The following is a 69,791-nucleotide window of genomic DNA, read 5'->3' as shown; positions in this document are numbered from 1 at the left end:
GTTCGCGTGTGCTGGGGGGGGAGGAAAGGGGGGGGGGGGGGAAAGCAGCCCGAGAGGCCGGTGTAATAGGATGCTGCAGCTTTTCTGCAAGAGGTGAAATAATTTTAAACACAGACACACAATGAGTTTATTTATTTAGAAAGTTGTTAAATAGAGTCTGGGAATTCAAATATTCAATGTTGACATTGTGCAGGGCTGGCGGGGAGCCAGCCCCGGCGCTCCGGGGGGACCCAATGGCCGCGGCGCCCAGGCCCTCGCCCCTCCCAGCCCACGGACGAGGTAAAAGCCATTAGTTATACCCACAAGCAATAGCTGAATCCGAGTCAAATAATGTTGCCTCAGCCAGCCAACTTCAAAGGCGTGTAAGTGTGTTTGGCTTTTTAGTGCTGGAACTGCAGCAATATGTCACACTTTTGAAAGAGTTTTGTAAACAGTTCCTTCCCCTTTGTAGAAACATTTCTTAAGTTTCTTGTACCCCGTGTAAACAGCGCTAATTAACAAGGGTTACATTTTTCATTTACAAGCAGGGCCGCATTAATGACGAGCTTGCTCCTCGGACCCTCCTTCCCCTTTGTGTCCTGCCCCTGCCCCTCACTGTAGCCGGGTCGGTGCAGCGGGGGGCAGCTGGGGGCAGACGGGGGGCAGACGGGGGGCAGACAGGGGGCATTTGGGGGCATTTGGGGGCAGCTGGGGGTAGCTGGGGGCAGCTGGGGGCAGCAGGTAGTGGTGGCTGCCCAGGGGCAGGCGGCAGTGCCAGATGTGGTGGTGGTGGCTGCTGGGGGGAGGAAGAGGGGGTGGGCAGGGAGAGAGGGAGATGGAAAAACTGGGGGGAGAGAGGAGGGAGAGGAGGGGAGGGAAAGGAGAGACTGGGTGAGGGAGTGGGAGGGAGAGAGGGGAGGAAGGAGGAAGGATGGAAAGAGAAAAGGAAGGAGGGAAGGAGGGAAGGAGGGAAGGAGGGAAGGAGGGAAGGAGGGAAGGAGGGAAGGAGGGAAGGAGGGAAGGAAGGAAGGAAGGAAGGAAGGAAGGAAGGAAGGAAGGAAGGAAGGAAGGAAGGAAGGAAGGAAGGAAGGAAGGAAGGAAGGAAGGAAGGAAGGAAGGAAGGAAGGAAGGAAGGAAGAGGAGAGGAGGAGAGAAAGAGAAGAAAGAAAGAGAAGAAAGAGAAAGAAATAGTGATAGAGAGAGAGAGAGAAAGAGAGAGAAAGAAAGAGGGAAAGAGAAAAAGAGAGAGAGAGAGAGAGAGAGAGAGAGAGAGAGAGAGAGAGAGAGAGAGAGAGAAAGAAAGAAAGAAAGAAAGAAAGAAAGAAAGAAAGAAAGAAAGAAAGAAAGAAAGAAAGAAAGAAAGAAAGAAAGAAAGAAAGAAAGAAAGAGGAAGGAATTTAAAAAAAAAAAAAAAAAAAAAAGGAGAAAAAGAGGAAAAATGAAGGGCAAAAAAAAGAGGGGGAAAATGAAGAGGGAAAGTAGGAAAGGAAGCAAGGGGCGAGGAAAGCCCCCCGCCCGCCCTGCACCCTGCCAAGGGTTAAGGCAGCGCCCCGGGACGATGTGCCCGGCATGTAATGGGATTGTCTCGGCCGGCCCCGGAGCCTCCCGTGCCTGCGGCCGCCGCGCAGAAGCCACCCGGGGACAGCGCCGCGCCGGGATGCTGCGGGCCGGGCCGGGTCGGGACAAACCGAGCCGGGACAAACCGAGCCGGGACAAGCCGAGCCGGGACAAGCCGAGCCGGGACAAGCCGAGCCCAGCCGTGCCGGCTGCACGGCGCCGGCTGCGGTACAGGCACGGGTAAAGCAAGGACGAGCGAAGAGCCCCGCCGCGAGGGCTGGGAGCCCGGGCACGGCAAACGTTTCCCTGCTCGAAAACAAATTCCCGGACCGAGTCTTAAACAGGCAAATAAACTTGCCGGCTCTGTTTTTCAATCGGGGTTTTTTAAGTACTAGGCTGAGGCAAATTACAGGCGCAGGAAAAGCTGCTGAAACTTAGGAAAGTGTTATTTTACTATCTCAGATGGTTAGGGGGATCTGGATCTACCTTGGCCGCACTAAATTGCCTGTAAAAAAGTGGTGATAAAGTGTAAAAGTAACAAGTGCCTCCTTCTTCACGTGTGTTCCCCTAAGCTGATCACCTTCTGCCTCTTTATGAGGCTACCGGGGGGCCGGGGGCTGCCCCGGGCCGGCTGCAGGGCTGCGGGCTTGCGGCGGCCGGGGCTGGGGCGGGGGTTATTCGGGGATAAGGGATCCCCGGGGGGGGCACAACCCCCCCGGACCGGCACAAAAAAGCTCCCCGAGGCCCTGGGGCTGCCCGGCGCTGCGCGACCCGCGGGGGACCACGCAGGTGCAGCGCGGCTGCGGATGGCCGGCCCCGCATCCCCGGGGCTGGACCCTCACCCCTAGGGCAGATCCGTACCCCCAGGGTCAGATCCGTACCCTCAGGGTCAGATCTGCACCCCCAGGGTCGGATCCGTACCCCCAAGGCTGGATCCGCACCCCCAGGGCCGGTCCCGGACCCCCGCACCCGGCCCCGCACCGCTCGCCCCGCAAGCGCGGCAGCGAGGAAGGCTTCAGCTCCCTTTTCCCCCTGTTTTTAAAGCTGGTCTTTAAAAAAAAAATAAAAAATTATCAATAGTTATTCCCTACTAGTTATTCCTCTACTAGTTATTCCTCTTTTTGTTTCTTCTATTTTTTTTTCTTTATAGTTTGGGCGCACTGTAAGGGGGGGACACCTCCAAATTGGTTTTCGGCAGTTTTCCACCGAGGCCGAGCAAATGTTCACGGCAGGTACCCGCCTGTGACGACGAGGGAAAAGCTTTCCTGAGCATTAGCGGCAGCCACACAATCGGGGCGATTTTTATTTGCCGCACACACAAAAAAAATGAAAAGTGAAATAATGCAAGGGGCGCGCTGGATCCCGATCCCTGCCGCTTTTCCACGTAAGAGGGTGAAGGCTACGAAATGCTTGCTGGTCCCAGCCCCGAAAGAAAGCACCGAAAAGCTGCAAACTTTTCCGACGACATCGCAGGGGTCGCCTCCGACCCCGCTTCCACTTGCCGTGAAACCGAGCGCTTCTTCGGGGGGGCAGAAAAAAGAAAAATAAAAAAAGAGCGAGCCTTTCGCAAAACGCCCGAATCCCGGCTTTTTAAACCCGATTTCCTTTAGAAGTGGATTGCAGGCGGAGGATTAGTTAATGCAGCCGCGGACACGGTGCTAGCCCCGCGAGCAGGGACCGCGAGCTGGGCACCGAGCAACATTTTTGTTTGCAAACTGTGTGCGCCGGCTTCCCCGCTCGAAAATCACCTAATCAAAGGCAGGTTGCTGCCGGTATTGTTAAGGTTCACGGCAAAGCTGGGGATGATGCGGAGAGATCTTTCGCTCCCCCTTTTCCACGCTCCTCTATTTTTTTTTCACAAATAAAGAGTAAATAAGCATCTGCTTTTTACGTCACGCAACTTATGCAACATTTCATCTGACTTTCTTTTTTTTTCTTTCTTTCCTTTTTTTTTTTTTTTTTCGCCTGCCCATTTATTTTTTTTTCACTCGGGAATGTGGGTTGCCAGCGACATGGATATCAACTGAAACTTGCCCAGATATGTCAGGGAAAATAAAGACATCAGCTGCTTTTAAAATAGGACGCCAAAGCTGGCGAAGTTTGGTTGTTGATTCCCTCTTTTTTTAAAAAAAAAAAAAAAAAAAAAAAAAAAGAATAAAAATCAAATCAAATCAAAACACCGCTGCAGTTAAAAGCAAAGATCTCTATCAGAAAGGAGAAACAGATGGAGCGAGCGTAGGACAAATAATTAAATAAGTCGGCGGTTGCGTGTGGACGGCCGAGCCCTCGCCCCGCGGAGCAGAGACCTCGGGGCGGCCAAAGCGTATAAAAAACCGCTGGAGAGGAGCCCGAAATCCCGGCGTTTCGCTCCCCTTTTCCGCGGCTGCCTCCAGCCTCTCCCCCTGCCCCCGGCCGCCGCCCCCCCTTCCCTCCCCCCAGCTCCGCGCAACCTCGGCGCAACCTCGGCGCAGCCTCCCCACGCGTGCCGCGCTCCCACGGCCCCCCCGCCCGGTGGGGTCGGCCCCGAAACCCGCGGATAAAGGGGTTGGGGGGGGTTCCTTTTGGGGTGGGGGCACAAGCAGAGGGAGGAGGGGGGGGGGGGGCCGGCTACCTGCGCGCCCCCGCGGAGCTGCGGGGCCCCTCGGTGCGCGCACGCACCCGCACCCCCACCCGCGGCCCCCAGCCCTGCGCGCAGCCCACAGCGCCCACTATAGGGCCCGCAGCCTCTCGCACATCCCCCCCCCGACCCCCCCCCCTCCAGCCCCCGGCGGCGGCAGCAACTTCCAGCGCTCGCCACTGAACTTTTCCTCAACTCCTTCCCCACCTCCCGCCGGGAGCCCGCAGCCCCCACGCAGGATCCGGCCCCGCTCCGTGCCCCGGCTGCAGCCCCGCAGCTTCCCCCCCCCCCCCCCCCCCCCCCCGCCCCCGGGCCGTGCCGTGCCGAGCCGAGCCGAGCCGAGCTGAGCCGGGCCGGGGGATGCTGCAGGTTGCCGGCCAAGCTCCTCGCCGCATCAGCCCCGTCTGTGCAACATGGCAGAGAGCGAGGGTGGAAAGCCAAGAGAAAGGGGGATTGCACCTACTTGCGGCCAGCTTCCTCGCCCTGCCTTTGGATCGCATGCTGCCAGTCCCGCGGCCGATGCTGCCGGGGGGGTGGGGGGGCTTTTTTTTTTTTTTTTTTCCTCTCTTTTTCCTCCTTTTTTTCGCTCCCCCTCTCTCCTCTCCCTCTCCCGCACACACACGCTCTCCCTTTCTCGCAAACCCGGCTCGCTATCTCTCCAGCATTGTCAGTTTGGACACCTTCGCACATGCGCACGGGCGGCTCCCCCCCGCTCTTCAACATTTCAGCGCCGCCAAAAAAAAGTTTGCAGCGATCCATCACCGCCGGGGGGGACCCTGACAGCCGCCACCGGGGCCGGCCCGGGCCGGGCAGCCGCCGCCGGAGGGCTGAGAGCCGGCAGCTCCGCGCCCCCGCCGGGGCAGGGGCCGGGGTTGGAAGAAATGACATTTTTTTTCTCCCCATTTTTTCATTTTTCCTCTATTTAATTTTATTCTTTTTTATTATTTTTTATTTTTCGCTTATTAACGCCGTTCCGGCGTCCGTGCCCTAAGTTTAAGTTTATTTTCATCCGGCCGCGGTTCTCGTGGATCCCCGCGTACACACGGGTGGGCAGAGATAACGTGGTGATGGGTTTGGTTGTGTGCGCGGATCGCTGCGCTGCGCGCTCGCCCAGCGCGGACACTTTCCCCACCTTGAACTCGGCTCAGCCACCGCCAGTTGGGCAGAAAAAAGCGCTTTTAAAACAGAAACACCGAGCGCTCTAATCTGTTTTAATTACAGGCTTTGCCAATCAAAGAGGGAGCGCGCTGAAATTGGGAACTCCTTTAGGGGATGGCTGTGTCCGAGGTATGAATCAATCCCAACTACATATAGATTTTCCTCCGGTACAACCTCCTTGCATTAAACAGTTTTGTTCAATACCTTCCCTGCGCTATTTATGTTCCCATTAATATCTGTTGCAAATCCTGCCAGACACCATAAAAGAAAATTACAATCTTTCAGACTCGGTGCTGCGCCAGTACATACACGCTGCTCAACTTTTTGTTTTAATAAAATCCTCAGCATCGCCCCTTCCCCTTCTCCACCCTCCCCTCTCGCTGCCGGTGCTGCGGATCGGGGCCCCCCCCGCCAGCCAGGACCCCCGCACCCCACCCGTGCCCCCCCGGACCCGAGCGGGATGGGGTCCCCCTTCTCCCGCACCGCTCCCCAAAGGGCTGGAACTCGCCCTGCCGAGCCGCCCTTGATGCCGGGCGTTATTTGGGATTTGCGATTGGGATGATGATTATAATTATAATAATAATTATTATTATTATTATTTATTTTGGGGGGCAGCTCCCAGCCCTGCAGCCCTTGCCCGCCGTAGGGGGATGCTCGGGGCCGGGCTGCGGGGCTGCCCTCGGAGGCCGGGCGTTATTCTCCGCCTCCAGCCCCTCCAGGCAGCGCCTCCCGGAGTGGGGCTGCCCAGAGGTGGGTCCCCAAAACACCCCCGGGACCGACCCATGTAGCCACCGCGTCTGGGAAAAGCAAAATCCCCCGTGAGGGGGCTTTGCAAAACTCCCCCCTTCCCTTAAACCCTACTCCTTCTTTCAGCGGAGACCCCCGCAAAGCCCCCACGAAGCCCCCTCGAAGCCCCCAGCCCCTCCCGGGGGCCAGCCCCAAACCCTGCGCCCCCCTCTTTGCCTGCCGCTCCCCTGCCCACTCGCGGGGAGGACACGCGTGGGAGCGCAGATGCGGCGTTCCCGGGGCGGGCAGCCCTCACCCCCCCCTCTCCCTCTTGTCACCGCCACCTGCCCTTCGTCCCGGCGGCCTCGGGAGCCCGGCAGGTGCCTCGCCACCCTCCGGGACCCCCCCCCTCGCCATCCCGGGCCGCCTCCCGGCCGCCTCCCGCCGCCTGCCCGCCCTCCCCGCCGCCCCCGGGGTCGGCAGCCGCAGGCTCCCCACGCTCGCTCCCGTCCCCGCGTGTTCGCGACGACCCCCCCGGGAAATCCGTTTCGTTCCCGACGGGGGGAGGCTCGGCCTCGCCGCCAGCCTCCTCCGCCTCCCCGCACGGCCGGCTGCGGGGACGAGAGCTCGTTTGCAGCGGGTCCACGGCCACGCGGAAATATTTATTTGGGGAGGGGGGGTGGGGGGTGGGAGATGGTTTTCTCGTCCACGCCGGGAGAGCACAAGCACCCCCTCGCACATTCCCCGTAACAGGAAATTTTCTCTTCCTTACATGACAATTGAACGAGCCCCGCAGCCTACTTGGAGAAAAGTTGGAATTCTTCATCGAGGTATTTTGTTGGGCTATTGTCTTTGTGCAGTGAACTTTACGTCGTGCTATTCAATCGCCATCTATATTCTCCTAGCTACCAGTAAGATTAATTTAATCATTGTAATGCAATTATTAATACTGTTTACCCAACGCTTGATTTCGGGTTTGCTGTTAAGAAATTAAGCTCCTCGCTGGGCGACCGAAAAAAAAAAAAAAAAGAAAAAAAAAAAAAAAAGCAAAGCAACGCAGGGATTTCCAGCCCACGTTGAAATGAAACAGTCCTCTTTATTTAGTCTCAGAACTGCAGCTTTCAGCCATGGGCTCAATTAGGCAAAATGGAAACAATTTTCATTCATTGCAATAACTCACTGTTCTGCTGATCACTTTCAAAATATACACTTTATTATTATACGCTGACCTCGGTGCCGCCGAGTGGCAAGGCTAGAAAGAGGCAGAGGGATCTCTCCAGCCCCCTTGGGCTGTAATTATTAGAAATTAATTGGGTTCAGGACCCCGGGTAGCACGGGTAAATTAATAGCTTGTCTGGTTGTTTAAAGCCGGCCCCCAGCCCCCGGCCGAGCCGGGGAGGGGGCTCCCAGAGCCGGACCCCGCCGGGCGAGCGCCTCCGGCTCCCCCGCCGGCTTTCGGGGAGCTATGGAGGGGTTAAAATCCAACCTAAAGATCCTGTATACTTGGAGCTGTCGTGCGGGGAGTAAAAGTGAAAAGGGAGCCTTAGGCAAAAGGAAATTACTGCAAGCCCGCGTGACCTTTCCGAGAGGTAATCAATCAAGTGATCAACAGGGATATTTATCATTGCTAGATGGGGCTACTTTACAAATGCACGGGGGGGGCACGCACGCACACACACAAAAGTTTGGATAAAGCCGGTGAGTCTGAAGACAAATACGGAGGCTTTAATCGCTGGGAAGCTTGCAAATTTTCCTTTCCGAGCTCCCAGAAGGTAAGGGAGGGAGAAAAGGGCTCCGAAGTTTCCCAGTAGAAAATGCCTCCTGTGCTAGGTGGTCACATGGAAGCTGTCCGCTCTGCTCGGCGGTCCTGGGAAAGGCTGGGAACGACAGATGTGATTAAAAAAAAAAAAAATAGGTCCAAATACGAGGGAAAATAATAGAGAGAGATGGAAGCTCTGATAGCCGGGCTCGGTGTTTGTTTTCATGTAATGTGTTTTTATTTGCTGGCTCGAGCTCGGAGGCTGCGGAGCCCGCTCCTGGCTGCCTCTGCTCCCCGAAACGGTTAACTTGGAAACCAACCCAAGGCAACCCAAACCCCAAAACCCGTGCCCCCTGTTAGACGAAATCAGCGATCTGCTTCAATTAAACTTGCTCTCCGTAGCATAAAGCATCCACCGCGACGCAGGCAATGAAACCCAGCAATAAAAGCGTTTGCATTTTCTGCACAGTTTCCCTCTCCCTTGTAAAACATGCCTTCGCGTAAGCCCCAGACATTTCATTTTGCGCCCTACTACTTACCGGCTCCCTTCCCAACCCCCAAAAAACCGCTTTTTCTCATTTTCCCCCCAGTTTTACTCCTGCACCAAACTCTCCTCGGTGCCTTCCCGGTGTAGGGACCCCGATCCCGACCCCCCCGGACCCTCAGCCCCGCGGAGAAGGGCGCAAAGCGGCGGCCGGGGCTGCGCCTCTCGCTGCGCTCTGCGCGCAAATCGCCGCCCCCGCGGCCGGGCTCGCCCCGCGCAACGCTGCGCGCCTCCTGCGCGGTCTGCGGCGCCCCCGCGCGGCCCCGGCGCAGCACTGCAGGGCTCGGGGGGGGGGCACCGAGGCTCCCCCCAGCATCCCGCGGAGATTTCCGCGGACACGGCTTTCTCCCGTGCTCGGCAGAAAGGGTGCTACCCCCGGGGGATGGAGGGAGAGAGGTCGCGCGTTGAGGGGTGCGCAGGGGATGGTGGAGAGGTCGCCACCGGGGATGGTTCCCCGTGGAAATGGTGCGGGATGCAGGATGCATCACCTTTCTGCCCTTATGGATGTGAGTGAAGTACATCTGCCCATGGGGGCTTGGGTTTCTGCACCGTTTGGGCTGAAGGAAAAAGAAAGAGGACGCAGTGGGTGGATGGAAAGAGCAGGACGGGGCTTAGCATGGAGCACAGAAGAAGCAAATTTTGTTTTCTGCCTCATCGTGGCTCCTTCATGTGGGACTTGCAGCCTCGTGTAACCAGAGGGAGGCTTCACCAGATCCCAGGGCTTTGCTTCAAGGCACCACAGCAAGGCACTGCAGAGATCTAAACCACAATTTTTAACCTTTTTCAGGGAAATGCTCAAAGCCTTAGGAGAGGCCTCAAAGAGGCACAAACATCCCCACCAGTGAGGAATCCATCCAGCAAAGCCCCCAGCCCCGCAAGGAGGAGGCAGGGCAGGGACATCCCAGGACATACAGCAGGACTCATGCATCCCCCAGCTGCAAACGTAACATTTATTTACCAGTTAACCAAAGAGAGGTACAACCAATGCCCCCAAGCCAAGCTCCTCCCCAAGAATTAGAGCACCACGTAACCAAAAAAGTCGTGTCTTCATATCCTCAGGAGGTGACCCTTGGTCTGCCTGCTCCTAAAGGAGATGCAACAGGAAAAAGTAACGGGGAGGAGGGGGGAAGTAATTATGGGCCACTAGAGAGAGAACAAACATGCTCTGAATGTAGACAAAACACTGGGCAGAGGGGAATTAATAGTGTGACAAATCAAAAGGGAAAAATGTCAGCAGAGATCAGCCGAAAGTGAACATCCTATTAAAAGCGAAAATTGAAATAATCAAAATCGCAGAGAAAGACAGAAAGGGGAAGAGATTTGAAAAGCAATCCCAGGTAAAAATAAAGGAAGGAGGTGAGCTCTACCTCAGTGCTCAGCAACGGTCACAGGGCAAAAACAAATTAAAATAAAAAGGCAGCCCCACTGTGCAGGTAGGTGACTCGGCACAGGGGCTGATTACACCAAGGGGGCCAGGCTGGCTGCCGCTAAGCACAGTGGCATGGACAGGGTCAGAAAATCCCTACAGAAGCAGAGAGGGGTGTTTGGGGGCCTCTCCGGTGGCTCTGCAGAAGGAAGGGGCTGTGGGTAGGTGGGATGTGGGCTTGGGGAGCTGCGGTCCCCTCTAGGCAGTGTTCGCAGGGGAAATGGAGCAACAAGCACCCAGCAGCTCCAGCAGGGCACTGCCATTCCCCAAATCATGATTTCTTTCACTGGAGCCCTGTGCAAAAGCAGGCCTGCCCTGTACCAGGGAGGCTGGGGAAGCTTCGGGTATCTGGCTGCTTGAACAAGATGACGCGACTAAACGTAAGGGGGGAAATGTAAAGGGACGACAGCAGAAAATGTAAAGGGGCCTCTGGCTGGCAACACTGCAATAAATGATTTTTTTGAGCCAAAACTAAAATCAGCTGCTTATGTCAGTCAGAGCAGGACCCCGACTCAGGACTATCAGCAAGATCCCAGAGTTTCTCTTTGCTGGTCCTTCAACTGCTTTCGTTCGGAGCCGTACTGCCAGCAAAGCGCGGGCGTCTTCCTGCCTCTCTTTGCAGGAACCACAAAGACAGGTTAACACATCAGCCTTTATAAAATCCACAAACCCATTTTTCCCTCTAAAGCATAAGGAACACATTCATATTTCACTCCCATTTCTCTCCAGTCCAAAAGCACAGGGTCGGAATTAATGAGTAAAGTATTTGTGTGACGTTTTATATTGTATTGGCATTTATATAGTGCTTTTCACAGGCTTCATGTCAAAACCCTTTACAGGGCAATAAATCATACACCTTTCCTGATGAAATTGTATGTAGGCAATTGGGCACCTATCCTGCCCTCAGCAAGGTCCCGCGTGCGAGGCACGGGGAGTGTGATGAAACCTGCAGAAGGGTGTCTGAAAAAATGGATGGAGGTCAGACCTTCCCCCCTCAATATCCTGCAACACGGTAAAAAGTCTTCAGAGCCCACTTGAACAGCCACAGGAAAGACCTAACCTTAACACGACAGAGCTGCTCTTACAGTCTGGATTACTCAACATGCAAATTGAATCGGGGGTCTTACACTTAACCCCATTTTTTTTTTTTTTTTTTGCTTCTGAATTTAAACAAGACGTCTATTTCCATTAGATAGAAGGATATTTATATTGAGTTTGTTTCTGAAAACACTGGTCACTCCCAAGAATGAAGCCAAGTACCAAATTTTGGATCTTGGGCTGATTAGACTGACTTTTACTTGTTTGTTTGCATTCCTGCACTGTTACCAAAACCACTTCTGGGAAGAAAAAAAAAAAAAAAAAAAAGTAATTTAAAGTCTTTTAGGGAAAGATGCCAGGGGAGATGGTAAGAAGAACCATAGGTCTTCTCTGTTGTCCTGCTGGGCAATCACAACACTTCGTGTAGTTCACAACTTCTTTGGAGCCACTGGACCCAAAGGGTGTTTTGCAGAGCATCCCTCCTGGCAGACCCCACCACGTAGATGCAGTTGCCTTGGGATTGCAGAAGGCAATGGCTGAGAGGCAAATGGAAATTCTTTGCAGTAGCTCAACACAATTTTAAAACCACTTTTCCACCTCCCCTATCTGTAGCACTACAGCTGATAACATTCTGCACATACCGGCTGAGCGTTAAGACGCATTAGAAACCAGCTTGGTTACGATTTATCAGCCGGAAGAACTGTTGGAATAATTTCTGAGCGTGAAAGAATACAAAAAAAATTACTGTTCCCTACCAGTCGTTTAGATTACCTAATCTGAAGTCAAAGTGACTCAGAAGCAAAACAAAAGCTCGCAGGTAAGAGCACACCACCGGACCCCATCGACTTTCACGGGCGGCGTGAGAAGCCGCCTCATCTTATCTCTCAATCCCGTGTCCGTACCCAACTTATTAGCAGTTTGAAGAATGATCTGTAATTGATACACACGCATAGACCTCACTGAGATAGATGACATTGATAATTAAAATGGTCTTTTCAGCGGGAAATGCTATCGGTATCGATAGCTGGAGTTGAATTTTCAGAGTAACCAAGACATTAGAGCCTGTAAAACCTTTTCTTTCTGGCAGTAACACACTCAAAGATTAAATTAGACTAAATGTTTGTTACAACAAACGGATTTATGTTAGCATTCAGGATTATGCTCGCAGTCAGTGTTTATTATGCTTTTGGTCGTATTTATTCTAAAGGTCTCATTTTCCTACTTCCATAATTTTTTGATCAGTTTTGTTTAAACTGGAAGCCTTTTACATTTCACTTTAGAAATTATTATTTTGTCTTAAAACCTCTAACAGGTTACAGTATCTGGAATGAGTACTAAGGAAAAGCAAACAAGCTAGCATAAATTACTGTCTAATCTACCCCACCTGACTATTTCTGAGGTACCTGTTCCTGCAGTATCAAGGTACTGGATCTCTGAGAGCATGTGATCTTTGATTTTACATTGGACTTCTGATAATACTTTTTAATTAAACGTTTTATTTGATGCCTGCTGTAGCTAACATGCAAATAGCATCATATAAAGAATAAAAGAGAACAGGGAAGAGAAAATGGTGCCTAGATGTAGCATGTTTATTGCAATAAAACATAAAAGAAAATCATCCATTCCCTGCTGAATTAAAATTATCAGCTTCAAAGTCTGAGTAAGAATTGTTTGGGGGGAAGAAAAAAAATAACTCTTTCAATCTATTAACATTAAACTTGAAATTAAAATGTTTGTCGGAGCAAATTTGAGGTATTCACACAAATAATTCAGAAAACATATGACTTTTTAGCTTGCTTTGCTGTCCAGTTCCCAGCAAATCTTCTGCTCTGTTGCTACATTTCACAGGACTTTCAAGACTTCCATAGTGGCTGAGCTGAACCACATTCTATCTTTGCCTTTGTTCTCTTAGAAAAGTGTTTTTAAATTATTTTTTTTTATATGGCTTTCATTAATTTGAAAGCATAAACGCATGGAAAATGACTGTATTCATAGTTGATTCAATACCTGTTTCTAAAAGGCATGAAGAAGGAAGATAGCACTGGAGCACTTTTGCTTCAGTTTGTTGAGGCTTATATGAAAATGTGCATCGACCAATACATCATATCAATAGAGGGCATTTACAGACAACACCTGCAGCTGGCAGAAGCCGAGTGTGCTTCATTCCTTCCCCATCTGATAGGAATCACTCGCTCCTGTGTCACAGTCTGCCGCATCTGTTTAGGAGATGAGCACAGATAACGTTGCTCAGCCCTTTCTGCTAGCTAAGGATTCCCCAAAGGCTGGGTATCAACACCTCCACCACACTTAAACCCAATGTACTCTGAAGTCCCGCTGTTCTAGAGCCATCAAGTACAGCATCCTGATACTATGACTACTGAGTAATCTTTTCAAAAGGTCTTTGGGAAAATTTCCACTGTATTCCCATTTGCTGCTCTATATTGTTTCTTTCATTTGCACTCATCACCCTAATCTGAGTACATTTTAATAGCACACATCTGTTCGACCGTTTCTTCTCCGGCATCTTCCCCGAGGGGGATGCTTACACGGTGCAGTGATTTGTAAGGTTTCTTTTGCCTTTGATGGACTCTAACCAAAAGCTCAGCACCATGAGCTCTCTGGCAGCCCTTCAGGAGCAGCCTCGTGGTACCTGCTGCCTGGAGGAGGGCAAAAAATGGCATCTCACACTTGTTACAGGTCTGCCTTTTTCTTCAGCTTTTTCTCCAGCAACCAAAAAGCTCGTAAGAGCCCAGCCCATCTGGACAAAGCAGCTGGGGCAGTGTTAGTGAGGTGCTGCCAGGCCCTGGAGCTACTGCAGCCCCAGTTTGGAGCCCTGCCAAGGGCACAACGCTGCTCTGCTCCCATGTCCTGCTCAGCGAGAGCAGTCAGCATCCACACCAGGGCATCTGGCTGAAGGACAAACGATAAAACCCTATAGAAAAGGCAGGAAAGCAAAGATCTGGTTTTCTCCTTCTTCGCATTTCCTAAGGTATCTGTGGTTTAACCTTTTGGTTTTCATTGCTCAGGAAAGTCCTTAAGCCTATTTCACAGCAGGCTGTAAAGATGAGAGCTCGTTCATCAAGAGCAAAACCTCAGATGCATGCAAATTTCATGACAAAGTGCTGAGGTACAAAGAAGAAAAATAATTTTTCCCATCCCAGAAATCATTTCAAAATATCCGAAGTTTTCCCAAAGGCAGCAAGATGCACTTAGAAGTGGGTTCTGTTCGTTGCTTTTGGTTTGTTTGTTTGCTTTGTTTTTACAGAAGCACAGGAAAAGGAAAAGACCACTCCAATAACACCCAGACTTAGGGCTCTCTGGGAACATGAAGATTTTGGGGGTTAAGTTCTTCTTCTCAGACAGGCACTCAGGGTTAGGACACACTCCCTCTCAGTTCTAGCCTGAAAACAAACTTTTTATTACAAAAGTTTCACTGAAGCTGGCATGTTCCCACCAAATGCTTCAGTGGTGAGAAATAAAGAGTTCCCGAGTGTAAAGCACTGCCAAAAAAGTCCCGATCATTTCTAGCCAGTGAGCAAGCAAATGTCTTACTTTACATCGGGAGAGAGGGATCTCTGTGTCCCAGCGGTGCCGTAAGCACATGCCTCAGCTTCCCCCAGCTATTTGCTTCTGCCTCCACTCAGTTAGGTGCCGAAAATAATGGGGGGGGGGCATTTCCAAATATATTTGCAGTTTGTCTTGTAAATGTTTATATAAAAAGCATGAATAAAGGACACAGAAAGCTACCGTCACCTTTAGTCTATCCTGTCACAGTGATTCCTATTTTTTTCTCACATACATATACATATATATGTGTGTGTGCATATACACATACACACCCGCTCATGTGTGAAGAGATTTTAGAAATAAATCTCTCCCAAATATTTACTCTTCAAACCTCTATGGCTTTTTAAAAGAGAGGTGGGATCCAGGGTAGGGTGCAAAGATCACTTCCGATATCCTCCTTCAGCAACAGCTTGTACAAATGTTATCCAAAGTGGATGTATAGGCACAAATAAAACTTCCTTACAGAAGCAAGGGGAGAAAGATTGAAATTTAGGATCTGCAGAGACAATGATTCTCCTGCACATAACAAGGCTTCACCTGTGGCACTAAGCCCTTGCCTCTTGCTTACACATTGGGCTGTAAAAGAGAAGCTCTTATGCTGCCTGGAATTGAGTGCAAGGTGATAACTTTGTTAAAACTCAGTCTTTCTGAAGGAGAAATCCTGAAAAGTTTGGACCTTTTAGCACAAGTGTAGTCATGAATCTGATGGAAGTTTGGTGGACACCAAAGCAAAGGACAATGTGAGCACTGATATCAGCCGAGCTCATTTTAAACCACTGCAGCTAGATATTTTGGGGAGGGTATTATTTTCTCGTCCAAACTTCAAGAAGCGGCCATTTGAGGAGCTAAGGGTGCTGAGCCAGCACTTCCAGCGCCCACCGCTGCGATGGCCAGTGGTAAATGCTGGGTGCAGTTGGGGACTTCATATTAGCTAAGTTCACACAAGCTACTCCTTATTAGACTCAACCCGCAAAAATAGCAGCACCTTGCAGCTGGAACACACCAGCCAACCCATACCAACCCTGTCTTTTTCCAAATGCCTTTGGTTTCTGAAATATCACTGCACCTGCCATCGATATCCCCGACAAAGCAGGTACCAGTGGAGAGAACAACCTCTGCACCTCCTCTGCCTGCTCCCTGAGAGCACCCAGCTGAGCAAAAAAATTTTCCCTTTTTCCCTGAAGAAGAGCTCGTGTGTCCAAGACAAAGGCGCAAGAACTCTGTCCCTTCATGTAGTTTTTAATTAATTCTCTCTTAATTCTCAGACAGCAGTCTGAGAAGCGGCAGCATTATATATATGTCCTCCTTATGTTTCACTGTTTACATTGGGTTATTCTCTGGCTATTTCCCAACCTTATTCATTCACCCTGGAGATCAATTTGTACACCAAAATAAAGTATGATCTTATCTTTGCGCCGCACAGAAAAGCGAAACAAAATTTCTCACGGGAGGCAGGGGTTAAGGCACGGGACTGGGTGTCGGAGAAGTGCTGTTCTATTCTTGGCTCTACCACTCACTTGCTGTGGGAGCTTGTGGAGCAAGATATAGAGCAGGAATGGAGACCGTAGCCAATAAATTCCTCCCCTGCAACTTTTCCTCTTTCATTATGCATGAGAGTGAGCATTTCCAGTGTTCGAGCATAGATCTGAAAGCTGAGGAAACGCCACTCGACCGAAATACAGAACTAGCAGAAAATGAGTGGAAAACATCAATTACAAAGCTCTGAAGTACTTAAAGAGGATGTCTATTCACACAGCAAGAACAGAGGGCCAGATCCAGTCCTGGGCTCAGCAGGCACACCTCCACGCGCTGCCCTGGGCTCTCTGTGCCTGCTCCCAGTGCCATGGGCAGGTTCCCTGCAACAGCAAACAGCAAAACCCCAAAGAAGGTCTTCGGCCTGAGAGGTTCTGGTTTGTTTAGGAAAAAAAAAAAAAAAAAAAAAAAAAAAAAAGGAACCTATGCTTTGTTTTTTAAATAAGTGATCTGGCTTTTAGAAAGTAAAAAATAGAATTTATTAGGGCAACTTTGATTCAAAAGCCACGGTTCAGACCGTATCTAGATCTGGAGTAGCTAAAACTGCCTAAATTAAAGACAAACTCTCAGCTGCCTCCCGCTGGAAGCAGCATTGCCTTGTGCTCTAGGAGGAACAGACCAGACAGTAATTGCTGTTTGGGTAACAGCTCTGGTGGGATGCACAAAGCTGCAGCAACTCTTACAGGTTTGGGGAATTAAAGAACAATTAAGCACATGGGTCCTCATTTAGGCACGGCAGGGGTAGGCTCTTACACCGCTATGCCAGCTGGTGATGGAAGAGTAAGATCTTTGCAGCTGTGGTGTTCTGTGTGTAAAACATATTGTCACAAAACTGATTTATCTTGGCCTTAATTATTTTCAGTCATTTTGCCACTTACTCAGATGATCTGCACAGCATCCCACTTTGAGGCACGCTCTCGATGGTCAGTGCAGCTTCAGCCCGTTTGCTGACAGCTCTGCAGCCTGCTCCTGGACCAGGTAGGATGAGAGAAGCAACACACTAACCCTGCTCTACACTATTCTTCAGTGTCAACCTTTTTCCAAAATTGTGTATGTGATATATAGGAATAGCATGTGCCTTGTTTTAAAACAAACTGGCCCAGCCAGCTGCTTGGGAAGAACTAGCTTCCTGATTCATAGGAACAATTCTTCCAATTTCATGCTTCTTATAATTTTCTATATTCTACTTGCAGAAATATCAGGCGACCATAGTCTTTAATTGTTAACCTAAGTGCAATGCATGCCTGGTATATAACAATTATTTCTTAATAAAGTATAATTATTATAAAAAAAAAAAATCAAGACAGTCTCAGCCTGTGCAACTGAAACTGTTAATTTACCTAAGGGATTATTTCAACATTTATGTATATTAGGCATTATATAAAACCTAGGATTTCTTGGGACATTATCAACAAAGGCAAGGTTTTTTCAAACCCACTTTTTACTGATTGCATTATCAAATACAATTTTATTTGCTTGAATCTTCTGGGAAGGATATGATTTTAATAATGCATAAAAGGCTCGCCTCGTAGTTGGCTGTTGGCTTTTACTTGATACTTAATGTAATCTGTAATTACTCTAGCAGCTCCTGTGCTGGCTGGTGTGTTAAGGTCGCTGGAAAGCTGTGCTGTGTTGTACTTGGTGTACACGAACATCCTTCTGGTGATTGATGGCTACACCCTACGGAAATGTTTTAATTCTGTCCTTGAAGCGTGCCTTCAGGAACACTGTCAGTACGTATTCTTCCTCGTCGAGCAGCACACAGCACTTGGGAATCCGCAGCAGCCCGAGGTCCCTGGCTTCTGCCCGTGGGCATTCAATAACCTCTCCTCTGGGCTTTGAATTCAGTCCCCAAGCCTTCAACCGAGAGACTTATCTACCTCTGATTTACTAGAAGGGGCTACTTTAAAAGGCATACTTAGGACACGAAGATTCCCATGAAAAAGCAGCAACAGCTGGTAAATCACAAACCCAATTATCAGATCCCAAGAAATAATGTGTGTCCTCCTCAGTCAGGTCGCTCACAATTACTCCAAGCCACAGCCACGTCCAGTATCTTGCCTTCACTTTGATGTTGTTTGCTGCAGTAATCTGTCCAGAATCCAGTCAATCTGAACAGATGTATAGAAAAATAGCAAAGGCTACTGTCCATTATCATTTATGTTTCACTTTGCACTATTATCAAGGAAAATACTTGAATACTAAAAAACTTTTGCAGAACTTGGCTTCAGGAGGGCAGAATTCCACCTTTTTATGTATTGTTCCCGTTTGCAATAACTCCTCTTTAAACCATATTCCTGAGCTATCTGAAGCCTTTGGCCAGAACCTACAGTTGAGAGGCACAGTTAAAATGCTTCGAGCTGGCTGATATTACAAGACTAGATCCTACTTTAAAGACGTTTAATGTTACCACAGGGCAGCCAAGCCCTCCAACACGGCAGGTTTGCAAGCCAGCAAGTCACCTGCAGCTTCTCATGTCATCTGCTCCAGTGACACCAGCGAGATAAACTGGAAAATAGGAACAAAGCACTGGAAATATTCCAAAGCTGCTGTATCCCAGAGGTTATTTAACTTGGACTTCACACTCCTAAGATTTCCATGAAATAGACTGAGAACTGAAACAGTAGCCGGTATTAAGCACAGAATCAGTAATTTAACTGTTACTCCACATTTTTTTTTACAATCCTCACTGAATGTAAACCAGCTTTTTGTCCTGGTGATACAACTTTGCTACCTGAAAAATGGCATTGCCAAGGGGGTAAAAAAAAATCAGTATAGAAAGTCCTGTGGTGAATGAAGAAAACAACTTGGCAGAAAAAGAGATAATTTTGAAAAGCTTATTAATGGGTAGGGTTTTTTGTTTGTTTGTTTTTCTGTACTTCATAACAATTTCTGCACTAGATACCTTTGGATTCTGTGGGTTTTCCAGGAAAATGGTTCACTGAAAGTTGTGTCTGCTTTCAACAAGGAAAATCAAGAGCCAAACTCCACTTGTCATTTGCCAGTATTTGTTATTCATTTTTGATGGTTTCAGATTCATGGTTTCTACTCCCTCTGAAAGTAATTAGAACAGTTATTTACAAGTAATAGGAAAATAAATTTGTAAAATCCTTTATCAGTATATTTCAATATTAAAAACAACAATAAAGAATTAACTCCACCTCCAATAAAACAAACAAAAGATTCTGGTTTTAATTTTTTTTTTCAGTGTAGAACTTCATGTTTTGTTTGTTGGTTACCTGTTTTCTCAGTGAAATTCATTCATTTCACGTTCACTAACTGACCTGCTCTTCTGTGGAGTTGGGTGTCTTCTTCTCCAGCTCTAGCCAAGAGCAACTAGGTTTTTTTTCTTGTATCTCTCAGCTCACATTGCCAATGATGTAGATACTTCTAGGGACCAGACACACTTAAATTGCAGACAAGTTAAGAGTATTTGTTATAGTATCAATTCATCTTAACACTTACTGCAAGTTTGAATGCCACAAGACCAGCACAAATGGAAAATAAATATATTCCCATTCAGGTCTAGTGAAAGATCAGGGAGCTTTTAAACATTGCTGTCTGTAGCTGCTAAGTGACTGCCACACACAAACTGTCTTTGCATTAGTTTTGTGATCATCTCCACTGGAAATTAATTTTGTTGTACTCATCATTGATGTACTGCATTATTCTTGTCACCAGAAATACACAAAGAGGCTGAATAACAAACCATTAATATTTCTAGATCCTAGGTGGGTGTCTGCGGGTTCTTTTTTTTTTTTTTTTTTTTCCTGCAAATAAAAATCACCATACAAAAAAAAAATCTACATTAATACAGAAGGAAACTGTTATTCAGTACAGCAGTGAGAGCCCCAGCTACCTGCAAGGCCCTACTGCAATCACCGATAACTTGCTGGGAGCAGAATCAAAGAACTGGAGCATGCAACTTCAACCCTATAAGAAAATAAAAATTAAAATTAAAAATCGGCCAGGATAAACAGAGAAAGCATGAAAACAGCGTTTTTCTGGCACCCCCTGTAAAACGAAGAGTTAAATTAATACATGAAAAGATCCTATCAGCTCTGACTCCTCTGAGTTATTAATTGAACACCTTCTTGGAAACAGGTAGATAAAGACGTGTACCTTGGGGAACGAGATAAGAGTGAAAGGAAAGGGAGAGAAATTAGCAGAGTTTTGCCAGTTCACTCCCTTAATTGTCAGGCTAGGCTTGTTCAAAGCTGCTCAGAAAAGCATAATACGAAGTGGTAACTAAAGTGCAGGCTGATGATGCAGAAGATAAAAACTTCAGGATTATACTCAAACATGCTTATCTTTAGACACGTAAGAGGCTGTAAAGCCAGCTGAACGATATAAAGCTGTTCTACAACAAGACAAATGTATACTCCATGTGTTATAAGCAGTTCAAGCTGCTTCCTGTGATGAAAAACATGGACTGTACGGTAGACGTGGTGTAGCTAAGTACAATAGATCCCATGATACAGTTGTTTAAAGGAATATTAGAGTGATGAAAGAAGTGATGGAATTCCTCGCTTTAGGAGGCTCAGAGGCTGAAACGGAGAGAAAAGGTTTAAGTGTGCGGGCTGGGTAAATATTTCTGGTCCTGGAAGGCTGCAGCACAGGCTTTACACGGGAATATCCTGACCTGGAAGGGGACAGCAGTGGGGACAGTGCTGGGCAGCACTTCTCACCCACAGACCTTCGTAGGTGGAGGATCCGCCAAGGAAAAGTGCTCAGCAGGGCACATCTGGACTTGCAGCAGACTGGGACCAAATCCCCTTCATTTCAGACCATTTCTGCCCTTTCTGCCCTATTTTGTCCCCCTCAGAGTTCAGTGAAGCATCCACATGCACGATTCACATAACACCAACACAAGAAAAAATAAAAATAATAATAAAAAAACTTTATTGGAATACTAATTGCTGCTCTCAAATATTTGCTCCCAAATTATCATAGCTGCCAATATTCCATCATTAATGTACAAGTCTGATTATCTTTCCAACAAAATACAGAGAAGTGCTGCCTTTAAACTTGTTATCATGGCAAAACAGAACGCGATGATAATGCAGCAGAAATTTGGTTTGCAGCTGTGAAATTCCCCAAAGTCTTGTGACTGGGTTACAACTTTGTAACAGACGATTACCTTCCTCCCTCCCACACCTCCCACATTTGTGTTTGGGAAATAAAGTATACATCTCACAAAAGCAAACTGCAAATCTGTTTAAATAAGTGAGAAATGGGGAGGGCAACTGTGGCAAACGAGACAGGCTACCATTTGCACCTCCAGTGTCTAATTATGCAATGCTTTTGTAGAGGTAAAGATAAAATTGAAGAACTGCAAATGCTGATCTCTGACACTATTTTTGAGGTCAAGGTTTCAAACTGATTTTTCAAGGTGAATCCTGAAGTTTATAAACAGGAAAAGGAAAATCTTTAATTTGAGAAAAATGTGTTTTGATTAGTTTCTAAGACAAACATAAACTGAAAACTACTACTAATTTGGTCAGGCTTGAAAAGTAATAATAAAATAATAACAATAATAATTTAAATAGCATTCCTTCATGACCTGAGCTTTGCTAAAATGTACATCACAAAATGCATTTTTAATGCCTTCTTACACAGGGATGACAATTCATTACAGTGCATTGCTATGAAGCTTAAATAATGTCTTTCAACATTTTTGCTTTGAAGTGAATTCTATAACAATTTTATTTAAATTGAAAAGGTTGTTATTTAACAACAGTTTACCTGTTCTTGAAAAAAAAATAAGGTTTTTATAAATAGTTTCTCTTAAAATCCGTAGCCAAGCATGATCCTGCTTACACATAAATTCTGCAATGCATTGAGTTCTGCTCCCGTGTTTTACAAATGAATAGCTATTGCCATCTACTGTTGGAAAAAAAAAACAGCAGCAGCAGCAGGAGTCTATCCCACAGACCGCCTCCGGAGCACAGACAAAATGTAGAAAACAGACTTGATCAAGTCATATAGGAGAGCAGCTTCCTCCATTCAAAACTGAACTACAACATTCAATTGAACAAAAGAGAGGCAGAAAAGAAGTCTCTTACTCCTAAACCGCTCTGATTTTACGTCTGGTATACCTGGGAACCAGGTATAAAAATAAATGCACGATTTAATAAATCCAGACTTCAACAACTGTTCTTTTTGAACAGGTCAGTTTCTAAAATTCCCCCAATTTCTGTGGCTAGAGTTGAATCACACAAAGTAAAAGATTACCAAATAAAGCTCAATTTTAAGATACTGTTAGACCCAAGCTACTGTCGTGCCTCTATGAGCTGAGAATGACAACTGCAGAAGGCAAAAGTCACCCCCACCTTCCCAGTATGTGCAAGGGCCATGTACCACTGAGCTCCTGCTTGCAGACAGACCTGGTCTGACCCATCACACAGGTCAAAGCCACCCTGCACAGGGCCAAACCCAGATAATACCCAGAGCTCTCTGAAGTTCCTCTGTCATTTTCTCCTAGCAGCTTTTGGATAAAACAACTCGCGGCTCTGCTCTGTCAAGCTGAACGTGAGCAGTGCAAAGGAAAGCACAGAAATTCACTATGTGCTTAAACAACCTTTAGTCCGTATTTTTAAGATTAGATTGCATGACTTCACGTTGCCATTAGGTTTCTTAAACACGGCTGAGATGCATTCTTTTTGCCATTCTTTCTGCTGATAAATACCCTTAGATATGACTCCCAACACCTTTTGAACGTGCCCCTTGTTGAGGCACAACATTAGGGTAGGTTCTATTAATGTTTGCCAGACCTGTCAGAGGTTAAACAGCCTTTGAATTAAACCATTCTTTACTCTTTGATAATTATTATTTCTTCTTAAGACACTTTTTGTTGTCTCATAAGCAAGGTCAGCGTGAACTGTTTTGTTAGACCGAGTGCTGCAGTTCAATGTTAACTCCACTCGCACTGCTCCTACAACGCCTGCACGTCCTGGCATCCTTGCCCACAGCTTTTGGAAATACTTAGCAGAATTTTAAATAACTGAAAAGAAACCCAGCTTTTCTGTTGTTTATTTGAAGAGCACAGCAAAGTGTATTCGGGGTTTGCACACAAAGACACACGGGGATGTGAATCTATATCAATTTAGTGGAGTTCACGTATCTTCGCATGTGAACCTCGTGAACAGATTTTGACCTTTCTTATTTTGGTTTGTTGTGTACTGGCAAATCACGTACATCCCAATCATGAATGGCTCCAAATTAACACAAGAAAGCTAAAACACAAATTGGAAACAGCTTAGTGAAACCAGCGTGAGATGAAATACTGCTGCTGTCATACACAGTGAGCTCTTTGGAGTGGAAAAAAAGTGCTGCTGTGATGCCAGGAGGGCACCGCTGCTGGAAGGGGGGCTGCAGGCAGAGCCCGGCTTGGAGCACTGCTCAGGACCCCCCATGCCACCGAGTGCCATGGGCAGAATAACCCACTCCCATGGGGGAGGTAAGGTCACCCACCCAACATCCCCAAACCTATCCACTCCTGAAACTCCGTCACAAGAGGGCTCTTCACACAAGTGCTGCAATGTCACACCTGCTGCTACCCCCGGATCCCACAGAACAAGCCTCCTAAAGGATTTAACCCACATGGTGCTGTTTGTTTATTTAACATTCTCAACAGAAAGAAAAAAAAAAATTCCCTTAGCCTCAAAGGGATAAAAAAAAAAAAAAGAAGAAAAAATAAAACAAAAACTCTAGATATTCAGAAAAAGCATGCCACACTAGAAATACAACCATGCAATGGGAACTCACTTTTTACCAGAGCATGGTGAGGCCATTTCTTAGTGCTAGCATGACAGAAGTTGTGTTATCACCTTTGGCCAAAGCACTTTCCATGCACCCAAAGCAGGTGTCACATGACTGATCTGAAACAGTGAAAACATCTGTCTCGAGCGGATGTGAGCAAGGCATCCTTCGAAATTCACCACCTAAACAATCCTTAGAGGACCTCCTAACTTCTTGGCTTTAATTTCCAGGCAGCTGACACTCGATAGTAAGTCAGCCAGGACACACAACCCTAGTTCCCAAGTCATGAGTGGCAGCCTAGAGAATGAACCTCAGAAAGGTGCGTTGATAATTTCCTTGAGCACGTGTACTCCTCCCAGATGTCATCACCTCTCTGTACTACTTTGTGCCACGCAGCTAGCGGTGATAAACTCCTCAGTGCACGCAAGCTTCAAAATAGCAAATACATTTAAAACAAAAACAAACAAACAAAACCCCAAACAAGCAGGTATGCTCATGCTCTGCAGGGAAGAAAATCCGCCTAATGCCAAGCGATTGATGCTGACCTGCTTCCCAGGCTGCTGACTCTCACCGGGAGCTGCTTCTCCCACTTAAGAGGAGAGCCATCAGCTGCAATTCCTTTGATATGCAATGGCGGATATCACTTGCAAATGGCTTTAAACTACTCTGGGAAAAAAAAAAAAAAAGTGCTGAGAATTTTTGTTACAATTCCTAAAAAGCGGCTGTCTCCCCTTTCTGGGCTGTTTCAGTGATCAGCAGGCACAGGAAGGAGGCTGCAGAATACCCTTCTGAAACAGCAGATTCAGCTACGTTTGTGCAAAGTCTTCCCTGCTATAATAAACAGACAGAAATAAAAGTAGACCAAGTTCTCCATTTCTAAATGTTTATTCTCTGGTACATGAATAAGCCGAACATAACTACACTTTTTCATGCATACACGAAGTTGTAGTTTAAGCTTATCACCACTTTCAGAAGCAACATGGAAAAAAAAGAGGAAAAAAAAAAGAAAAGAAAAAAAAAAAAAAAGTGGTGAATGCCACGAGAGATACATTCCATGAAACAATGTTTTGTCCCGATACTTGTGTGGCAAGGAAAGCTTCATTTGGAAAAAAAAACAAGCATTAAGCACATGAAGTATCTTGGCTTTGCAATTACAAGTCTGACAAAGTATTTCGTTGCTAGTGAAACCTGTTGCTCAGAAACATTGAAAATGCGTTACTTTCAAACTAGAGGCGTGTTACCGAACCCTGGCACAGCCAGGTCAGGCTTTTTAAGAGAGGTTCAGTTCCTGCTAACAGGAAGGAGCTCTACAGCTTCAAGCAGGTGATTTTGGACTCTCGCATTCCCACTCATTCTGGCCACATGTTTCTTTCAAACACTCTTACAAAAATTAAGTACCCAAGTTCACCAATGCTCTGCACAAAGAAAGAAGAAAAGACCACAAGATGGCACTGGTCAAACACACAGGAAACCGTCGGACAGGCGATAAAAAATGAGCATCGAGCCGCGTTTGACCCAAGTTTCCAGGGCCATGCCAATGTCCCGCCGAGGTGCGATCTGCGGCGAGCAGCGCACGCTTGGCTCCCATCACACGTGACATGCACGTGGGTTTGTATTTCTGGCGAGTCTCCTGTAAGATGTTGGTCCTGGCTGGAGAAATCCTTCCTCAGGTGGTGATTTCGGCCTTGGAGCTACGTTCGGAGCCTGTCGGTCGGGGTGAGCGCGGTGAGCCCAGATCTTCGCACCACGCAGCTCGGTGCGTGGCAGCGTCCTGGGCCTGGAGGGGAGGCGACTCCAGACAAGCCCGGACGCTTTCTCCTGCAGATCCGTCGTCATTCGCCTCTCCACACCTTCACCAAATATTTACTGCCAGCTGCCCATCCTCGGATATGATATCCTCGCACGTTCCTCAAGCCCCCATCAAGCCCCTCAAGTCCGCATCAAGTCCACATCACCGCCAGGCCCTCCGTGACGAGACCAGCCGCACCTCCAGCCTCCCTGCTGCCCATTTCCCAGTCAGGGACAGCGAGAGGGGACCCCCTCGGTGCCCCCCATCCCCTCAGCCCCCTGCCCGCCCCGTGGGGTGTGTGTGTGGGGGGGACACCTCGGAGCCCTCGGTGGTGTTGGAGCGTGGCCGGCTGTGCACCCCACGGCGGAGGGGTTGCAGGAAAGCCGCCACCGTTCCCTTTTTGTTCTGCTGGGGTCATCCCGGCAGCTGGGGGCTGGGGACCCCCCGGCCCTGCGGCCCCCTTCGTGCGGCCGCCCGGGCTGACAGAGGCGAGCTCTTCGCGGCGGCAGGGGCCATGGCGAGGCCGGCCGACCGCGGCCGGAGGGAGGGGGGACAGCGGGGGGGCCGGGCGGGGGGCCCCCGGCAGCCGGGATCCCCAGAGCTGACGGGCGTTGAGTCGAGCCCCCGCTGACGTTTTTTTTTTTTATCATTAGTGGTTTATTTCGTTTTTATTTCTTTATTTCCTTTTTTTCTTTATTTTTTTTTGTTTTCCTCTTCTTTATTTTTCTTCCGGCCGGGGGCGATCGCAGACCACCCGCCCCGCCCCCCTCACAGCCTCCCGCCCCCCTTCCCACCCTCCATCCCTCCCTCCCTGTCCCCTTCCCTTCCCTGTCTGCTCCCCTCGCCCGCTGAAAGCCAGCGACCAAAACAGCGGGCGGGCGCAGGGAGCGGCAGCAGCCGCCATTAGGGTTAGATCCGCGCGGGCCTCCCACCCGCCACGCGGCCCGCCCGCAGCCCCCCGCGTGCGGCTTTTATAGCGCGGGCCGCCGCGCCCCCATTGGTCGAGGCGGCACCCTCCTCCGCCGCCATTGGGCGAGAGGGGGGTAGTGGGCGGGGCCGGGAGAGCGGCGGGAGTTTGGAAGGCTCGGGTTAGCCGCGCGCCGGCTGCACCACGTGCTCCGCGGCGCGCGCCGGGCTGGGGACTCCCCCCTCCCTCCCTCCTCCCCCGACCCTAATGGGGTCTGGGCTTGGGACCGGGACCTGGGGTTGGGTTAGGACCTGGGGTCGAGGGTTAAGAACTGGGAGCTGGGGTCTAGAGGGCAAATACCTGGTGGTTGAGGTGTTTAGGGTTTGGGGTCTAAACGGCTTAGTGCTGGGGTCTAGGGGTTTGGGGTTGTGGGTTTGGGGTCTAGGGTTTGGGGTTTACGGGTTTGGGGTTTAGGGCTCGGAGTCGGTACCTGGTGGCTGGGTCCGGGGTCCAGGAGGTGGAGTCAGGACGCTGGGAAACAGGGGGTGGGAGCTGGGGTCTGGGGGCGGAGACCTGGGGGCTCGGGATTGGGGGTTAGAATTTGGGGGCTGGGGCTGGGGCTGGGCTCAGGGGCTGAAATCTGGGCCTATAACCACCCCAGGAGGTAGATTTGGCGCTGTAGGAAAAAGTGGTTTCAAATGGCACTTTGGTGTGAAACATTAACCCAAGGTGCGGCGTTCTATTTACTTACATATACAGGCTTAAATATATTGCAAATGAATCGGGTGATTTTGAAGATCAAGATCTCAAAGTTTCTCTGTCACGTTGGCGGTAGGACCCTTTCTCAGCCAGCAACGAAGATTTTCGACGTGGTTCAAATAAAAACCCAAAAGGTGGCAGGTCCAGCTCTTCAGCAGGTGTAAATCTCAGGGCTGTGTGCGGTGGTGGCGGTCTGCCTCCCCAGTTCACTGCCTGAAGGAGAGGAGGAAAAGATGCTCCGTCAGCCTGCACGCTTCAAGAAGTCACCTGCTTTTGCCTGAAACCGTACCAGACTATGCAGGGCCTTTTCCCACGTGAAAAGTGTTATAAAGAAAGGCACCACAAACCCGCGGCACTGCCGTTAGGAACACAAACAACCTGTTTATTTCCACAGCCCCGCTGAGGCTGCCTGTGGCAGATGGGGCAGCGGGCAGCCACCATCTCTGGGGGTGGTGCTTGGGGACACGGCTCAGAGGGTGACGGTGGTAGGGGGTGCTTGGACCAGGTGATTTTAGGGCTTTTCAACCCTAATGATTTTAGGATCCTGGGGGGGAGGCCGCAGCGGTGAGCGCGGTGAGCGCCATGAGGGGGCTCGCCGCAGAATGGGTTCCCGAGCGGGGTTTCCGTAGTGTAGTGGTTATCACGTTCGCCTAACACGCGAAAGGTCCCCGGTTCGAAACCGGGCGGAAACACCGGCGGGTGGCTCGCCTTTTTTTTTTTTTTTCCCACCCTATATATTTCTCGACGTCGTGCTAGAAAGCAATCGAGGTCCGCCAGCGCTGCTGAGCCAGCGCCCCGAATTACTTTGAACTGCAAGCACCAACACGGAGAGATGTCAGAGCCTTCAGTCCCAGCGGGACTACATCCCCCAGCATGCACCGCTCCCTAGCACCCTACACCCCAGCACAACCGCGCCGCGGTGCATCACGGGAGCTGTAGTCCTCTCCTCCCCGACCCTCTCAGCGGTCGTTCCGCGGCCCGTCCCGCCCCGTTCCCCTCTGGGCGCTGCCCGCCGAGTCCCCGCTCCCCCTGCAGCCTCCCCGTGCCCTTCTCCGGTCCCCGGCGGTCCCGGGAGCACCGGAAGTGGCGTGAGGGAAGCGGCGGCGGCACAACATGGCGGCCTGAGGCGGAGGCGCCGCCGCTTCCTCCCGCTCGTCCCGCCGCAGGTGCGCGAGGCGCCGCCGCCTCAGGGACGGGCCCGGGGGGGAGCGGCTGAGGCGGGCCCGGCCCGGCCCGGAGGGACCCGGGGGGCACCGGGGAAGGGCTGAGGAGGGGCCCGGCCCCGGGAAGCTGTGGCCAGGCCGCTCCCCGTTGTCCCCCGGTACTCCCCGGGTCAAGCCCCGGCGGCCGGGGGCTCCCCGCGGCCCTGAGGGAGGCCCCGTGAGGGAGGCGGCCACGGGGAGGGGGGGAGGGTCAGAGCTCAGGTGTCTGTCAGCATTAACTTTATTTTGAGGGAAGGGGGGGGGGAAAAAGTGAAATCCGGTGTGTAACGGGGCTGCTTCGCTTTCCCAGGACGGAGGAGAGGCCGCTGGCAGGATGCAGTACGCCCATCACTGCGAGCACCTGCTGGAGAGGCTGAACAAGCAGCGCGAAGCCGGCTTCCTCTGCGACTGCACCGTCGTCATCGGCGAGTTCCAGTTCAAGGCGCACCGAAATGTGCTGGCTTCCTTCAGCGAGTACTTCGGGGCCTTCTACCGGGACGCCTCGGACAACAACGTGGTCTTGGATCAGACGCAAGTCAAGGCCGATGGGTTCCAAAAGCTCCTGGAATTTATTTACACGGGGAACTTGAACCTTGACAGGTAACGCGTGCGGATAGAAAATGGGGAAACAAACCGTGTTGAGGCAGTGCTGGGTTTTTTGTTCGTTGTAACGCATCTGGGAGGAGCACAGTAGTGGATGTGATGCATACAAACCATTGAAGATCTTCTGTTTGCATGCTTCAGGGTAGCACATGACATACAAGTCCCAAAACAAAAGTATGTTGTCAGATATTTTGCTGATAGGTGCAGTTTCTTGAGTCTTTCTGTCAGGATCAGGAAGGATTAAAAATCCTATGTGGTTACTGGGAGAGGGAGGGATAACTCCATTCTTCCCGAAGTTGGATTATAAGAGCCTTTTTTCCAGTCAACACACAGAAACTATACTTGTTTTCCCCCTCCTGGAGGTGTTTTTGTGCATGTTGTGTTACTTTGTGTACAGGGAGGGTTCTTCGCAGTGCTGCTCTCTCAGGGAAAAGAAAGAGGTGTGGCTCAGTTAGCTGTAACTACTCAGAGGCACTTAGCCCAGAAGTGTAACTCCTGTTGCAATGTCTGGTGTCAAATGTATCAAAAAAAAACTTTGTTGCTGCTGATGTCTGGAAACTCAGACTGAGAATTTTAAAAGCCTGGGTGGTCCTTTCGATGTTGTTTCTGTCTCTAACTTCGCTACAAGTTTTAACGCTAACAGAGCAACTCCCACAGCAGTGCCTCAAAGTTAGTGCCTCAGGCTTTGCAAGTCTCTGGGTTCGTTTGGAGCGGCTGGGATCTCTGAAAGACGTAGGCTGTGACCATGCTGCTCTTACCCAGGGAGAGCTGTTTGTGTAACACCTGGGGCTCTGCTGGCGTGTACCTGTCAGCCTGCCATGTATCCCTGCTGCAGCCCCCGTTGTCTTCTGTGACGGCAGGGGCATGTGTGAACCCTAGAGGGTTTACCTAGAGCTCTGTGCTAGTGGCATACAAGCTACTGAGCCAGTTTTACACATGGACAGAGAATAATTTTGGCTAGCTGCCTGTTGTCGGATGATTTAGTTAGTTTGCTGTGAAATAGACAGGCAGAATGTTGTTGTTTACTGTTCATCTTTAGTTAAAGTGCCAGAAATCCACAGATTGTTACTGGTACTTGTTGCTACCGTTTTTGGACGCTTTTTTTTTCTAAATCATCAAGGCATGTGTTGAAATATAGGATACTGAAAAATATAACTGAAAAATAGTGTGTAGTACCTTAAACGAGGATTTCTTTGGTGTTGATACAGTTTGTGTGTAGCTCATACAGAATAAAGACTGTGTGCAAGTCATTTTATAAAACGAGGTTAATAGCTGCTTTGCAGAATTGCTGGGGTGAATATGCTGCTTGTGAATTACTTATGATTTTTGGCAGAAAGGATAATAATTGTAGCATTTTATTCTCCAGTCTTTTATCCCTTTGTGTTATGACTTCTGAGCATTTTGGACAGACAAAACAAAGTCCGGTCTCACCACCTTACAGTCAGAATTAAAATTCTACAAAAGGCATGTAAACAAAAATAACATTTTTAGTTCTGTGGAGCTGCAGACTCCACTAGGCACGGGCTGTCAGTTGGAGAAGAATTTTCTTATTGGTGTCTTATGGACACAAGATTAGGTCTTGCTGTGTAACTTCTCTGTAGTTGTGCTGTCTGCGTTAATAGAGTTGGTACAGAACAAATTACTGCTTTGTCCAGAATATTGTCACGTAAATCTTGTTTTCTTGCAGCTGGAATGTTAAAGAAATTCACCAGGCTGCCGACTATCTCAAAGTAGAAGAAGTGGTGACTAAATGCAAAATAAAGATGGAAGACTTTGCTTTTATTGCTAATCCCTCTTCTACAGAGACGTCTAGTATCACTGGAAACATTGAAATGAATCAGCAGACTTGCCTTCTGACTCTCCGAGATTACAACAATCGGGAGAAAGCAGACGCTCCTCCTGCAGAGTTGGTTCAGCCACAAGCAAAGAAAACAGCTTTAGAAAAGAAATCCGCTCAGACCAAAAAGCGAAAGAAGAATTTCAGCTCCCCCAAAAGCGTACAGAGTAAATCAATACAGTACCAGACTGACGTGACTGAGAACGCGTCGATTGAAATGTTTTTAGATGCAAATAAGCTGGCCACGCAGATAACAGAGCAGGCTGCCCAAGGCAGCGATAACTCCGAACTCCAGTTGGCAGCCGTGGTGGAAAGCGAAACGCTGGCAGCCCAGGATATTTTAGTTCAGACTATTGCAGCCAAACAAAAACGGGGGAAGGCTCAGCAGAACTGTGCGCTGAAGGAGCACTGCATGTCCAATATAGCCAACGAAAAGAACACTTACCAGCTGGAAAGTTCAGGAGAGGAACTTGACCAGAAGTACTCCAAAGCCAAACCGGTGTGCAACACGTGTGGGAAAGTCTTCTCGGAAGCCAGCAGCCTCCGCCGGCACATGAGGATACACAAAGGAGTGAAACCCTACGTGTGCCAGCTCTGTGGGAAGGCGTTCACGCAGTGCAACCAGCTGAAAACCCATGTAAGAACTCACACAGGTAAGCTGTTGGTTTGTCTCCGTGGACTGGAGATCTGCGATAGCAGCATGGGACTAAAGAGATCTTTGTGTTCTGAGTTGTTCCTCTGGAGGTTTTGTCTGCTCTTGGTACTGTGGCGATAGCGTCTATATCCTGGCAGCGTAAAGTGTTTTGACATTTTTTCAGTACAAAACCATAGTTTCAGTTTTAAGTAGCTAGAAGGGGACTTTATTTGTCAGAGCACCTTGATCTTTGCAAAGATTCCAAAGGCTGGCACCCTTTAACTCTGCAGGGACACTAACTGGAGTGCAGTGCCAGAAACCACCGCCAGCAGAGCGTGAAAGGCTCATGGTACTCGATACCAGAATTTCTGTTGATTTTTTTTTTTTTAACATGAAATCCTAATATAGGTTTGATAACAATGGTGGAAAAAGACAGAAATACATTCTTGGTTCACGTAGGTAGCTTCTCGCGTGGGGATCTTCAAAAAAAAAAAAAAAAAAAGTTAGTGGAGGTGGCTAAATTACACCATTTGGGATTTTAGTTGGTAAAATGTATGGCTGAACGGTGTGATGTTCTCTTCATTCGGTAACTTTACTAGAAGCTTGTGTTGTAGCAAGAGCTGCAAGAGAAAGCATCAAAGAAAAATCATTTATGAACACTTTAACGTTAAGACAACGCATTCAACCTGGAAAGATTATGAACAGCAAGTTGCTGGAGCCTGGGAAGACACTGGGGAGAAGCACAAGTCTTCTTTGTCTATTTTTATGCCCGTACCTAGACAAGGAAGGCTTGCTACTGGATTAGTTCTGTCTTCAATTTGATCCAGCGTAGCTGTTCTGCTCTCACCTTTGCTGCTGTGCTAAACCCAGTGAGCAGCAGAGGGTCGTTGTTTGCATAGTTTTCTTCCTTTTGTGGCTGGCATTCCGAATTCTGAAGTAACAGTGAGAAAGGCTTTTTAAAAATGGTTCCTTTTGCTCTTTTTCCCTTTGGAAAACTGTGAGCAGAGGTCAGCCGTGGAGCTCTCTCCAGGAAGCTGTGAGGATGCAGAAGAGGAGTAGGATGCAAAGCCTCCAGTAGGAGGTCCTGAGGTACAGCTGCAGGAGAACACCATTCCCGTTCAGTGACCAAGGGAGAGAACTTCAAATATCGTCAGCCACTGACTCACTAAAGATTCATACGCAAGGTGAAACTCATGAGCAGTACTCAGGGCCAGTTTGCTGCTCCTAGCTGGCAGGTTAGCTGCCTGGTGCTTTTATTTCTGAAGCTTTTAAGTACATGTTGTGCTTAGGAATTGTCAAGTCCCCAGTTTGGCTGTGCAGAGGCGCTCTCATGCTGCCATCTGAGTCTGTGGCGTCGCACAGCCCTTTGATGAGACTGCACTGACCACAGAGAAACCACAGGCAGTCAGAGAGGTACCTGTAGTGTTCTGCAGCAGACACTAGCGAGAAGTTAGGGAGCACTGGAGGACTCTTGTTGTTTGAGAGGCAAGGAAGCAGGTGATTTACAGGCTGATCATCTCAGATACTTAGAATTCTGAATAAACATAAACAGCACAAAGTCTGAAAAAGTAGTAGTAGCTTTCAGAAGGTAATGGGGGGGAGGGGAAATGGCATTATTAAAACCATGAATTATTCCCTTTTGTTTTCAAATGGTAATATGCCAGAAATGGCCTGTTGTGCGCTGTGCTGCTGGCACGTTCCACCTCAGCGGGCTGAACGCCGGATGCTATGAGATGTTGTTTGTAAGACCTACTAGAAGAGACACTTGAGTCTTGGCCAGGTAATGGATTGGAAAGCTTGCTTACGTAAACCCAGAGAGTACAAGAGGTTTGTTTTTTTACCAGGGGAGAAGCCATACAAATGTGAGCTGTGCGACAAAGGCTTTGCCCAGAAGTGCCAGTTGGTGTTCCACAGCCGCATGCACCACGGCGAAGAGAAGCCGTACAAGTGCGACGTGTGCAACCTGCAGTTCGCGACTTCGAGCAACCTGAAGATTCACGCCAGGTAGGGAGAAGTGAGATCCTGCAGATGTTTATCCACGTGTTTATTTAAACAGAATAATTTTCTGTGCTGTGAGCAGGACTTACACAGTCACATAATTTGATCGTTTCTTAATCCTTCTGTCTTGGGTCCTGTCTCACATCACACTAACAGAATGCGTATGTCTGTGTCCTCCCTTGTTAGGGAGGGAGCAGTTTATGAATGGCACAACATACGTACTGGCATCCTTATGGCAATGACGGTTGTTTGTTTTAAACTCTTTGAAGTACCTGGAGACAAAAGCAGTCCTTGACAGGAAGTGAAACAGAACCGGTCTCCCTGCGCACAGCAGCTGGCATGTTGCATTTTCTGGCAGGAGCACAAATCACATTCCCTTGTTCGGAACCATCATTTTATCTCTCAGTGTGCTGTAATGTAACACTTGCTGAGTTCTCAGGGTGACTGTTATGTGCACGGGGCCCATAGTTTGATTCAGCTGCCGTGAAATCACTGATGCACGAATTCCCCAAGCAAACAGACAGTGAATTTTACTCCACGAGAAACTTCTAACTCCAAATCAGCTCCCAGTTGATGAGTTTTGTGGCTCACAGAACACTAACACAAGGAGCTTTGGAGGAGGCAGGGGAGAGTTGAGGAAAGTCACCTAACCATGAGTGCTGCTTCCCTTCCTGCCCTGATCACTACTGTCTGTTCTTTTGCAGGAAGCACAGTGGCGAGAAGCCCTACGTCTGCGACCGCTGTGGTCAGCGGTTTGCTCAGGCGAGCACCCTCACCTACCACGTGCGTCGCCACACAGGGGAGAAGCCCTACGTGTGTGACACCTGCGGAAAAGCCTTTGCTGTCTCAAGTTCTCTCATCACCCATTCCCGAAAACACACAGGTAAGGGGAGACAGAGGAAATCTCTGCCCTGGGATATCTGGGAGTGACCTCTGGTGTCCATCCAGCTTCTTTTTCACGTTTTTTCCCTTTGACTTCACTTTAGGGAGCTCTTTCTCCCATTGGATGTTACCTCTGTTTTATTTTAACTTGTTCTTTATGTGTATTATGGTTAATATAATGAAATAAACTTTGTGTTTCCTTTAGGAGAGAAGCCATATATCTGTGGCATTTGTGGAAAGAGTTTTATTTCCTCTGGAGAACTCAATAAACATTTTCGGTCCCATACAGGTCAGTTTCCAGACAGGCTGCTTCCTGCACAATCAATAATATTCTACTTTTACCTTTTTGCCTTTAAAATATACCACATTGTGCTGTACTTGAAAGTAGCAGAGTTTCTTAATCCATGTATCTCTGTATGAAAATAAAGAAAATATCTGTGATTTTTTTTAATTGCCTTTTTCAGACTAATTTCTGTGTGTAACAGTGTAGGTGTTGATGTCTGATCATGGTTTTAATTCAAACACAGAGGCTTTTTGCTTTGTTAATCTCCTATTCCGGAAACAATTTTATTCTAAATACTGACAGACAGACAGAACCTTAGAGTTACAAACTGTATTTTAAAATACAACTCTAAATTCCAGTGTTCTACATCTGCAACTGTGTTTTCTTTCAATTTCAAAATTATTCTAACTGCCAAACCCATTTGTTTTTTCAGGTGAAAGACCATTTATCTGTGAAATGTGTGGAAATTCTTACACGGATATAAAAAATCTTAAGAAGCACAAAACGAAAGTTCACACAGGTGAGCTCCTTGTGCAAAGAGAGGTTAAGAAACTTCATAACTGTTTTCTCTTCATGTCAAATAATATTATTGTTTTTTGTTTGTGTTTTGTTTTGTTTTGTTTTCTTGAACTGGCCTAAATTGAGAAAACTTTAATTTTAGAAATTTTTCTACATTTAGAAGATTTTTGGATGGTAGCTCACCTTAGTGCTAAAAGCATCTGCTTTAGAGGTACCCAAACCTTTTAAAGCCTAAAGGATTTGCTTTAAAGTAAATTCAAGACAAATTTTCAAGCAGTTTGCATTGCTATAGCAAGCACATCTTGACCAACAGAAAAGTAGATTGCTGCTGACAAGAATTTCTGTATGTGAATGTTTCCTTTCTTGTCCTCGTAAATTGTGAGAGCTTTCCACGTTAAGGCATGGCCTGAGTTGTAGGTAACTTTTTCTTTCGTCTGAGTCTCTTTTTGGAATCTGTCCGTATTAGGGTAATAATGTGAATGAAGAAGGCATACTGGTTACAAGAATTAGTTTCCTTCTAGAAGGACCCAGTATTTTTAATGCAACAGTATAGTCAATGTTAATCGAGGTCTGAACTGGATTAGCAATAACACAGTACCAGGCAGCCAGCAAAATGTTCTCTGCTGCAAATACTGCCCTAAAAAGGCTTCAAATACATTCAAATCCTGCTCTGCATAGATTTTGACTAGGAAGAAATGTGACTATTACTTGGCTATGGTGCAAAACCCAGGACATGTTTCAGAGAACGGAACCAGTCTCTTTCAACACTGGCTCCACATACCTCATCATCTGTCCATCCTTAAGTGTATTTGTCCTAATTTCCTAGCCTCTGTCATATGAAAAATGGAATAATCAGTGTCTGTATATGTCTGGCCTGGCGAGGGAGAGGCTGAGAAAACAAGTCACATGCGGAGGCAGCTTTGAAGGTCAAAGTCTCGGTGAAGCCCCGTTTAGGAAGGTGCTAATGCAGAAGGGGGTGGAAGCAAATGTGCGGCGAGAGCAGCAGCGAGCGAGGGCTGGGCACTATGTGGCTGTGGTTCTTATGTTTTTGGGGATGGAAAATCTCAAGGAAACCTTCATAAGTGCATTTTCTCCAAAGCTCCTTTGTTCACTGTGTTAAGGATTTGTTATCTTCTGTACCATGCCAAGTAGAGATCAAGTTAGAATTCATCATCTGTCTATTTGTCACGTCACAGGAAGCAGAGGATGTGATTCTCAGTTTTCACACTCTGTTTACAGCTTGTTTTGGCTTCACAGCACATTGAAGGTACTGATAGCACAACTGCCCGGGCAGTCTTTGACACGCCCCGTGCTTGTTTGGGCAGTCAGTTGAAAGGGAATCTGCAGAATTTGCATAGGAGCTTTTGAACATTCCTTCAGATGGTTTCCAAGAGAGATGGCGAGTTAAGAGGGATGGTATGAGACACACATGAGGATAGTTCATACGATGTCCTCAACAGGATAATCTGTAGGGAATTTGAATGTCTTGGTAAGATCTAAATAATCATTCAAGCACTTTAATTTTTCACATTGGATTTGGTCATTTTAATTCTTCCATGTAGAGACACTTGTGCTGTCTTTCCTTCTTGTTGAGTTGTGTTATCTGTAGCAAGATTTCTAATAGCAGTTAGTCCACTTTTTCTGAGAACAAGTCTTGCTTGGTTCTTGCTAGCAGCGATTCTTGTATCATTTGCAAAATTTTCCCTTACATTAATTGCTGGGAAAATAAAATAAATGCTTAGAAAAACATTTTTTTTCTTTTTTCTTTTCTCAGGATCCGAAACTCCTCCTGATTCTAACACACTCGATAATTCTTTCAATGAACAAGAATCCATTCAGAGTCAGAAAAGTCCTTTGTCAGAGTCCATAGATGTGAAGCCCTCCGAGATGTCTTTACCGCTTCCCCTTCCCATTGGGACTGAAGACCATCAGATGCTGCTTCCTGTGACAGGCAGTCAGTCTCCTTCGTCAGAGACATTGCTAAGATCTGCTGTGACTGGATATTCAGAACCTCAGTTTATTTTCTTGCAGCAGTTATACTGACAGCGCAGAACAGAGCCACAAGGTAATCCAGCAGTGAACTCACATACGTTTGGTAAAGATGAACATAATCAAGCAGTCACAGTTATTGAATTGGACTTGTTCTTTTTTTTTTTTTCTTCTATGTAAAAATCCTCATAAGGCATTTCCATTGTACAGTGCTGTCTTTCCTCTTTTTTTTTTTTTTTTTTGGTTGAATTGTGCTAATCTACAATCAAATTTCTATTTGTAATTAACACTGATTTCCAGGAGACAATTCCTTTTCAGCAACACCTGCCTTAAGAATTCTCTGTTAAGTATGTTAACGCATTTTTGGAGATCACTTTCTATGTTCCTGCTGATCTGAGGTGTGACAGTGTCATCTGAGCACCGGAGCAGGTTGCAAGAGAGGCCGTGGAGGCTCCCTCCTGGGAGACACTTAACAGCTGCCTGGACAAGGTCCTGTGCAACCTGTTCTGGGTGTCCTGGTTTGAGCGTGGGGGTAGGACCAGAGGGCCTCCAGAGGTCCCCTTTCGCCTCAAACCATTCTGTGATTTGAGAACAAACATTTTAAGCCATATTTGATAGTTTAGGAATATCAATCCAGAGTTCTAGAGGGAAAAATCAGAATTTGACTGTGCTAACGAGCTTGTACATCTGCATTCGGAGGTGATACAGTGTACGTGGCGGAAGGCAGGGCAGTGCTCTGGCGAGGCCCTGTCAAAGAATTACTGCTGTCAGCCAGAAGCAGCCTGTCTTCAATTCAGTCTGACCAGAGGGAAAGTGAGCTTGGTGTAATGTCCCTGACAAGGCAAATAAGGGGAGATTCTTTAGCATGGCAAGTCAGAGGGCTCTAATGGCGTAGATACTGCTGCGTATTCTTTCCAAGTCTTTTTTTTTTTTTTTTTTTTTTTTTTAAAGTGAATCTAGCATTGTTGTATCTTGTCCCAGATTTGTTTTTCACATCTCTGAAACATCCTGGGTTTGGCACAAACAGCAGCGTTTGCTAAACAGAAGAGCTGGAACGTGCACGTTGTAGATGAGACAAAAAGACACATTGACTTAATTGTGAGGCGTGACCCATAGCTTCATAATTATCATTTCTGTGACAGTAGGTACAAAAGAAGAAACAAACACTGCCCTTCACTGTGAAAATACTAGATGAATGAATAATGCCCCCCCTGAGGGGGCATTAAGAAGAGTACAACAGAGCAGATTAATTTTTTTTCCAGGCATGGGTTTATTAGAGTATGACTGATTTATTTTAATTGAAGTATTTATGTATTGCTTTACCTCTCACATCGTTTGTCCAGTGTAACTGCACACAATTGGTATCTAGCAAGACCTTTGTAAGGGTATGTTTTACTACTAGCAATTTAAATTTTAAAAAACAACATTCATAGTGTCCTGGTAGGGTCATTAGTTAAATATTACTTGACAGTAGGAATGCTTTTATGCTCCGTTTTGCCAGTTTGTGCCATTAGCATAATGTAAGCATTATCTAAGTAATCATCAAATAGTGAGAAACAATCATATTCTGTACCAACAAGACGTTTAAAGATATTATTTGTTGGTTATTTACTTGGTGCTAGCATTTTATTCCCACTGATGCCTTGTGTCTAGACACTGATAAGTCAAAGGGCATAGGAGATACCTCTTAACTGATTCTGTTCTACATGGAGTAATAATTAATCTGCACCTTAATTAAAAAGCCTTGTGAAAAATTTCTTGGAGGACTTCATTTAAAGATTCTGCAAATGGTCCCTTGACTCCTGAGCATGACTATCATTTTCTTTTAATTTCTACATGTTTATGCTTGTGAGGTAATAGATCTTTCACTTCTTTGTGTTGATCATCGTTGTAGGCTGCATGCTTAAAACCGCTTCTTGATCATATTTTAGGTTTTAATTATGGCTAGTTTGATAAAAAGCTACCACGGACAGTGTCGACTTCCCCAGGAACATTCTTAATCTCTCACTGTCCACCAAAGCTAGTTACTACTCTATCTTCCTCGCCTTTATTTTCCTTGCTTATTCATAGCACAGCATTTATGAACAGCTGATGTCCTTCATAACACTAGCAAAGGACAATAGATGAAGTTCTCAGATTTTCTTGTTTGGCATTGCCCCCCGCCTCCCCTTTTTTTCAGGTTTCTGTTGTTGATGGAGTAGATGAAAGATTCCTTAGCTAGCTGGCACTGACAAATGGCAAAGATCTTGACCCTGCATTAACAAAAGTGAGCTGTATAGCTTGTCCTAGGGCTCCTCTTTACTTTCTCTTTCTGAAAATAGAGCAGAAGTCTTGGGATAGACATAGACTTAGTCATGAGTGCTGAAAAAAAGAACAAAGATGTACAACTGGTACGTTTAATGTTTAACCAACTTGGGAAGATAAGCTAATGAGATTCTGCTGTTTTGTAAAGAACAGCATGTGAAGGTTAATACATCCAGGATAAAAGACAGCAAGAGAGAAATAGCGCTAGGAAAAAAAAAAAAACAACACACATTCCTACATAGGAAACGCATTCCATAATAATGTTAGTTTGGACTGTTTTTATATTTCTGAGATTATAGCTTAATACTGTATTCTTAGATTTTCAGACTTTTTTAAAGAACAGTACTTAGATTTATACAGGATTTGTTTAGATATTTAAAAACAGTAACACTTTCTTTATTAGTCATTTAGTTTTCTTTATAGACAAGAAGATAATCATTATTTTTTACAAGGCAACAATTTTAACCTTTCTTAGTAGAACACACAGGCTTGTAGTTTTGTCTTCGAGCAATAATTTAGTGACCTGCACTCTTCAGTTCTCATCTGAGAGTCTCAATCCTTACCCTCATCTCTCGTGAAGATATCTCAGCTGCTGAGGTATGATCTCTATTAACTGTATTCATTTACTAGAATATAGATTTTAAATATATATGGATATTAAATATATATATATTAAATTTGTAGGAATGTTCATGCTGAGTGCTGTAAGGCCTGAAGAAGCAGGTCTGCACTGTACCTTTTGCTGATAGATGCATGGAAATCAGCTGCACATTAAATCATAGGCTTAAGGATTCCAAGTTCTTTTTGGAGGTGCAAGGTTTCTAACAGTATTGGTAATTTCTTTAAGGGGTTAATAGAAGAAAGCATGGAATTGTTTTTTATGGAGAATTTTCATTCTTGAGAACTACTTGCAAAACAAAATAGGACATATTAATAATTCCATTAACAGTAATTTAGAGAGAATGCCATGATTTATCTCAGCAACACTATTGTTTCAGTACTGTTTCAGTCAATTTTGCACTGAAGTGGGTGCAAGTTTTGCCTGAATAGATTATCTACATCTCTAAGTTTCTGAATTGGCTGTTTTGAAATATTTGTGTTAGAATAACTCCTTGTATGGCACTTACATCTGAATTTGTGTCTATATGTGGGCACAAAGCATGACAACTTTCCTAAAATCATGTATTTCAAGAAAATTGAATATGGACAAGTCCCATGTCAAGGACTTCAGGGCTGTGATCTTGGAGAGGCTGTCAATAAGCCTTGCAGAATTAAGATAAAGACTAATGACTGATTTTGGGTTAAATTATTTTTAAAGTATCTTTCATGTATATACATTTTCTCCTCTGTTATTTGTATATAGCTCAACTCTCAATTTTATAATCACCTGGGAAGGGAGTTGTACATATTCAGCCTGAAGTGTTTTATGTTAGACTTTAATAAACTTGTTTTGTATTTTTCCCTCACCTTGTGCGTGCTATTTATAACTGCAAGGGGAAACAACAAGAGGTGGAGGGAAGCAGTCTAACATAACCACCACTAAAGCACCCTGTCAGAAAGACACAAGGTTGCCCTTGTTGCAGCAAGGATTAGTGCATTTTCTTGGCAGCAAAAACACAATTTTTCTGATAGAAAATATTTTGGATCTGTTCAAACTAAATTAAACAAGAACTTCATTCTAACTGCAATCTCATGTGATCACTCTAACATTAGTACTTTTTTTCTCCCCCACTCTCATTTTGAGGGGTAGGGGATTTTTTTTTCCCTTGAGTGCTTTGGAGGTGTACTTTATCAGCTCAAGGAGATATTCAGTGGATTTATTGATCAGAATTTGTATCTTAATTTATTTTGACTCAATTGTTTAATTTTACAGGAGGTGATAGAGTGGCTAGAGTATGCAGTAGGACTTAGCTGACCTGCACTATACCACTGGCCTGCTGGCTTAGTCATTTTCCTTCCTTTCAGAGTGTGAGACCAACACGCTGCCTTTCTGAAAGGTACTCTGAGTTCTGACAGCTGCAAAAACTTGCTTGCAGAACAGGATTATGCTTGTTTTAGTACTACAACAGCATGGCAAGAATTTCTAGCCTATGTGAATTCTCTCATTCAAGAGAACACAGGGAGGTGTCTTCAAGAATTTCAAGGTTTGGGTTTCAGAGAAAGGAAAGCAGTGTCTTTGGCATAGGCCTTTTTAAACAATACTTTTTTTTTCTTGGTATAAGTAGTAGTTGTAGCTTACAGGAATCTGTTTATACAAAATTCAGTAAGAATGACACTGCAGCCCTTTCTTATGATCAATTCTTATTGATCTCATCGATAATGCAGAGTGCTCCTGTTGTTAAGTAAAGGTTCACATGGAGTAAAAACATTTCAAAAATACGCTAGCATTTTTGAACTTGATGCCATTATGCTGTTAGTTTTGTGTATAACAGCATTGCTATCTTACCATATCTACTAAAAATAAAACACTGCTGTTGGTAGAGTTGAAACTGACTTGGTAGCTTTGATTACCTGTTACTGCAGCAGTGTAACAAGATTTAACAAATTTAAGACTTAACTTTCAGGCAATGAAGTTGTCCCGTACATGAAGTAAAGGCTAAGGGAAAGACAGATAGAGGGAAAAGTGATACCTCAATTTGAATGTTGCAGTGGTCTTTCTGGCAAGAAATTCTCTGATCAGTGGATCAGCACTAAGAATAGTTGCTTTAGAGTGTCATAGTACAACCTGCAATGCTCTAAAGAGGCAACATGCAGAAAAACAATGTTTGCTAATGCAAGCCAATATTACAGCTCATCTACTTTAAAAAAAAAAAAAATCAATGATGTTAGTATGCAGGTCCCTCTCAAACAGTTACATTCTTTGTACCTTCAACTGCTGTTTTTGTTGTTCTCTCCTTCCTGTGCAATAACAGCTAAAAAACAAGTGTCTGTCTAGGACAGTCTTCTCACACGGTGACCAGAGACCAAATTTGTGCTAACCAAGATGTTCACAGGTTAAGGTGTCCATATGCAGGCCAGAAAGGTAAATGCATTTCCATTCTCCTGTTCTGCACTCGCTTTTTGGGTATTACATCTGTTAAGCTGTTCTATGCCGAGCACACAGGGGTACTCCTGGTCAGGAAGGTGAAGAAAACTTGCTCAGGTTTTAAACACTGGTGCTAGCAAGCAAGCAGGTTGAGGGAGCAGAGACAGAGGTAAGTCCACTGAGCAGGTAGGTTTGGTTTTGAGCAGGTAGGTTTGTTTTACTACACAGGAGTTGATTGACAAGGAGGTCTAAGTCCTCTGCTGACACTAAGCAATTTTTGGACCAATAAAGCCCAGCTAATTTATGTTCTAAATATTAAAACAAACAACAAATAGCTACCGATACCACCTCAGTTGTTTCAGATTGATAAACCGTATCCATACACCTCTCTGTTTCTACACTACCACTGTGGTAATACACATCACTGCTTTTTAAGTACACTGTTGAAATTACTTCCCTATCTTTTTCTTTTGACTTCCATTTTACAGGTCTTTTGCCTGTGTGCACATGAGTTTACGGATTATTTTGTTACCTACAGTTCACATTAGTTTGTGTGATTTATTTTTATTTTTTTTTTAAATCAGGCACATTTAGATCTGCAGAAAATTGCATTTGTGAAAACCTTTGAGCAAACCTGTCATATTTGGGTCATTTTTTGGTTTAGACTTGACAAGATTTGTGCTCCTACAGCTATAAGCAGAATGGATGGAAAAAGGAAACGATCTGAGTGATTCCCAAACTTTTAAGCAGCTTGTATCCAAAGCATTAAACAAATTTTAACTACCTTTATATGCACATGTTGTGTTATTTATATGTCAGAATTGCCACAGCTATAATGAGGGAAGTGCTTTCAGTTTAAGAGACAGGAAGAAATAACACCAAGTTCAGTGGTGTTTTTCATTTGGAAGTTAAGAACTACATATAGCAATTTAATCAAAATGCCATTTATATATCTGTGAACTAGGTTTACTAGCTTTTAAATTCATGCATTCTTGTGGCTAAGAGCTTAAATTCACTTAACTTGGTTTAAAAAAAAAGTACTCCTGGATAAAGAACACAAGCACGCCATTTTTAAGTAAAAGGAGAGCGTACAGAGCAGTGGCAACAACTGCATTTACTCCAGCCTCTTTTAGCTTCAATAGGAATCTTGTTCTACCACATATCTGATTTGCTCTCAAGCAAAGCTGCTGCCCAGAGGCAGTCCTAGGTGGAAGCTTTTATCGGTTCTGTCTGCCTGGCTGGCCTCCAGCCTGCAGAGACAAAACAACACAACCTGCAGGCTCTGCCTGCTACAGGGAAGCCTGACTGCAGCCCAGGAAGGGCAATGGAACTACATCTAACTACAGTAAGGCAAGGGAAGCATGGAATCACAGAACCATTAAGGTTCGAAAAGACCTCCAACCATCCCCCTACCACCAGTATCACCCACGAAGCAATGTCCCTACAGGAGATGCATGCGCAACAGAAATGACTAGCAGAATTAATGCATTTTCATATTAATAGGCTTTTAATAGATTGGGCATTATTCAGTAACAAATTTTATGGCTACTGGTTCAACATGTCATCTCTAATACCACTTCCAAATGTTTCTAGACTCCTAGACTAGAGACCCTGAAGAAACAACCTGCAGTAAGTATGATGTCATCCATTTCACTAGAAGCCAGGTGGAAAAACCTCAAGCATTTATGGCTTCAGGCTATTCCTACCTTACAAGTATTCCGAAACAGCTCCAACTGCCAGGCTGGCGTTAGCAGCTTTGTTCATTACCTCCCCATAACTGGGTGTCCAGTAGTAATGCTTCTTCAGGCCGTGGGAGAGCTCTGCAAGGTAAACGTGCCCATCCACTTCATAGGGTTCCACATCTGTACAATCAGGTTTCAAGCGGCCAGTCTGAATTAATTCTGAAAATGCCTGTCATTAATAAAAACAAAAATCTGACATATAATACAATACTTTGGCTGCAAGGAAGGATCTAGAAAACATAACACAATAGGCAAGTACTTGGTCATTTCAGTATGCTGATGACAGGTGACTTGCTACAGTAGCACCATAATATAAGTATTTTTTTAAGAAGTAAATCAAGCATCTTGTTCACTAAGTGCTGTGGTCTTCCAGTGACTGTGAAAACCAGTTTAGAAAAAAAGAAAACCCTGAGAAGGGTTCAGAAGTAAACACTTACCATACAGGTGGCGTCATCAAGTTTGTTCCCCCAGATATAAATGTAGGAAAGTTCCATGTTTGTTTTCATTGCTTGTGAAAGAGCTACGAGCCCTTCGCCACCTATATTGTTGCTTACTACTGATAACCTAATAAACAGAGAAAACAGTTATGCAAAGGTGCCACACCACTCCATTCCCATATCTTAGTTAAAAATATTTTTTTACTGAGTTATATTATTATAGATTTTATATAGTTATATGGGTATCGAAATTGTATACTTGATATTAATAAAACGCAGTGAGATATGTGAGATATTTGTATTAGGTCCAGTCCTATTATAAAACCTTCTTCAGGTTGCTAGAGGCAGCTTGGGCCATGGAATTGTGCTATTTCTCAAGGCACTTCTGTGACTCGCGCAGCCAGGTTGCTCACTTCAGTTCTCCAGTGTCAGTGACTTATTGTGCGGTGGCCACATCTCATCTGTAGTCTGCTTTGAAGCCCAGGCCTTGGCACGGAGCCAGGCTAAGCTTTGATCTTTGCGGACTGGCAGTTATTTTTATGTTAGCGAACCTGGAAGGCTTTCAGAGGCACCTAGCAGCCACCACCTCCTCAGTCTGCTACTTAAAACTAATGGCTTCAGGTAACACCTTTGATCAGCTTTTACATCCTGCCGGCAAGGTTTAATGCGGGCTACAAAATACACCCTGATGGAGAGATTACAGCTCTTTTGGGTTCACCCGGAAGCTAACTTCAACAGAGGATTTTCTTATCTGTTGAAGATCAGAATCAACAAATATAGAGCCTTATCCCTGCACAGAATCTGATTATCTTAAAATTCTGAAGCCCTACAGATGCTGTTGTGTTTACACTTACACACCACAGGGACCTATGCAAGAAGAACAAAGCAGATCCCATAGCCTCCCTCATCTCCTCACAATGACTAGAAGCTGTGAATCACATGCAGGATGCTGAGACCCTCTACAAAACCCATCTAAGCTTCAACCCAAAACCAAAGATAGAAGAACAAGCATGTATCAGGCTATGCAGCAATGGACCCAAGATGAACAAAACAAGTACAGGCACAGAAGGCAAACATGAAGTGTCAGCACCTTGGCCTGCATGGCATTTCTTGGCCTGGCATTTTACTCCTAGCATTCATGTGAAGCTACAGGGGGCTGCATTCAGTTATCCAAACACAAGTCTCTCGTGCCATGTAGGACACATCAGTATGCCCTGCCCAGCCTCCAGCTGCAGGTCTCCGAAAGAACCCGTGTGGCTTCCCTGCAGCATCCTACAGATCTCTCACAGGCCTCAGGGCACCTCAAATGGCCATGACACCTATGCTTAGGCAAATGAATCCCACACAATCTGGTGCTCACATTTTTTCCTTCTCAGCTGGACTAAGATTTGGAACTTCCTGACTTTTCTGTTTTGACTGGTAGCATAAAAACACAAAATTTTCCTGTCAGTTCAGCCACTGCAAAGACTGAGCTCCTTTTACCCTATAGGTTATGCCTGCAGCCCCTGGGGGAAGTTACGCGAATACTAACGCCTGAAGAGTCCTGTTGTGCAAAGCCAAAGCTTCACTCAAGTAGATGGCTCCGTCATCTTCAATTCGGTTTGAGTTAAGATCTAGTATTTCCAGGGTTTGGTTCCGTTTTAGTAGTTCTCCCAAAAATTTCACATCATCACGAGTTATCTTATTACTGAAAGAGATTATGCATATATATATATATATATATTTTTTTTTTAAAAAGAACACTAAGAAAATGAGTGTCTAATGTTAATCAAGGCTATGTCACATAGTAACTCTTACCAGCTAAGATCAAGGTATCTCAGACTGCAGTTTTCATACAATGCCTCACACAGTCGCTCTACACCAAAGCTTATAATTTCGTGCTTGCACAAATGTAGTTCCACAAGAGAAGAGTTATTTTTCAACATCGAAGCTATATGGACTGTGGTCTCTTCCTAGAAGTACACACCAAGTTTTATTAAACTCTATTTTAGAATAAGATATGGTCTTGCTTCAGTAAGAGAGATGCACAACAGCAAAACTTTTTCAACAGTAGCATTCTATTTTGTATATTACAACTTCATATTGAAAATAGCAAGGAAACAATGTATTATAAGAACTCAAAAAAGATGAAAAAATAACAAAAAGTATTTGCAGACTTACAGTACTATATACATCCCTACAACTATAATGATCCAAACATTGATGCCCCTGATATCTGATCAATTTCCCTCCCAGACACTGCTTTTAAAAAACTATGTTTGAGTCAGCCCTCACTAACATCAACAACATTTTGTCATGACACTCTTATTTCATGGAAAGAGACAGAATTGCTGAGGGGAAAGATAAGCCCTGTCACTGTAAGGCACAGTAAATTCATTTTGAAATTGTCACGTTTAGTTACAAAAGCAACCAATTGAATTCTCGGAGTCAAAAATAAGGGAGCAATCCAGAGGCCTCAGAAGATGATGGGGTTGAAGGTTGGAACAATGGCAAATAGGAACTCTCACAGATGCAGACTAGGCCTTTACTTTCAATACCAGTAGTTTAAATTTATTTGTAAGTCTGTACTTAAGCAGATCAAACCCCTTACCCTCCCCTACTTCTTAGCAGAAAAGAAATAACTATAATTTGTTCAAACTTTTAAAGTCACCTTTGGGATATGGGAAGATCTGGCTTTCGTGAAAGTTTAGTTACATTATCTTGCCATCAGGAAAATGGGATACACATCACAGGCACCTGAAAACTGCTGCCAGCCTGGCAGAACCAGCTCTGTGGCCAAGACTTAGCAGGACCAGCAGTTGCATGCCTGCAGGTGAAAGCCTACAAGGATGCAACAGAAGCCGCATGCCTGCAGGTGAAAGCCCACACCTCTGCGCCCAAGTACCCATCCAGTGGCCTGTGGTGCTGCCCCCAGCAAACACAGCCTTACTGATTCTCTTTTCCGCACCCAATTGTTTTGGCAGGTCTGTGTCTTTGTTTTGGATCGCAGATGCATCGTAGGTTTTACATTGAGGTTCATTCACTTGTTAAATTCAAGCTTCAAGTTCACATAGTGAAACAACGAAACCACACAGCGCAGTGAATGTGGCATATTGTTAAAGTATGCCTTTCTTCCTTAGGCTGCAGCCTCTGGCAATTGCCCATGTATCACACTGCTCAGATAAAAAGCAGCCTTTTGTTCTTCCCCTTAGATTCTGCTAAACAGCTTTTATCTCTTCGGTTTGCTGAATGATGCATAAAACTCCCCATGCGCTGGCAGCGGAAGGAATACCCAGTTCCGTAGTACCGAGTCATCTCCATCAGCCCTTTGTTTAACAAAGGCGTACATACCAAGAAAGACGTTTAAGATGAAAAAAAATTAGCCTCCTAGTTAAACAAGGGTGGTTTGTGAGGGCACAAAATTTGTGGCAGAAGAAAATAATAATGAAAATCTACATTTAAAAAAAAAATATTATGTCATTTTGTAAGAAAACCCAGAGTCCTGTAGTCTAGATTTCCATAAATACATCAGCATTGACTTTACTTATGCTTCTCTCTGACTGAGCTGGCACTGCAGTCTACCAACATACCTCTTGGCTGTATAGTAAAGGACGATTTAGGTTTATTGCTTTGACTGATTTGTTCTGAGTCAGGGCTGTTGCTATTGCTATCAGACACTGCGTACCCTGCAAATGGGGGAAAAAAAAAACAAAACAAAAAAAAAACCTTTAGATAAACCTGTCCAATGTATAGATCAAGCTACTACATTACAATGACTTATTAAAATTGATTGTCAGAAGATCAAAAACACCGAATGGGCTCTGCTTGGAAATACTGTTATTTCTGCCTCCCTGTACCTTGGAGAAATCTAAGTGCTGTAGGCGAGTGCTTACAGGCACCGATGCCAACTCCCCATGGAATAACAGAATGGAATTAAACTAAGAACTACAAATGACCAGGAAATTTGGCAAGTCAGAAAATAAAAAGCAAGAATAACACATCTCAGCGAGATCTTTGTCTATGTAATTAATCCCATACTTCATTTTTCCCCAATTTATGAAGCAAAATATAGCCTGTGTGTGTGTTCCCCAAGGTCTTCAGTAAAAGTCTTAGCTAACATTTATCCACTAGATAAATGCATGCTAAAAGTGAATTAATGTGGTATAGAGCAGTCAGAGTCTAGAATACAGGCCAATGTGGATTTCTGTATTTCCTTGGTTTGGTCACTACCTTACATTTCTGCTCCTTTCCAATTAGGCTGGTCTACACCTGAAGCTATTTCATTTTAAAACAACTCCGTCAGCTTCCTACCAAGCATAAACATACTAAGTGTTTAAATAAATCTTACTCCAGCAACACTTTCCTTGTTTATGTATTCATAACCTCCACAGTTTCTGGAAGGTATTCATTCCCCCTTCTAGTGTGGGAGCAAATTCTGCAATTCCAGGAAACAAACATAATAAAGTTTTGCTTCTGACCTCCAGGTGACAGCCACAACTGTTACGTTACAGCGCAGCTTACTCTGTATGCCCAACCTACACTTAGCCTGAGAAGTGAGCAGCTTTAACGGAAGGCTGAGAGCAGCCCATCGCAATTTCACTTCTAGCTTGGCCAGAGCATTCTCCTGCCAGCAGGGACACAGCACCAAATTCTCCTAGGCAGGGAGAAGAACCATGGCCACCTTGCAGCCCCCCTGAGGCTACCTCACAAGGACACACCACCTGGAGGACGTTCACTGCTCCGCTTGCAACCTGCTGCTATAACTCCACAGGTGTTTAAAGCCATCCGTGGTTTTCACTGGCTAGAGCAGGAAGCTCTCTGTGTAGTGCTTTGACCTGTCCCTACCTTCCTGACTTTCCCAGTGCAGTTTGGGGGAGCCTCAGCACCCACCCAGGAGGCAGCAAGTTACCTGAGATCAAATTAGGGGCCTTCCTACTCAATTCAGCACTGCCATGCCTAAATCCTTTATGAGTTGAGCTCTAACAGGAGCAACAGAGCTATGGAAAGGGTGACTTTTGGGCTCTATAACGCTGCACACTTTAGAAGAGCCCCCTTCTTCAGCATGGATCACACAGGATTTAGACAGCATAACAAATGAACAACAGAAACAATGCTGGAATATGTGAACGCCAAGCACCTGAATTCCCAGGGACAGTGACTTGAATATATCACTGGCTGTGACTTCAGGGCTTTATGCAACACACCTTTCCAAGCACAAATTGCATTGTTATACGTTGTGTTACCTCCAGCCACCACAAAATGCAAACTCAATGGCAAGAGAGGGCACTTCCTCTAAGCAAGCACTGCAGGATCTTTGTAACACTGACACATACGATGACTTTGGTAACTGCTGATAATTTTACTGGTTTACTTACCAGATCACAGTCTCCAAGATCTAACTTCTCTAAGGTGGAATTAATTTGTAGCATCGAAGCAAAGTACATTCCACCTTGGTTTTCTATTTTGTTTCCAGTCATTCTCAAATATACAAGGGCTTCATTCCTCTAGACAAAAAAAAAAATAAAAAATAAAAAATCCTTTTCAAATGAGAAGAATAACACCTGAACAACTGTCCTTTTTCCTGTGAATCCTGCTGGTTGCCACACAGACAAAACATCCCTCTAGAATTCTGCCCAAGTGATAACACTGACTAAGCAGTTGACGCAAGCTTTCCGCAGTGGAAGCACATCAAGAGTCTGGAAGCAAAGCTTAATTAATTGAAAACTTGTTTCTCTCAAGTAAGCTCACAAGCTGCACACTCATGAAAATAATCCAGGCAGATATTTCTGCATACACTGGCAAGTGAAATGCAAGTTATACCAAAACTCACTTAAACAAGAATACAACGTGCCTTTAAGAAAGCAGAAGGTTGCTTGTGTTTCTCAGAGGCTTTGAAATCAAAGCCCAGCAAAGACAATCAATTTCAGTAGGACTTTTTTACGCAGTCGAATCAATGCATCAGTCTTTGTAGGACTGCCAGTAGAAAGTTCTGATCAGAGGTTGAGAGAAGTCAGCAGCTCTCCCCCACTTTCCATAGAATTTCAATGGATACAAAACACCTTTTAAATGGATGAAGTCCTAAGTGCAATGCAGAGCAGTTTTCTGTTTTTAATTCCTCACTATCACTGTACTCTTTACCAGAGGTTATAATTCAGTAAGAGATTACAAAACAAGTAGTTCTGTGAGCAGAAGATATAACAAAGCCTGGTTTCATATGGCTTTTACATCTTCCACATGTCCCTGGTCCCCTTTCCCCAAGTGCAGTGCCTCCCTACAGCATCTCCTTCCTTTTTCCTCTCCCTTCACCCATGGGGAGCCCAGATCAGGTCCTGCCACCTGCCTGCAGGACAAGCTCAGCAAATGCTGCTGTGGGGCTGCACAAATAGCTTTGGGGGATGCTGGTAAGCCCGATGTTGTACGGCTCTACCGTACAACCTTAGTGTTGTGGAGGCCTCCCAGATTTAGCTGAAATTAGTTCAAAGACTATGAAGGAGGAAGAAAGAGCCCATGAGAGTCTTGTTTCATAAACACGAGTCATACATGCAAGCCTCATTTCCTTGAGGAAACCACGTTAAAAACAACTAACATGTTTTTGTGCTGTTGCTGTGAGGCAAAGCTTTGAAAATACGTCTCAGACATCTTGATTTGAGACAAGCATTGACATCAAGGTACAGGCAAACTTAATACAAAAATAATTAAAAAAAGCTCAAAGGAAAATATTGATGGCATTATACAACTTGGAGCACAGCATAGCATTTTTCACACAAAAATCCAGAGCGATAGTTGTGATAATTAAGTATTAATGGCAGCACAGCGCAACTTTCTCTTGCGTGAAATCTGATTTCTGAAGGCTGCCTTGGGAAAACAAGCAATCCCTGTGTTACAGCAAAATGCTGAATGGGCTGAAGACAGAGGGCCCTTTCAGCCAACTTTGATGTTGGCAGGACAACTAGTACTGTTCATCAAAAGCAAGAAAATATCAAACTGGATGCCAGCATCTAAAATCTCTCAGACTAATACTCACATGGAGGGCTTTTGCTATCAGCTCTGCTCCACTTGTGCCAATATCATTAAACATCAGGTTAAGGTACTGCAGAGTTGAGTTTTCCTTAGGAACAAATACAGCAGAAAGCAATGAGACTTCTTCTCTAGAGCATGCCTGAACTTTTCAAAAAAGGAGATGTGTCATACACGTACCTACAACCTTCATCCTGCACTTTATAGACAGAACCTGATTTGGAGAAGTGGTTTGAGAATGCTAAAGTGCATCAAATGAGGGAGAGAGAAAAACATGCAGTGTGTAAATCCTCATGGGGCTTACAATAGCCACCTAGGAACCCATATGACCAAACAAGACAGGTGGTTAAGCTCACATGTAGAACTCCAGGTAATTTGTGAACTTGAAGGCACTCCCCTGAGCTCTAGAAATACAGTCACAGAGTGGAAACTCACCACTTTCAGTCTGTATTTCAAGTGTTAACAATGACAGAAAGGAAGCGTTAAAGGTTCCTATGTTTAGAACCACAGAAAGGCTAATAGAAAGGATAAAGTATCCGAAAAAAAGGCCCTGGCACACTTGACACTACCATTACATCCTTTGTTTAACTGAATGTAAGCTTAAAAGCCTTCTGGTTTATTCCACCATTCCTTTTTCACAACACCCTAGATAAATATCAAAACTCTTTTGCTCTCAGAAATTAAAAATCTCCCCCAGAGAATGCAATCTGAGATTCTAGTGGGATGGATTTGGATACAAAAATCAAAATCAGTGGAATTCTGCCAAACCAATGCATTCTTGTCTCAAATACATCACAGAAATATTAACATAGCCAAATAAATCATATTGCTGAAACATAAACATCATTTTGGCACCTGGAGGAGTGTTGCCATGTGCTTTGCTCCAACATCAGTCAATACATTATACCTAAGATCCAAACCTGAAAAAGATGAAGAATGAGACAAATGTATACATACAATTAATTGATCTATGAACAAAAAGAAACAAAGATGAACTAAGGCTGAAGTCAAGACTGCTTATGTTTTATATTTCTTATTTTTTATATGATGTTTAGCTGCCCATTGATGTTGAACCACCACAATATTAGCACATCAAACACAGAAAGAAAAAACTCACCTGTGACAAATATAGAGCTGTTTAAAACAAAGGCAAGAACTTGAAGATCTTCATCTGTAACTCTCTGCACAGGCACTAAATGATTATTTCCAGCTATTTTTAATGTGATCCCTTTTATCTGTTTCCTGTAACACAAAAACATAAGAACGTCAGGAGAAAGAAAGTGATACAGAAAAACGTGTTCTCTCTCCATATAAGAAGTGTATCTACGTGCGACCTCACTGGTGCTCTTGCTGCTGTAGCTAACTGTGGTAATGCCATAACAGACAGTATGATTCACCCTGTACCTAAGCTCTATCCATTTTGATACTCTCAAGACACAGCATTGCTGCAAGACCACACATACACAGAGAGCAGGAAACAGCAAGATGAGGGGAGGGCAAACGAAAATAAAGAAACTGTCCTGGAGGTTACCTTATCATCTCCTTGCTACCTTTCTTTTACCTACTCTATCCCACCCCCAAAATAAAAAGCTAACACAAACCACTACCTTACCCTGTCTTCTCTTGGGTTCTCTCTCCAAATAACAATTAATCCTGCTTCTAGGAGCACCCATGAAAGGAAGCCCTATTTTGCCATGCAAGGAGAGACAGTTTGGGTGGTTAATACCTTGTCAGGACTCAGAGACAGTTCAGGAAAGCATTACCAGCTGGAAGCTAACTGGATGCAGCTGAGGCTTTTTAAACAGGAGCAAGGCACAACGGAGTTAGAATGACTATAGACACTGGGCTTGGCTTCTTTAAGGGATGTAAAGTCACCATTCTGTACCTTTTTCACCTTTGATACTACTGCTTGTAAAGCTGTCCAGAAGGGATATACAGCTACAAACTTCTGAAATATGATTTCAAGATGAGTCAAACCAAAACTTCTGCAGTAAATGCTAAGCGTGATCTGTGTTTAAGCCTGAAACTGCATAAACTTTCTCACTGTTCAATTCCTTGTCCCGCTTCTTGTTTAAGGAGTTCAGAAGAATCTGAAAAATGCTGTTTGTTATTTCCTTACATGTTATCACTTTTATCGGCTTCTTGAAGCACATGAGCAATGAAAGGGTTTTCAGGTTGGCTCAGGTTTTGGCAAGCCTGCAAATACTGCTGGTGAAGGTCTGGAAGAACTGACATGACAGTGCTTGAAAATAAAACAAACTGTTATTGCATCGTTACAGCAGCCTAGCAACATCTCCATGGACGCAAGTTCTGTTGTGCTGGGAGATATATAACAATAAAAATGGGCTTGGGCTGAAAAGGGTTACCATTATTCAAATGTGATACAGGAATAACAGATAGATACAGAGGGAGGGGGGAAAAAAAGGAAAAAAAAATGTGGAATTGTGTATATATTCCTGATCTGCCACCACAGAGGATCTGAGCCTTTAGACATAATATTCATATAGATATTCCCTTCTCCTTGTAAAAAGGACTGTTTCCTGCAGTTTGTGATTAAATCTAATCCACCGTGTTGCAGTTACCTGAGACAATCAGCCCAAAAGAGGACTGAAGGTGGGAAGCTTTGGGAGGAGTCTCAGCCTCAGTGAGAGCAGCAAAGCTGCAAGGCCCGGAGCAAACTGCCCTCCTGTCCCCAGTGTCTTGGGATCTGGATACAAAAGCTGCAGCTTTGAAAGGGGCCTGGGGTGCATGTGGCAGCTACAGGAGGCACCTTTCGGCTCGGGTGTGCCACCTGAACAGCAGGCTCACACCGAGCACCACAGCAAGCACATCCCCATGGCCGCTGCTTCCCAGGGCCTGCCATTGCTCCCGGCTCCTCAGCACCCTCCCCATGCACACCCGTACCGTGGGCTGGGCCCGTTACCACACAGCCGATATCCAAGGGAGTGTCCCAGCCCGCTTTTCGGGGGGCAGCCTCAGCCTGACCGTGGGTGAGAGGCGCAGGAGGAGGCCACAGCCCCCGGTGTCCCCCCAGGGCTCTGGCAGCGGTCCCAGCCCAGCAGGGAGAGGTCTGAAGGCCGGGCAGGGGCAGCGTCACCGTCACACACTGCCCGTCACACCGGGCTCGCTTAGTCCCAGAATATGTTAGTCAGTGGCATGCCTGTGTAGCTCTGAGGAGCCTTGGCACGAGTTAGCGTAGCTATGGGGATTAGCAGTTACTTGGGAGGTGCCCCAGCCCCTCCTTTCCACTGAGGAGATCCTTCCTCTGACCCCCATAAAACCCAGGGCTGGGCTGGGATCACACTCTCTCCTCACCACACAAGATGCAGGGCTCACTCCAGAATGCTGAATTCAGAGCTAATAAAAAAGAAAATGCCCTTATACGATGGCTGCGTGAAACTGCAAAGCTTAGCATGGGTCTCCCCCACCTCGTTGTTTCAGTTCTTTCTCCTTGTTCTGGTGACCTGGGGAAAGCACCTGGGGGAACGTGAAGGCCTCAGGTAGGAGGTGACTGATGGCTGCCTCCTGACTTCAGCCTTCCCCTCCTCTCTTTCAGCTTGTCTTAAATGTCAGCCAAAAGGTGTCCTCCACCCACTCCTGTAGACACAGTCAGCCAGGTGGTTGCTCCTTTCCACCTCCTTACTCTTTCACAGTCCAAATACTGCAATTTAAAGGTTATCAGATATCAGGCTTACCGGTGTCTCTCCAGCTCAGAAACTGCCGAGTGTTAGAAAAGAAGGTACCACCTTTTTATAGGAAGGCTCTTGTCAGCTTTACAGTCAGCATAGCTGAAGACAGAACTCAGCACTTTTAAATTAAGAACCAAGGAAGATGCTTCCTCCAGCCCCACTGACTTCACAAAGGTCACCCTCTGATCCCCCTGTTGGGGCACGTCAGGACGCTGGGTTCCAAGTCACAGTCCTGCTGTACACACATCCCCTCCATGTCAAGGAATGTAAGCAGGTTTTTTTTTTGAGTGGTACAGCCATGATCAGAACCTGTCCCTAAATGCTAAATTCTTCCAGTCTTTATTTAGTGCAAGAAGGTGTTTGAGTACTGCTGATTTTTTTTTTTTTTTCTCTTCTGAAATTCAAAATAAGGAGCACAGATGGTTGAGTCTCAGGAGAGCGTGGATGCCAGCACAAGGGACATTCATTACCCTAAAGATGAACCTGTCTGCTCTGAGGATGACCTTGTTCAGACTGCACAAGAAATAACAGAGAATGAAGCTCCGGACAACGAAGCTCCAGAGAACGAAGCTCTGGAGAACAAAGCTCTGGAGAACAAAGCTCTTCTTCCCCCATACATCACAGACAGGATATTTTTTATTGATTTGTCCAATAAGCAACTGCAAACCATTTCATCAGAGGTCTTCAGTCTAGAGTGTCTGGAGGAGCTGCACGTAGAAAAGAACCTAATTGTGAGCATCCCCAAAGCCATAAATCGCCTGAGGAACATGAAGGTTCTCTACTTGAATCAGAATCACATACAGGACATATGCGAAGAACTGGGGGAGCTGAAACATCTTCTGAGCTTAGATTTAAGTAACAATCCCCTCTCTTACAGTTCACTGCTGGTTATCAGCAACTTGCAGTCCCTTCGTAAACTCAGGCTCTACAAAACAAACTTGCGGGAAATCCCAGTGCAGATCTGCAACTACCTCCACCATGTTGAACTGCTTGGCCTTTCTGATAACAAACTACAGAGTCTGCCTAAAGAAATAGCGAACCTGACAAAACTCAAGGAAATTTACCTCAAAAAAAATAGATTCAAAATTTTCCCTGTTGAGGTTTGTCAGATTGCTAACTTAGAAATAATAGATCTGGAAGAAAATCTAATCCGTCTCATCCCACGAGAGGTAGGTTTGTTGACAAACTTAGTTAAGCTATTTTTAGCTTTTAATAAGTTATCCTCCATTCCTCCTACACTGCAACACTGCCAGAAGTTGGCTGTGCTGGATCTGTCTTGCAATCTCCTGCGCAAGCTTCCCCAAGGTTTGAAGAAGCTCACAGAAATGATAGATCTCAAATTGTCTGGTAACAGCCTGAAGAAGTTCCCATACCAGACACGCTTCTGGACATCGCTCTCCCGTGTTTATCTGAGGAACACTGGACTGCACAAAGTACCCATCTCCTTCACCAGATTAACCAGTGTCAGGGTACTAGATCTGAGTGAAAATTGCTTTGATGAAATTCCTAAAGGAATATGCACTATGAAAAGCCTGGAAGTATTGGCTCTGGATGACAATCAAATACAGGAGGTATTTGTTTCTTTGTTTCTGTTTTTATTTTATTGAAACCCCCCCCATTTTGCAAAGTCTAAGTTCTTTGTTTCAGCTGAGTCCCACCTTTCTCTACTAAAGTGAGATGTGTTCCACCTGGCACACACCTGAGCGTAGGGAACTCATTATTATCATTATTACTGACATCCGAGTATTCAGACAGGGAAAGAGAAGCAAGAATGTAGAAGCACTGACCTTTGTGTGGAATAGTAAAGATGAAATAGTGACTGGAGGGAAGGGACTGCTTCAGTTTTTTTGCATCTTTTTTCTGCGCATATGGGAAAATAAAGATCTGCACTTGTGTAGAACCAAAGCATCACAAGCTGAACCAGAGCAGAGGGCAACTTTAAGATGGATGTGATATTGTTAATGCCTTTAACATCGTTAACTTTTGCTGTTCGTTTGATAAAGAACAGTTACATACCCTAAATTGTGCTATTATAAGTGTGACATGCTCGTTTTTAGGTCTGAGAATACACCTCCCTTTTTTAAGTAAATGCAACTCCTTTTTCCAAGGAGATTTCCATCAGTGCAATTTTCTTCTTTTATGTTACATTTACAGAAGTAGTAATTCATGCAAAAGAATCACTTTCAGAGTTGATCCATTTAATGACTTTCCCCTGCGCTGAGCATACAAAAGGAGGTGAAGAAGCAGACAAATATTTCTGCTAAGAAGAAAATCAACCCCATAAGAAATCTCTACAGCAGAGGAAATAATCAACAGTAGTGCAGCCCCACAACTTTTTCCTAGAAATTTTCCCCTAAAAATAAAATCACTAAGACTCTAAGACTACTGCATAAGTGACTTAATGTATCCATGTATCCTTTTTTTTTTCTTTTTTTTTTTTTTTGACAACTGTCTAGATACCAGTGGAAATACAAGAATTGACAAATTTAAAATGCCTTAGCCTGTCTGAAAACCAGTTCAGTACCTTTCCAATGGAAATCTTTCTCCTGGAATCATTAGAGAGGTTATACCTGGGACAAAATAAAGGAATTAAGTTCACAAGTCTGCCAGGAGACATCATCAAATTGCAGGTAGGAGCAACAGAAGGGGGAAGATCTTTCGCTGCTGTGGCCTGGCACTTTTGTGGACTTCAGCTGCTCCCAAATGCAGGACTGAAAGTTCTCCTAATCTCTTTAGGTACATGGTACAGCATCAGGCCAGGGCTCTTAAAATAGGAATATCAATACTCAGTGTTTAAAACTCATGCACTCTCTCTCTATCTGGTAGTTATCCCAATAGTGTCTAAGCTTTTAAACCTCACTTCTGCATTTATTGGTGTTCTCTGCATGTTAATTATAAAGCAAGTTAAGGAAAAATCCTTCAGTTCTGAAAAGTTATATGCACGTATTTTCCAGAATCTGAAAGAACTGTATATGGAGAATAACTATCTGGAATACTTGCCCCCAGAGGTCGGCTCATTGACACACTTGAAAATACTTGACTGTCACAACAACCTCCTTAAGGAGCTCCCAGAGTCTGTATGCCAGATACAAGGTGAAAAATAGTCTTTGTGTTTGTGGCCCTAAGGACACAGATACCAGTAAGCATCCCGGGGTTAGGAGGGAGAGGAGGAACACAGTGCATTGTGCAGTGCTCGTCCAGTAAAGGGCCAAACTGGACAGAGGCTAAGAGGTGGGAGGGTGAGGGAAGTGCTGTGCCCAAGCCAAGTGGGCAGGAGGCCCTTCCTGGTGACCCTCCCCAACCCCAGGAGCCCAGGGACAGGGTGTCTCCAAGCTCCAAGCAGACCTCAGATGGGAGAAGACCTGATGGGTCAGCACCAGTGACCCCAGGGCAGTGGTGAGGAACCTGCTTTCTGGGGTCACTCCCCAGCCCAGTCTTCCCATCTTCCCCAGTTCACTAACACTGCCAATGCACCACTTAGCAGGACTTCTGAAAGCTGGATTTGGCCACCAGCCTGACAGGTGAAAGTCTTCACCTAGCCAAGTTCGTGCATTGCTAGGAGAGCCCCAGTCCCATCCTTCCACTCTTGGAGAGGCACTTTGAATTTTCAATACACAAACTCTTCCCCTACACAGACTGAATTGTTCGGGCCTCACCAATATGCTGTTCACAGGGAGCAGGCAGGAATTCCTGCCTTCCATGTCATTCCTGTTCTTTGTGTTGCAGCTCTCTGCTTTTGTGCATTCAGGTTTGCAGAAACTGCTCCTTCAGGACAATCAGCTATCCCAGCTGCCCGAGGATTTGGCCAGCCTGCAGCAGCTGGAGGTGGTCCTTGTGAACGGGAACCCTATGAGAGACCCTCCGATCGAAGTGTGCTGTCAGGGGACATCTGCTATCTTGGAGTACTTACAGGAAAAAAAGCATAAAAAAGCCATGGCCCTGAAGGTACCTCTGTTAAGAAAGCAACCACAAATGCACACACACAGCAGCAGGTTTAGTAATCAGATACTTTGTAGAACAACCTACAGAGCATCTGCACAACATCAAAAACACTTTAAAACATTGTTTGCATCAGCTACTGTGGAGCCATACTTCTAAAACTGGTCATGTTAAGGTAAAGCATGGGGAACCACCAGGAAAGAGAGCACTGGGCAGCTGGCAGAAACGTAGCAGAAGGTTGTCACTGCCCCACCAGGTCACAGTCAGCAGTACGGCCCTTGCAACTTCCAATGGAGCTTGGGCAGTGACAGGGGAATGGTTACTGCCCCTAAAAACGAGTCAGGTCCTCTAAGTCAAGACACTGTTTAGAGACAAATCTAACTGCCACTCTTGTTGACTGTGTTTTGACTGTAGAAAGTTGAAGTTACAGTTACTGACACATTGAACAAAACATTTTTTTGTGTGAGGGTTATTTTTGTTCATTTCTTTCTTTTTTCCCCCAAAGGAAGAGCAGTTTGTATCACCCAATGGGCCACGGAATGAATTAACTCAGAAAAAAGTATGAGGCAAGAAGGAAGGAAGGGCAAACACTCAGCCTTTGATTCTTCTGAAACTAAAATTCTTCCTCTCCTTCTGTAGTGTCTGCTATTTCTTCACGAATTAATGTGTTTCTCCCAAACTTCTCTTCTGAACTAAGTGATTGTATTTAAAAATGTGTAGACATAGTCATTTCCCACTCAGAGGGTCTGGAGGACTGCAGTGTTAGTGTCCTCCTTGGTAAGGAATTCCTCTTGAAAAAGTAACACCATGAAAGAAGTCAGGTGGCTGTCAGTCAAGCTGCAAACAATGTGGTTGAATGCAGAATAAGAGTTGCTTTGGAGACCACGGTGTGTCAAGCTTTTTGTATTATGAATAACCAGCAGTAATACTGCTCCACACAACTGTTTGCTTTTACCCTTTTCCGCAAGGTAACCAGACTGTTCTCTCTTTTTGAGATCAAAAATCTGTGGCAAGGGTTGATGACCAAGAAGGGGATTGGATCTCTGTTGATACTGAAGAGTCTAGCAGACACAAAAAAGGAAAAGAAAGGAAAAGAGAAGGGAAAACAGAAACCTGGGAAAAAGGCAAACACCAAAAAATGATCTTTGTGCAGTAACTGGAACAGAACTTCTCATTTACAAGAAGAGCAAACGTGAGCAGAGATAAGTGAGTAGGAGACAAGCAGTAGTATTAAAGCATTTCAAGCAGTGAGTGTTACAATGAAAACTTTTGTTTTGTTTTGTTTTCTGAGGCTTGTTTTAGTTCTTTTGTCATCATTTGCTCCAGCTGAATCTGGAGATATCAAATCTGCTGAAATATTCTGAGATTTCTCATTTTGAATACATTATCTCAAAGCATAGGGGCAGATGATTAACTGGAAATTAATCTAATCTGCAGGAATCTGGTGCAATGAAGTGTTCATTGTTCTGAATTCCAAAGGATTTTACATCCAATACTGAGAAACCTATTTTCCAGTCAGTGAGGTACATCCTACCTAGAATGAAACAATACTTGTAGCCCTGCATACTAGCAGCTATTTGATGACTTTTGCATTCATAAATTATCAAAATCTTGTTTGGAAATATGGAGCAGGATTCCAGGCAGCCAGAACACACACACTTCCACCACAGTCTGCAGCACCTTGCAAGAGGATAAAGAGCTGTTTTAAAAGCATTTCTACACTTTTGCAATAATGTTCCCTAACATTTTGACACGCTGTAGTTATAGTACCTTGAATGACTGCAAGCTGTCAAATCCTGAGCTTTATAGCTCATCCCTGAGATAGCTTGGTGACAGTTTGCAAAATGCCTGTGTACAACGTGTTTATGTGAAAACAGTGAGCTTGCAGAATGCTGTATTCTGCAGTGATTCTTGCATGCCGAATTTATATGCAAACACACCTCTCCACAGCACTTGCTGGGACTACCAGTGACCTGTCAGACATTCACTATGTCTAGTTTTTACTCGTTGCTCAGTCAGTCACTCTTCGCACCCCTACAGAGTTCCGTCTGCAACATCCATTCAGCGCAGAGCTGAGCTAGGAGCAGCCACGGTGCAGACCCAAACTGCAGGAGCGGGTGGGAGCAGAACCCCTGCTTATTTTCATTGACAGGTCAGACCTTCAGTCCTGCTCTCCCTCCCTGTGTCTGCGTTGCCTCAGAGAAAGAGAAGTTGGTGGCACCCTGAAGGAGGTGGTGAAGGCAGGGTCACTGAGACTCAGCTCTTCCTAGAGCTCTGCTCCAGGTCGTGCCCTTCTGAGTGCCGTGGCTACACCTGCATCCAGGGTATGGATCTCATTGCTGTTTGGCTCTTGAACCTGTTGATACTGAAATCTCAGTAATATGCTTGCTGGCAGGAGAGAACCGGGGACTTTTAAGTGCAGAATAGTGGGATTGCTCAGGTTTGGTTTTCCATCCTACTAGGTAACTGATGCTGTTTTGACTGTCTGCAGGTGTCTTAGGAAATTTTTTCACCTTAAGTGAAGGTGAAGAGGCACAGAGAAAAGCGTGATTCAGAGACTGCTGAGGAGGAAAACACTGGAAGAGAGATTTCCAGGAAGACTGGCAGATAGACAGGATAATAGAAGGGATTTAATAAAAGCTTTTTAGTGGTAGAATAGGCACGACAGAATCGTGAAAGAGTGAAGGACAGAGAAGGGGATCCAAAAAAGCAAGTGGAGAGGTTACTAACAGTGAGTCTGCACTGTGCCCTGGAGCTGTGAATGAGGAACTCAAGTATAGCCCAGCAGTGAGGCCCACCTCAGCCTGAATTAGATGGAGAGGTTCAAGTGAGAGAGGAGAGATTCACAGAGATTCCCAAATTTTCCCAGTTGGACCAAAGGCAGTTTTGACAGGGAAAGTCACAGGAAGACAAGTGATTAAGAGTTTGGGTATGCTGGTGTTAAACAGAGGTGATAGCATTTCCACATGAAAATAATTCTCCTGGCCTGAGTGACTGAAAGACTCCCTCATTAGCCCTGTATAGAATAGGGGCTTTTTGCTTCATTTCCGAGGTTGAACATACCTGCAGCTGATCCTATTTTGCAGCAATTCCCTGCTACCTCTGACCACAGCACTCCGGTTCATCTCACAGTCCTCAGAGCTGGGGGAGCCAAGTGCACTTCTCAGTGAAACTGAAACTGCAATCAGGAAGTCCAGGGAGACCCTCGTGTGAAATCATGGATTAAACATTGAAGGGCTATCAGCACAACATGGTTAGCTGCTGTTATAGCCCTGACCAGCCAGAAGTTGGTGTTGGAAGGGTCGCCCAGGCAGAAAGCTGAATATTGACCTGCCTCTGCCTGGGAGGAATTGCTGAGGGGTCCTTGCAAGTTAGGAAAGTGCCAGTGAACGGTCCTGTTGTGCCTCTCCTCCAGGAGACTGCTGCAGCATGTAGACATACTCAGGGCTAATTGAGCAGTACTTTATCCCTCAAGCTGCCTCAGGATTTCTCTAAGACTCCTCACTCTGTGGGCAGATCCAATATCTTTACTTCCTAAAATACCTTACCAATGAATAATCCCACTGCAGACTTTGAGCTCATGCGTGAGTTAACAGGCTCCATGACACAAGTCAGTATGCCAGAATTTGGTTCTGTGTAAATAGGTACAATATTTGGCAATAAATGCCAAATAAGAAATTATCAAACGTAAAAACAGGAGCCACTTGTATGGATCCAAGTTAGTGATTTTTCTAACAGGTTTGGGTGTAAAGGAGGATGCTCTGCTCCTACTTAGAAGCTGCCCTGTGGCTTTTAATAATAGCCTTTGCTTCCCTGGCTTGGTTTCCTCCATGTTTAGGGTAAGAGAAAGAACACATTTTATGTCACAATGTGTTTCAAAGGCTAATGGATTAATCCTGAATGCAGAGAGCATGAAGGCACTCCAAGAACTCCTACTGGCTTTGATAAATGTGGGATCAGAATCCTCAATCTCGAGGTCTGATTTTGTGCTGCATGTCATAAAATGTTCAGTGCAGGGAGCTCAACCCAGTTAAAGATGCAACACCTCAGGATGTGAAGGAGCATCTGAAGTATCCTGAAATTTCTTCATAGCCTAACCCAGAATGCTTATGAATTACTCTGTATTCCAAATCCTTACTAAAATAGCAGAACATATCTGATCTAACCTTCTGCAGCATTTTCTTTGCCCAAGGCTTGCAAAGACACCAATCAACCGTTTCTTACCTTGATTTCATGCTGATTCTGTATGCAGAACTCATCTACACTATCAGATGGTATCAAGGGCCAGAGCAGAGGCAGAACAGCTCCTTCTGCTTTCTTCTTACTGGACTGATATATAATCCTGAGCTGTGAGATTTGGAAAGCATCCCAACAATTATGTAGCTTTAAAGCGTTCCCAAAGGGGCAGACATTTTGGGGAAGAAGAAACCAAATTTTAAAACACAGAGGTTTCAAGTATCTTTACATTAGAGGCGTTTTCATTATAGGCATGAGGCCATAATCACACTGCCCATCCGTTTGCATCAGTGCATACCCCAACCACTTCCTTCCACTGGCAAGCCTGCAGTGTGTCTATCTGAAATCCTCACTGCTCTTTTGCCATCAGTCGTTGTAGTATTCACAAGAAGATTAGGCATATATAGTAGTGTCACCATAGCAGCATAAGCATGGCTCAGAGAATCTGAAAGAATATGTTAATAAATGGAAGGATCTGTGTCTGCAGAAGGTTAAATAACTGTTTTATATAATTTTGGAACTATTTCAAGAGCTCTCATGAGAAGATATTACTCAAAACTGGGCAGTTTTCTAAGTCAAAGACACACAATGCTTGGTTCATATGCTGTTTGTGAAAGGCTTTCCAGAAACCTCCAACCTCCATCAGCAGTCAAAACGAATGTTTCTCTTGTTGTCTTGATTAAAGCTTTCCAGTTGTTGCCGCTGTGACTCTGAAAGGACCCATCTTTGCATCCCCAGCTCTGCCAATGCAGGCAGCTTTGTCAGTGCTGCTAGCAGCTCACTGAACCACGTCCCACAGTCACGGCAGGACGAGGGGCGAAGGCTGACATCCAGCTCTGAGAGTTCTTTGAATGCTGCTAAGCCGCGACAGAAAACCATCCACCCTTCGTCAGAGATGCTGTTATTATAACTCAGATCCAGCTTCCGTAGTCTGGCTAGATGGCCATCCTGCGTCAGCAACGCTGCAAGAAATGACACACAGAAACACAATCAATACATCCCAGCAATTGCTTTAAAAGCTTATAAGTAAGAAGAGGAGTATACCACATTATTTACCACATTATTTAGAGCCTTTCTGCAGTCGAACAGCAAGAATCAACTCCTCGGCAACATACAATGTGCCAATCACTTGCTGTTGTTCTCAGAAAGACTGTTTTATCACAGCTGAAGGTGTGTACAATATTAAAAACACAGACAATTCAAAGGGAACAAAAGTGTCAGGTTAAAATTGTATGGCTACCCGAACACCTTTGAGTCAGTTGGAGGTTATATGAAGTGCTAATTAAAATAGGTAGGCAGGCTCTACAGGGAGATTTAGAAAGAGAAAAGCAAAACTCTGTAAGGATGCACGATAACAACATCCACCTCTCACTACGGGAGGGTAATGGACCTAATATACCCTAAAGGGAGCTGGGATCATTAATGTATAATTAGCAAAAGAGCCACCCGTCAAGGCTGATGTTTGTGAAGTCAAAATGTTCAGGCTTTATTCCACCAGCCTTCAGTTTACAGGGCCTTAACACTTATTGTGCAGCTATTGCCAATTTCAGACATTCAGAACCCATGAGCCCACAGAATCACAGGGATGGCTTTAAAATATATAGGTTTCTTTAAAAGGATCCTGAAATTTATTCCTTCATTGGGTTCCCATTTTCCAGAGTTTCTTACCAGCTGCTGAGAAGTAGGTTAAATATTTCTATTTTAATTCTCCCACAACAGTTTGACTCTAGAAACATACCTAATGGACTGAGAGCTGGTAGTGCCTGCTTTACTAGCTGTCAGCATGTACATTTCTCATAAATTACTAACCCAAAAAGAGCAATTGAGCAAAATAAAACTCCTCAGTGGCAGCTTTAAACATCTGATATAAAAAACAGACTCAAACCCTACATTTTTTCCAAGTGCTGCAGTTTTGTATTAATACATAAAACTGTGAGGGTGATTCCTTGTATTTTTATCATTTTCAGGTTTTGCACTGTGCATGTAACAGGGCACACAGCTTTCAGCAAAATGAAAACCCTTTCCGGGAAAAATACTGCTGTATTTTCCATCTTTTCGTTTGATTTATGCAAAAACGTGCTCAGCACATGGAACAAGTCCCTTCTGAATTGTGGTCTACATGCACTGGCTCCTTGACTGCTAGTAAATACCATGTCATACGTACTTAGAAGTGCCAAATCTTCCGCCACCAAGTTACAGCTGCTCAGTCTTAACACTTGAATCTCTCTTGCAAGCTTTAGTGCTCCCAAAAGCAGCTTTAGGTTGCCACCAACGCACTTATTCCAAGAAAGGTCTAATATCTCCAGTTCAGGAAGGTGAAGGGCAGCCTCAGCTGAAAAGATTAAGACCAGCAACTTCTGCTTACTAAGAGAAAACAACATGGCCTCAACAGACACCTCACCGGCAATTCACCTGCAAATAAGCTCCTAACAGGCTGCCTACTTGTGCTTAGAATTATTTATTTTGTCTTAATAAAAGTCAGACCAACCCCCTCACCCCTCAAAAAAAAACCCTAACATACCTCCTATGCTCATTAAACAATGTAACCAGGATCTTTAAGGACTCCGAAGAGTTTTCTTGCCTTTCTCTTTACATTTACAATCTCATCCCACTGAAGTCTATTTAGTAGAACTGCTCATTTTTACAACATTTTAAATCCATTTAAAACCAGCAATTTTTTTTACTGTAATTCACCTTGGAAGGCAAAATGCACTGTATCTTTTGACAGCACTGATTTCCATGATGTCATCCTTACATAATTGTAATGATATAAATATTGTGCTCTTCCTGTGGGGATCTCACAACAGTTCAGCTTGATGCTGCTTTTGCTGAAGGAAGTTGAGTTTTACGATGGGTTTCAATGCCACCAATAAACAGCACAAAATATACCAGAACTGTACAATGCACAGTAACTAACAGATCCCTCTGTTATAAATGTAATAATTGCAGTCTTACAACCAAACTGTAATTCCAGCATAATATAAAACCTTGTTCTGCCTCCTCCTCTTCCGATGTTAGGCAGTATATGAAAGCTCACTATCAGACAAAGGACTCAAAGGACTTCATCCAGGCAGGTGTAACAGGGGAAGACATACAATGATCTTCCCTTGCAACCAAGTCCCACAAAGCACTGGTCTCATCACAAGGCAACCAGAGCAGAGACAATTACTTTTCTACTCAGGACATATAGTATAATGTAACCATTATCTCTGGAGTTCAGCCAACAGAATTAAGGTCTTTATCCCACAACAAGACACTGAGGATAGACACACTTTAAAAAACATTCTTACCTAGTGATGAAAAGGACTCTTCACCTAAACCACAATTGCTGATGGCCACAGATTTCAAATTTGGTAAAAATCTGAGTCTGCCAAGAAGAGGAACAGATGAGACTCCTACATTTTTATTCGAGGATAAATTCAGCTCTTGAAGACTGGAGAGTAAAGGTATCACCTGGGCTTTGAAAACATGAAATATTTGTTAGACAGTCACTGGTCTAGGACAAATATGTAGTTATAAATTTGACTGACATCATTACTTTTCTTTATAAATCAATCCAAAAGTGAAGGCCAAGTTTTGACACTTGATGAGTAATGTTTTACTCCACGAACAGCCTTGGCATTTTCAGTAGGAATGTTTAAGAAATTAGGTATTACACAGTATATGGAAGGTTGTCAGGACACAGCTTCCTGTTGAAATTTCACTGGTTGAAATTCCTAGATGGAAAAGTAGGGAATTTAACATTAAATGAGATGGAGGTTATTTCCAAAATATATCGTCACTGCTAACTGAAACTATATTAATGTGATTATTCTCTATTGGTTTTAGTGAGTGTACAATAACTTAAAAATAAAGCACTTCCAGAACTGCCTAACAAAAACTGTACTGAGATCTGTTAGACTAAGTTGGGCAGAATCTCTTATGCCTTTGAGATATTTTCAGAAGTCACAACCATACATTTGTAAAGAATTTCCTTAAAATGTCCTTACACAAAACAGTCACATCTTCTTCTGTTACACAGCACTGGTGGAGATCAAGGACTTCAAGATTTTTCAAGTTGGCCAAATGAGCTGCTGCGTCTTTGAAGCTACCACCAATCTCTTTGTTACATGATATGTCTAATTTTCTTAGCTCTGCAAGGTGCTGTAAGGCAGCATCTGAAATGGAAAAGGCAGCGTGCTGGTCACTGGCTGCTGCAATAGCACAGGTCACAGCTTTAGCATTTATTTACTTTAATGTCAAAGTTTGCACAAGCTATTGAAGTCAAAGCTCTTACACTAAGCTTCAATGTATAAACACAGCAGACACACAGTAATACCGCAAAGCTTCCCCATCCATGCAACTCCATCCTTCTCTAAAAGAGCAGGTGAAGGTGAGGTAATTCATCCCCCAGATCCATCCAGTCAACATGTTGCTGAAATGATGACTGGAAGTGCAAATTGGTGCCAGTTGTTTTGTCTTATGGACAAGACCTCCACTAGGGAGAGCCACAGATAATAAGCCCATTTCATACGGCTTCACTGGACACTCATTAAGTGAAAATGGTAAATTTGGATTCCCCTCTGAGAGCAGGATTAGGTCTTTAAAAGTTAGCTAGCCAGTCTGTGCCCTTGCCTATGTTCTGTCTGGAGATAGAGGACGCACGTCCAGAGGGCCATTAATCCACCCTAAGATGTGTCTCAGATAAATGGCATGGAAGGTGACTCTCCCCACTGACTTTTGCAATGTTCAGCTCAGGGAAGATAAATGCTAACTCCTGCTGAAAGTCTTTTATCAATCCTCAAACAGCAAATAACCATTGCCCATTAATACTGCCAAACCTTCGGCAAAACCCCACCTCGTTGCCTTTCTTAAATGGGTTTCAGATGTACAGTTTATTCAGAATGAAAGTCTTTCTGAATGTAAAGTCTAACCTAAGCCCTGGAGGCTGTCGTGCTTTAATCCACACATGTGCAAGTTTAACTCTTTGAGGCCTGGCACATTTTTCAGATCCTGAGCAATGACCTTCATGCTGCAGCCAATGTGTTTGTTGATAGAGAGATCTAATACTTCAAGGTTTGGGATCACAGTTAGCATTTCAGCTGGAAAACAAAAACAAAAACAGAATTGGTAATTTTCTGGAATATACAGATGAATACTAGAAAAAAATAACACCCTGACAAACAGGAAGAGGCAGGCTGGGTTTGCCTGTATGTGTGGTTTAGACTTATTCAGTTTCTGTTCTACCAAAAAATACATCAAAACAGGAATTGGATAGGAATCAAGAAAATCTCTGAAAAATCTATATGAAAAAATCATGAAAAAATACAAGATGGTAAGAAAAAATACAGGGGAATAAAAAACAAGAATACAAAGGGAATGAAAAATTTATAATGAAAAGATATAGAATTACATGCTTCATATGAGACATTTCCTGCACTGGAGATCAAAACAGAGCACAGGGAATTTTTTTTAGGGAGAAAATGTTTTAAAATACAGAATCAGATCAAAAGACCACACAGGATTAAGCTATGGTAAAAGGAAAGAGGGGAGGAATGGCAACTGAATGCCAGCTCAGCCTAAACTCCTACCCCTCAGTCCTTCCTTTCCATCCCACGGCTAACTACATATTCAGCTGTTTAAACTTCAAGTAATCAGCGTTGGAAGTGCTGGTGTACAAGACTTGCTTGGGGTCTCAAAGGATGCAGCAATCGTGGACCACTGGGCCAGCCAGACTGTGGTTTAGACCCAGTTATTCTTCCACTTAATTCTCCCTCACGTGATTAGGAAGAAAAACACTCCTCTTTGGAAGGAAGTGCATTAAATATCAATACTGTGTGGTAAATAGTGGTATAATGTGAAGCATGAAATAAATAGCTCTCAACTAATACTGACCTGAATACAGCCATCATCGAAGTCAAATGAGTTACATTTTTGTGAAGCCAGTTGTTCAGTCTAGCTATGTGGATACACTTACCAAGGGATTCTCCATCCTTTGCTGTCAGGTTACAATCTGTCATTTTCAGAAGTTTTATCTTGCATCCTTTTGGGAGTTTTTTTGTCAGGAGTGATAGTTTTCCACCTATATTACTGTTCCATGATAAATCCAGTTCTTCAAGTTGAGGAACAATTTCAAATGCCTCTCCTGTAACAGAAGTCCAAGATGATTCATTCTAAAGATCAATTTCAATGCAAGGAAAAAATACAGGTTTTGAATACATAAAAGGGAAAAGTTAGCCATTTAATTCTCAAGTTATTATATTTTATATGGTTTGATAGGAAAATTGGTGTATGCCATGCTACTGCAACAACATTGTATAAATTCTCACCTTGCCCAAGGAGCAGTATAGACCACAAGTTACTGTCACAGCACACGC

General features: G+C 44.9%; 4 protein-coding genes and 1 non-coding gene across 5 annotated transcripts in view; 3 read left to right on the top strand and 2 right to left on the bottom strand.

Moving 5' to 3' along the window:
- Positions 1 to 27,739: 27,739 nt before the first annotated feature.
- TRNAV-AAC lies at positions 27,740 to 27,812 on the top strand. Its single transcript has one exon. It is a non-coding gene; the product is annotated as a tRNA-Val (tRNA).
- Positions 27,813 to 28,240: 428 nt separating this feature from the next.
- Positions 28,241 to 37,274, top strand: MYNN (myoneurin). The gene is made up of 8 exons (XM_032193754.1): positions 28,241 to 28,286; positions 28,633 to 28,922; positions 30,613 to 31,415; positions 33,241 to 33,400; positions 34,099 to 34,277; positions 34,482 to 34,565; positions 34,993 to 35,079; positions 36,853 to 37,274. Exons 2-8 carry the CDS (start codon positions 28,657 to 28,659, stop codon positions 37,119 to 37,121), a joined length of 1,848 nt encoding a protein of 615 aa, XP_032049645.1. The 5' UTR covers positions 28,241 to 28,286; positions 28,633 to 28,656; the 3' UTR covers positions 37,122 to 37,274.
- Positions 37,275 to 43,894: 6,620 nt separating this feature from the next.
- LRRC34 (leucine rich repeat containing 34) lies at positions 43,895 to 53,806 on the bottom strand. The gene is made up of 10 exons (XM_032193477.1): positions 53,691 to 53,806; positions 52,689 to 52,813; positions 52,427 to 52,491; positions 51,579 to 51,662; positions 49,930 to 50,058; positions 48,145 to 48,240; positions 46,373 to 46,527; positions 46,107 to 46,262; positions 44,576 to 44,702; positions 43,895 to 44,307 (listed from the first exon to the last, which is right to left on the bottom strand). Exons 1-10 carry the CDS (start codon positions 53,804 to 53,806, stop codon positions 44,104 to 44,106), a joined length of 1,257 nt encoding a protein of 418 aa, XP_032049368.1. The 3' UTR covers positions 43,895 to 44,103.
- A 1,873-nt stretch (positions 53,807 to 55,679) lies between these two features.
- On the top strand, positions 55,680 to 60,341 carry LRRIQ4 (leucine rich repeats and IQ motif containing 4). Its single transcript, XM_032193295.1, has 5 exons — positions 55,680 to 56,831; positions 57,717 to 57,890; positions 58,215 to 58,353; positions 59,009 to 59,205; positions 60,195 to 60,341. The coding sequence occupies exons 1-5, from the start codon at positions 55,680 to 55,682 to the stop codon at positions 60,339 to 60,341; spliced, it is 1,809 nt and encodes a 602-aa protein (XP_032049186.1).
- Positions 60,342 to 63,814: 3,473 nt separating this feature from the next.
- The window catches only part of LRRC31 (leucine rich repeat containing 31), a 14,197-nt gene continuing 8,220 nt past the window's right edge, over positions 63,815 to 69,791 (bottom strand). The window contains exons 5-10 of the mRNA XM_032193294.1: positions 69,392 to 69,559; positions 68,349 to 68,516; positions 67,425 to 67,592; positions 66,726 to 66,893; positions 65,600 to 65,767; positions 63,815 to 64,397 (exon numbers count right to left, since the gene is read on the bottom strand). Of these exons, the coding sequence (XP_032049185.1) occupies positions 64,078 to 64,397; positions 65,600 to 65,767; positions 66,726 to 66,893; positions 67,425 to 67,592; positions 68,349 to 68,516; positions 69,392 to 69,559 (1,160 nt within the window). The 3' untranslated portion in view covers positions 63,815 to 64,077. The remainder of the gene's footprint in view (positions 64,398 to 65,599; positions 65,768 to 66,725; positions 66,894 to 67,424; positions 67,593 to 68,348; positions 68,517 to 69,391; positions 69,560 to 69,791) is intronic.

The sequence above is a fragment of the Aythya fuligula genome, chromosome 9 (assembly GCF_009819795.1).
Source record: "Aythya fuligula isolate bAytFul2 chromosome 9, bAytFul2.pri, whole genome shotgun sequence".
Taxonomy (NCBI): Eukaryota; Metazoa; Chordata; class Aves; order Anseriformes; family Anatidae; genus Aythya; species Aythya fuligula.
Note: the sequence above shows the minus strand (reverse complement) of the source record. Positions and strands in the feature narration are given on the sequence as shown.

Bases quoted from the DNA above. Each gene is read 5' to 3' on its own strand.
- MYNN (XM_032193754.1), top strand. From the start codon at position 28,657: ATGCAGTACGCCCATCACTGCGAGCACCTGCTGGAGAGGCTGAACAAG. The intron at 28,923-30,612 runs GTAACGCGTGCG...GTTTTCTTGCAG, and splicing joins GGGAACTTGAACCTTGACAG to CTGGAATGTTAAAGAAATTC. The intron at 31,416-33,240 runs GTAAGCTGTTGG...TTTTTTTACCAG, and splicing joins CCATGTAAGAACTCACACAG to GGGAGAAGCCATACAAATGT.
- LRRC34 (XM_032193477.1), bottom strand. From the start codon at position 53,806: ATGTCAGTTCTTCCAGACCTTCACCAGCAGTATTTGCAGGCTTGCCAA. The intron at 48,241-49,929 runs GTAAGTAAACCA...CCCCATTTGCAG, and splicing joins ATCTTGGAGACTGTGATCTG to GGTACGCAGTGTCTGATAGC. The intron at 44,308-44,575 runs GTAAGTGTTTAC...TATTAATGACAG, and splicing joins TTGATGACGCCACCTGTATG to GCATTTTCAGAATTAATTCA.
- LRRIQ4 (XM_032193295.1), top strand. From the start codon at position 55,680: ATGGTTGAGTCTCAGGAGAGCGTGGATGCCAGCACAAGGGACATTCAT. The intron at 57,891-58,214 runs GTAGGAGCAACA...CGTATTTTCCAG, and splicing joins GAGACATCATCAAATTGCAG to AATCTGAAAGAACTGTATAT. The intron at 59,206-60,194 runs GTACCTCTGTTA...TCTCTTTTTGAG, and splicing joins AAAAAGCCATGGCCCTGAAG to ATCAAAAATCTGTGGCAAGG.